Source organism: Bos indicus x Bos taurus, chromosome 24 (genome assembly GCF_003369695.1).
Source record: "Bos indicus x Bos taurus breed Angus x Brahman F1 hybrid chromosome 24, Bos_hybrid_MaternalHap_v2.0, whole genome shotgun sequence".
In the NCBI taxonomy this organism is placed as follows: domain Eukaryota; kingdom Metazoa; phylum Chordata; class Mammalia; order Artiodactyla; family Bovidae; genus Bos; species Bos indicus x Bos taurus.
The window spans coordinates 2,666,815-2,736,828 of record NC_040099.1 but is presented as its reverse complement, the minus strand read 5'-3'; the positions used below and the strand labels follow the sequence as shown (position 1 = coordinate 2,736,828).

The 70,014-nt window shown below is 46.7% G+C and overlaps 2 long non-coding RNA genes and 1 other non-coding gene across 4 annotated transcripts in view; 1 reads left to right on the top strand and 2 right to left on the bottom strand.

The window, feature by feature from the left end:
* LOC113882938 overlaps positions 1–3,708 on the top strand; it is a 17,149-nt gene extending 13,441 nt beyond the window's left edge. Inside the window, exon 3 of one of the 2 annotated variants that reach the window (XR_003508491.1) lies at positions 3,237–3,708. This is a non-coding gene — a long non-coding RNA (uncharacterized LOC113882938). Of the gene's footprint in view, positions 1–1,229; positions 1,549–3,236 lie in introns of those variants that run through there. The other variant, XR_003508492.1, reaches the window with a different exon arrangement.
* A 50,079-nt stretch (positions 3,709–53,787) lies between these two features.
* LOC113882883 lies at positions 53,788–56,694 on the bottom strand. Its single transcript, XR_003508464.1, has 2 exons — positions 56,337–56,694; positions 53,788–54,497 (listed from the first exon to the last, which is right to left on the bottom strand). It is a non-coding gene; the product is annotated as an uncharacterized LOC113882883 (long non-coding RNA).
* Positions 56,695–69,389: 12,695 nt separating this feature from the next.
* Positions 69,390–69,524, bottom strand: LOC113883082. The gene has a single exon (XR_003508564.1). It is a non-coding gene; the product is annotated as a small nucleolar RNA SNORA70 (small nucleolar RNA).
* Positions 69,525–70,014: the final 490 nt, after the last annotated feature.

Genomic DNA, 70,014 nt, shown 5'->3' with positions numbered 1-70,014 from the left:
CTCAGCTTTCTTCACAGTCCAACTTTCACATCCATACATGACCACTGGAAAAACTATAGCCTTGACTAGACAGATCTTTGCTGGCAAAGTATTAGGAATAAAAAATATGAAAATAATTTTAATTATAGAAGAATAAATGTGTTTATATCAATAAATTTAACAATTCAAAAGAAAAAATTTTTCCAAAAATTTTAAGGAACATAAGTTACCAAATTTGGCTTAAAGAATAAGTAGCAACCTTCAATAAATAAGTGATTACAAGAGAATTTGGAAATAAAATCAGATCTATTTTAAATGCATAAGAATAAATGGTTTTATGGAGTTGGCTCACTTAAAATTTTTAAATTACAGAAATAAGAGATGCTCATTTGAAATAAAATAGTCAAACATATGTAGGTATAGACAGTAAAAAGATTAGCTCCCCACCCCCTCCTTTATCCAAATGCCAATGCCTAGGATTAACCCTATTAACCACAAACAGGCAAATGTGTCTCTCACTATATATATGGTCTTCCCTGGTGGCTTAAATGGTAAAGAATCTGTCTGTAGTGCGAGAGACCCAGATTCGATCCCTTGGTCAGGAAGATGAATATGTATTTTACAAAAAAAGAGATGTTGCAGCACATATAGTTCCACACTTGCTGTTTAACTTCAACCGCATATCATGACATCATCCATGTCATGACATCATCCATGTCATGACATCATCCATGTCATGACATCATCCATGTCATGACATACACACAGAATCCATCTCAACGGATGCACCACGATGTTCTGCGGAATACTTCACGTTCGGCGCTCCCTGGCTTCAAAGACATAAACATCCACAGACGGTCATTCAACCACCTGGAGAAATCTCTCCCACCAGATGGTTCAGGGAAAAGTCTCCCTGTGAAACAAGAGAACAAGGTCCTTTTTTGCTGCCCACAAGCACTGGGGGAATGATCAAGTCCAGGGTGCAGACTAATAGTGAAAACCAATTTGAAGTAAAAACTCTCCAGGTTAGCTTGACCATTTAAAAAATATACACATACCCGCCCAAACCCTGCCTTTTTTTTCTGTATAAAAAATTGCTGATCATGTTTCGCCTTCAGCTCAGGACCAACCTACACGTCCTTCTGGGAGGACTTAGGCAAGTTCTCTCCCCCAAGTGTCTACCATGATGCTCCAAGTTCAACCACTGACAAGTGGTCACTTAGTCCTTCTGCGTGTTCTTTCCCCCCCAGATCATTCACTGAAGTGCAAATACCAAGAGTGTCCAGCCATGTCTTGATGAGCCATGATCCCTTTCTGAGGCCTTGGGCTGAGAACTAGAAAGAATGAGACCCTTTCTTGGAAGGACACATGTGGAAAAGGAAGATATCAAACACGGAAGTGAGGCTGGGTCCACCCTGTGGGATTCTACCAGATGCCTGTGGAAGGTCACGAACAGCAGAGGCACAGGCTCCAGGAACACTAAGAATAGGACCAATTTATCTGACTCTTTGTGACCCCACGGACTCAGCTCACCAGACTCCTCTGTCCATGGGATTTTCCAGGCAAGAACACGGGAATGGATTGCCATTTCCTTCCCCAAGAAGACTGATTAAAGTTTTTTTCCATTTTTTTTACAATATCCCCAGATGTATTACAAGGGATATGAGTCATGTGTGACCACTGCAGTTTCTCTTCCTTTACCATTTTGTTGGAGGGAATTCTCTGGCCATCCAGTTGTCAGGGCTCTGTGCTCTCACTGCTGGGGCCTGAGTTCAATCCCAAGAAGGGGAACTAAGATCCCGGAAGCTGAGTGGCACAGCCGAAAAAAAAACAAACAGAAAAAAACATTTTATTGGAATCATCCAAAAACCATGCTTCCCTGCTTCATACTAAAAAGGTTAGGATGTTTTCAACAAATGGTGGTGAGACAACTGGATATGAACATTCTAAAGATTGAAGGTAGACTCCTTCGTTAAGTATACCCCAAAATTAACTCAAAATGGATCATAGACGTAAGTGTAAGTGCTGAAACTATAAAACTCTCAGAAGAAAATACATATTAAAACATCATGAACTTGAGGATGGGCCGTCTTCTTAGATATAACACTACAGGCAAAAGCAAAAACAGACAAATTAGATCCAACCACAATGACAACAGACACTATCAAAAAAGTGAAAAGAACTCACAGAATGAAAGAAAATATTTGTAAATCATATTTCATACTGATAAGGGACCTGTGTATGGTATATGTAAGGAAGGCTGACAACTCAGTTATTCAAAGACCAATAACCCTATTTAAAAATGGGCAAGGAATATGACTAGATATTTATCCAAAGAAAGTATGCAAATGGCCAAGAAACACAAGAAAAAATGCACAACCTCAGTAGACATTAGGGAAATGCCAATCGAAACCACAACAAGATACCATGTCTTACCCACCACAAGAGCTAAAATGAAAAGACAGATAATAACAAGTGTGAACAAGGATGCGTTGAATCCTCACTGCTGGTGGGAATGTAAAACGGTGCAGTCACTTTGGAAAACATCCAGGCAGTCCCTCCAAAGGTTAAACACAGAGTTACTACGACCCAGTCATCCCACGTGGATATTCTAAGAGTCATTACTCATAACAGCCAAAAAGGGGAAACAGTCAAAGGCGTTCCATCGATGAATGCATAAACAGTATGTGCTATAAAAACACAATGAAACACTATCCAGTCATGAAAAGGGAATGAAGCTGACATTCACACCATAGCCTGGCTGTTCCTCTGAGCAGCATATGATGCTTGGGGGAGGCCAGGCACCAAAAGCCACATAGTGTACGATTCCACTCTCACAAAACGTCTAAGATAGGCAAATCCATAGAAAGTGGAAGAGGGATTTCCAGGGGTGGGGGCCTTGGGAGAAAAGGGGAGGGGATGCTGTCGGGTGTGGGGTGGTGAACAGGTTTGGGTTCCAGACAGATGTGACGGTTGCACTCCACTGTGTACATGACATAATGTACCGAATGTACATTTAAATGCTGCATGCACACGCAATGCACAGCTTAGATAGGTGAGTTACGCGACATGTGAATTATATCTCAATAAGGTTGCTATTAAAGAAATGTCAGGGTCATTATCAATGGTCTTGGTCTGTTATGCACAAAAAGGGATTTAATGGCCTGAAAGACAATGTATCTTCCTAGGTATTATATTATATTACAAATAATTTTTTCTCAAGTGTGCCCTACTTGCTTGATCTTCTGGTCATTTAGAGAAGGATCCATGTCACAGTTGTGAAGAGAGACAGCCTGGCACCTGAAGGAGAGAGATGGAAGGAATGCCCTCTTGCCCTGAAGCTGTGTGACCTTTGGCAAGTCACTTAACTTCTCTGGGCCTTAACTCATCTGAAAAATGAGAAGCCAGAACTAAATAAATTCACCCACATTATAATTCTGTGATTCAGATTTAAAAGGGCATATGTAAATATAAACATAATTATGAAAGCAAAACATATTGTATTTGTTATTTTTTTAAATATGTGACAACATGTGAATCAGTGTTTGTCTTGTATGATGGGTTATATTAGCGTTTTACCCTGGTACGTTTCTCAGTTCTTCCAGAACACAAGAATATTTAATTTTATTAAATATTTAATCCATTATTATTTTATTAATAATTTAATTTTAATATTTAATCCCTTGAAAAAATATTTTAAGTGTTGAATTGCATGTATTAAAATGTGATAACTTGATTGAAATACAAGTCTGTGGAATCTACAAATACAGATGCAAGACATTTGTGATTTTTCCAACCCCTGGGTCTTTTTAAAGTTGGAATTTTCTATAGCGAGTTAAGCTTTCTTTGTTTAAATGTGTTCTTCGTTTTCAGATTGATTGTAGTCCTTGGCGCATAGCTTTGATTCTCACAATGTCTGTGCATGTGCTAACTTAATTTACACAAAGAGAGAGAGGGGCTCTTAGTACATCTTTCCCAATAAAAGGGAATAAGTAGAAAAATACTTCATCCTGCACTTTCATATGCAAAACCTGATTATATGCAATAGGTCTGTGCTAATGACAAGACGAAAGCTGCGGTAAAATAATTTATGATATACATTCAGTCATATTCCAGTGAAGGAAGTAGTCAAATGGTGATGACTGCTTTTAGTTTAAATTTCCAAACCAGGAAACTATGATCTCCATGAGGCAGAGAGAACCCTTTAATGAAAAAGATTTTTTTAATTGAAGTATTTTTAGTGTGTACGTTTGAAATGACATTACATCTTGTTGAGCTTGAAACAAAAGTCATATATTTTAACCTTAGATACAAAAGAGGAAAAAGACATGTCCAAATAACCAGTTTCCCTAATTAAAGACCAACTAATTTGGGCGGGGGGGAAGCCATGTATTAAAGAAGTGAATGAAAATATAGTTGAAGATCTAAAAACTGTCAACTATGGCAAGAGTCTTGGTGGATTTGGGACGGGAGGACATCAAACATCACCCACATGTGCCTCCATATGTTTGTTCATTCGGATGGGAAAACTGATCTGGAGGTCACAGTGGGCCTCAGAAGCAATGCATCCACAAGTGGCTTTTCCTCTAGGAGGAAAATAGCCCCTTGCAGCTTGAAGAGGCCAGATAAACACTGGTTCCTGGCCTATCACTATGTGCAGTTCCAGGCAATCACTGGTCTAAAGACGTCCTTGTGTGTGCTAATTATTTCTGCAACTCAGAACACATAGAGATGGGATTAGGAAAGGAAGAAATGCACACATGATGTCAGGAGGGCTATAGTTTTGCCTGGCTTCTTCATTGTCTTTGTTATTTAAATATCCTGTTGTGTAAGTATAAAGGCAGGAAGTGAGTTGTACAAAACCTTACAACAACAGCAGTGTTGAGTTTCAGATAAGCAGATCGAGCCCAGGGTTTGGGGAGCTGATATATATTTAGTTTCTTGAAAAGTGCTAAAATGTACTCCATTTATCCCTGGGAACAACATTTTCAGTATTTCAAAAGAAGTTTTGACAGTCCTGCATAAATATTCTCTGGGTAATAATTGCCGCTTGGGCCTGTAGCAGCAGACTTTAATTATTTAGCTTCTGCTTTATTTGTGTTTCTTTGAAAACACTTAAATCTTGTCTTCAACAGTGAGAGACAGAGGTGGAATAAATGGGCAACACGAAATACACTGTGCATTGTTTCTGCCCCGGCCCTGCTGGGTTTCCATGCTGATCAGGATCTCTGGGTGCACAAGGAGATCCCCTTACATCCACCCACCACTGGCGGCTTGCCGGCCAAAACGGCTGCCGTGTGGGAGCGTTTCCTCTGGTGCTCAGAACCCTCAACTCGAGAGAGGAGTGTTGAGAAAGTCTTCTTCCTCTTTCAGGGCCAGAATCAGAAGAGTCCCCATCTGAGTCTTCTTCTGTTTGCTAGTTCATTTTTCCATTTAAATGTCCTTGGCAGCATCTTGAATTACATTCTGATTTTCAAAATCTATACGTTTTCTTCGGTGGAGGAGGATGAAATAATTGTGGTTGGGAGAACAGAATTTAGCTTCCCCACTCTTGTCTTTGTAAGATAAACCGGATGAAATGTAGTAAGAGGGCATGCGAGGGGTGCACTGATTTTGTTAACACACAAAATGTAAACGGTGCTCTTAATGTATAAGATATAAAAGCCGTTCTTCTCATTGTCCCGAGTGAAACCCTGGACCCAGAGGAGGAAGTGGAGGGAATTGGAAAGGGAGGTTTTACGAGTTTCCCTCGGTTTGTTTCTGAGTTAGCACTCTGCTCCCCACCCCCTCCTTCCACGGGGTCATGAGATGAGGTTCATTTTCTGCTGCTGAAATGCTGCAGCCTCCTCCCAGGATGCTTTATCTCTGCAGCCAACTCAAGTGATGAATAACTGTGTGTCCCCGACTTTAACACCATGAATGTAACTTAAGCTTGAACAAACAACCTGTTTTCTTTCAAGTTTATCTTAGAAAGATCACAAAATTCTGATGAGATTGAAAAGAACGTAAAATCCAGCATCTAGGGGTGGGAGAGAATTGGCTACGTTTTGCTGTCCTGGGTACAGGCTGACCGTTTGCAGTCAGCCAAGAATTAGTTTGTCAACAAGCTTTATTTAAGACCTACTACCTTTTAAAAGTCATTTTAAGATTTGAGGAAGAGATCCAAATGTCCTATTTCAAAACAAAAGCAACAACCTAATTTCTTGCCACTGGCTCCCCTGCCCTTTTTCTTTCTTTTTTGTGTTACCGGGTAGGAAGACTGTTATTTTGAAAGCCCTGTGCACATCTATGAACAAATCTTTGCAAGCAGCCATTTGTATGGAACGTAAACTTAATAAGCTTAAGGAGAGCATTGTCCCGTATTTGGCTTGAGAGCGGCCCACCCCCCTTCAAGTGGCATTAGCGAAGCCCAGCTTTAAAAGCTTAATGAGCGGGCACGTAACCCGCAGTAGGTAGCCTTGTTAGAAACTACAATTTGGTACAAAGACTGCTTTTTTATTTATTTGATTTGCTGATTTCTCAGAATTAGGTAAGCTGTTGCTAGTCGTATTGATTTTATGCTAGAATCACTTGAAAACGCTGTTTGGATAGCCGTGTCCTAGGCATCTTAGCTGAATCTCTGTTTCTGGGTTTTCTCAAACATTGGGGGAAAAGAAAAACAAAACAAATCAATGGTCCTTTGGCCACTTGAAATCTTATCTTTATTTCACTTACATAACATGAAGCTGCAGACAAACCCTGCTAACCCTGAACTATGTGAACCTGAATACAGATGTAGAGGTTTTACATTTACAACTGGATTTTAATAAACACTCCCCTCTAGTTATGAATCCACTTTGATTACAATTTGTTCTAGGATTCCTATCCTTAGTCTTAATGAGATAACAAATGTATCCTTTAAGTATTATTTAATGGCCTTTAGGTTTGATACACAGATGATTCTTGTGTCTATTCACGGGCTTTGCAACGTAACAGTCGACTTTATCCCTAAAACTGTCAGACTTCTCAGAAAATAATAACTCCTGACATTTGCAGAGTGAAAATAGAGGATTAAAGATCAGCTGTTAACTCCCAAATTGAGTATTCAGTGTAAGAGTATTCAGTGATTCTTTTACCCATCTTATTTAACTCAAATTCTCTGCTAAAGTCCGAAGGACAGGTTGAGTCTTTCCCTTTGGGCCGGGGTGGCGGGTGGGGTGCGGGTAACATTAGGAGGACGTTGCCAACCAGATTTTGGAGTAAAATCAGAGATTACAAGGATGGCTACCTGGAAAAGTGGCGGAGTTGTAGTTCCGCTGAAACGCCATTAAGACTTCAGAGAAGTTAATGATTAACTTTAAGAACTGCAAGGCCCGAATCTCAGCCTAAGAAGTACAAAAGCTGAGACTCACCACGCAGTCTGGACCCCTCTCTGCTGTCAGGCCCCAGCCTCTAAATGGGAGCGCTGGGGGCTCGGCTCCAAGGCGGCCACGTCCCAGGAAGCAAAGATCATCTTCTCTCTGTTCTGAGTAACACTGGGAAAGATGATTTTTCCTGCAAACTTCAGAGTGGTTGCCAGCTTTCATCAAATGCTCCCTAACATTCTTTGTCAGCAGATCTTTCACAATTCTATAATAGTTTTCACTCATGGCAAGCTATTAAGAGGCTCTTTACACACACCAGATGACACGGTTAAAAACTGCCATATACTTTTGTAACTGGAAATAGCATTTTAAACTCTAAGGCTAAAAAGAGCTGTGTGCCTATTGTCTTGGCCACAAGAGGGGACATTTCTTTTGCTAGAGGTTCTTGCAATGCAATAAGTGGCACAGCTGATGTTTCTCCTGCACAGTAACGTCCCTTCCTTCCTTGAAAAAAAAAAGATTTGCTGTGTTCGAAACACCTCCTTCCTGCCCTTTTGACAGGTTTTAGACGTCTTTGACTAATTTCTCTGCTATAATGTACACAGTTAGTTCCAAAAGCTTAATTTTTCCTTGCTTACTGTCTCAGAGGGTATCACGGATTTTACTGGCACCTCTGTCCTGGGAACAAGAGCTCTCGCGGGGGCCTCCCCGGAACTGCACGCCGTGGGGCAGGGTGCACACACCTCTGGCCCTGCCAGGACGGCAGCACATGGAACACACACGGCATCCTGCACACGCCTCACACTCGCAGCCAGCACGGCGTTGTGGTCATTCTTTACACCACCATGTGCAGGCTCACAGGAAAAGTACACTTAAGCCACCAGGAACTGTGGTCATAACAAACTGCTTCTAATGGCTCCCAGGGCATTTCTTCTGTTATTTCAATAACAATGCCAATGATTTCTAAGAATCTGAACTCATATATTGCTTTCTTTTTATTATTGAAAATATTTTTTACATGTGCACACTGCTCTATTTCTCCGTTTATGGCTGTGCTGGGTCTTTGTTGCTGCATGCGGGCTTTCTCAGTTGCGGAGGTGGGGGGCTCCCTTCCAGTTGTGGTGTGCGGGCTTCTAACTGTGGTAGGGCTTCTCTCCTTTCAGAGCACGGGCTCCAGGCACACGGGCTTTGGTAGCTGCAGCTCGGGGGCTCAGTAGCTGTGACTGGCCGGTTCTAGGGCGCGCAGGCTTCCAGGGCTCAGCAGTTGTGGCCTCACTGGCCCTAGAGCGTGCAGCAAAGCCATATATTGTTAACAGCCTTTGAGAAATGTTAGCTACTTATAACGGAGAAGGCAATGGCACCCCACTCCAGTACTTTTGCCTGGAAAATCCCATGGACCGAGGAGCCTGATAGGCTGCAGTCCATGGGGTCGCTAGAGTTGAACGCGACTGAGCGACTTCACTTTCACTTTTCACTTTCATGCATTGGAGAAGGAAATGGCAACCCACTCCAGTGTTCTTGCCTGGAGAATCCCAGGGACGGGGGAGCCGGTGGGCTGCCGTCTATGGGGACACACAGAGTTGGACACGACTGAAGAGACGCAGCAGCAGCTACTTATAAGCTGACCTCTCAGAGTCTCTTTTCCAGGCTCTAAGAGACACAGCTTTCGTGGAAGCTGTCACCAGGTGACACCAGGTTATTAACCCGGAGACACACATGTGAACATGGTTGAACACAGACACCTCTTCTTGTAGGAAACATTCAGCCAGAGTCCTCTGAGCGCTGATTTGTGGGTTGAGGGGAGTCCTGTGGGGAGTGGGAGAAGCAGAGGTTCAGGGGGCTCCAGGTGCAGAGGAGCGGCCTTTGGAGCGTGTCAGGCCCACGGCCCATCGCGTGAATCGGAGACCTTTCCCTTCACAGAGCTGCTCCTGAGCCAGGAGGAAACTGGGTTCATCTTGGCTCAGGTGAGAGCTCCCGGCCAATAGTCTGGAGGGTTTTTCCCATTTGTTTTGAAGGCAAGCAGATTCCTGGAATCTTATGCCTGGGAACACTGGTGTGATAGGCCGAATCCTGGAGGCCACATCGTTCATAAAATGCTTACTAGAAATCCTTCTGAACATACTGGAGATCCCCGAGAAATTGCAATGATTGACAGTGAAGCAATGATTTCATAAGGGCCACTGTGGTAGAAGCTGGCAAGGAAGCTGGCATGCCCACTTTCTGAATCTATATTCTAATTTCTGCAGTGCACATCTTACAAAAAAAAAACCACCAACAGTAGAGATGGGGCCTTCCTTGTTGCTAGAAAACAGATGTTTAAACTGTGGAGATGAATATTTGGCAAATGTTAGTAATTTGGACCACCGTTTCTGCATCTCTCTTCTCCCCTACCCCAACTGATGACACCTGCTCTAATATTACGATATGTCATCAAGACCAGGCAAAGAACTTTCTAATGAGGCTTTCTTTTTTATAGGTAGATCTCCAGGCATGTCAGTTTTTTTGCACCATCAAAATTCCTGAAATGATTCCAGGGAAGCATATATTTTCAAAGGGCTGACTTGAAAGAACCAATTTTGACCTGTGGGATGAGCATCTTACCAGGACAAACTTGGTCTTCACATTGAAGTGGACTTGCCTGAAAAAATGAACTATGTTAAATTTAGAAGAGGAATATTAAGTGGATTTTAGCATGTCTTTTTGGAGTCGGAAATGGCAACCCACTCCAGTATTCTTGCTTGGAGAATTTCATGGACAGAGGAGCCTGGCGGGCTCCATGGGGTCGAAGAGAGTCAGATACGACTGAAGCGACTTAGCACAGCACAGCTGATCACTGTTACCGGGAAATAAGCTCTAAGGGACGGGATGTTAAAGTCACTTTAGTTCTCCAAAATATAACTGGAAAATGGGTTTAAAAGCAATCTTTGGGCATGAGAAAAATTGCTGTCTTTAAAAAAATCCAATATCCAGAATTATATTGAATAAATACCAAAGGATACTCAGTGACTGTCAAGACTAATAGGCCAATGAATACCATTTTTAAAAAGCATTGGGTGGTCTGTCATGGGGCACTAGAACCTCAGCCTCCGGGTCCTGTTGACTTGAGGTTGCTGGAGACAGCTAAGGGTTTTCACCTTAAATCAGAAAGAAATGAAAAATTGACAAGCACACAGCAATATGCACACACATGATATAGAAGTGACGAGGCATGCAGAATTCAAGTCCATTTTGCAAGAAAAGTGCCCAGACATGTCACCAAAGTTGGGCGAGAAAGATGATTTCTCAACTAACATCACAGTTCCTATGTCAGGCTGTGACCAGTTTATATTTACCAAAGTAACAAAATAAATGATTAATTAACCTTTAGATGTTACTATGTATTTTTTGTATTTAGAAAATCTTTGCAGATGGCTAACCTAAAAAAAAAAAAATCACAGATGCCTTTAAATGAAAATGCCTGTTTACCTCTTTATCAGAGATTTTTATCTTTCCATTTTTTTTCATATCCCTTGAAGACTGATCAGTGATGCTTCCACCAAAATACAATATATCATTAAAAAGGATTGCAAATACAAAGAACGAATACTAATAAGAAAAGCAAAATTCAGAAGCCTGTTCATCTGATTCTCAGGTGGCTTTATAGGCAATTTTCTTATTTTAGAAACCATGCTAAAAAACCATTTATTAATTAATTTGCAAACTCCTGAAACAAAATTCCCCGAGCGAGTGGCTGCCTTGCAGTGTTGCTGAGAACACAGTTGTTACTCATCCACACAGGACAAGATGGATCGTCTGTGCGAACAGGCTTCTCCCGGGGTCCCCGCTGCTGGGCTCTACCTCTTTATACACCAAGAAGATCCTGATGTGGGCTCTAGGACATCAATATCTTCACTAAAGGAGATTTACACCCTCCACGTTGTCACCACCCACTGCAGTGTCTCTGCAGGGTAAGTGTCCGCTGTGCCTTTAAAAGCACAGCTGCGTCCTCCCCTCTCCAGTGTTTGCACTTTTACCTGTAATCTGATTGCAGGGAGGAAAGGAAAACCCCGGCGCCCCTCCCTAGCACCCCTCCCCAGCACCCTGTCACCGAGACCGTCTGTTTGGTTAGTAATTCTACCCAGCTAGGACTTTTCCTTCGCTTGCTGCTCGCTCCTCCACCGAGCTGCATCTCCATGGCAATGGAAAAACACGATGCTGGAGAGGACTGGGAGGGCCCACAGCCCTGAAACCCTGCCCTCAGCTCCCGCCTGGCGGGAGGGGCTGGGCTGATGTATATGTCGAGTTTAGGGGCTTGAGATTCAGAGATCAAAGGAGGTCAAGAGGGGGCTGTTGGAATGGGAGATATTTATTGTGTTTAATATAATATAAATGTGTCCGAGGAGAGAAACTGAAACCTTGAAAGTCATGTGGATTGTGGGGAGTAAACATAAACAGCACGTCTGAAAGTGGGCTCAAAAGAACTGGCTGCCTGAAAGGCTGCCATATTTTAAAAAATTTAAACGGAGGGTAAATTAAGACTGTAACCATCTCAATGAAAACTGAAGATACAACTCTGTCAAAAACATTGGCTAAGATTTCTAACTCTGCTTCAGACCTGCTTTGTAATACCTTCTGGCTGTAAATGCCAGGATGACCCAGAGCACTTGAGAAATTTCTGGTTACACTTCCTAGCAACCTGTGTTTTGTTCTTAAGGACATTTGCTTCATACTATTAACTATACAGTTAACTTTGTGCCAGTTAAACAACGTGAATTGGACAAATTGTGGGCTGGCGGTGTGGGTGCCCATTGGAGAAAGGGACTTTGTGCCTGGGGGTCTCCATTAATGAAACAAGAAATAAGCCTCTAGTAAAACTGATATGATGGGGAATGACTTCTATTCAGTTAACTCAATTATTAGTGCTAATTGGGGCCAGGTGAAGCATGGATAATTGAAATTCACAGATAATCCAAAAACCTCTATTTAACCAATAACTTCAAACTTCTTTCCCATCAAACCAATTACCAGAGGACCTAACAAATAGGAAAAATGGATTAAATTGAATTTCACCTCCCCAAAGATTCCCACGATGATGTCTTTTTATTGATGAATTCAGGATCAGAGCCACAGATTGACTATATTGCAGACTAAATTACAGACAGTCCTCGACAATTAAAAAGGAAAGGATTTTTATCCCCACAGTTTGTTTGTAAGTCAGCTATTTGAACCTCGGAATGCTGTTTCTCATGGAACAATGTTATTTATTCACTGTGGTTGGATTCCAAGGCAGTCCAGAGAGGCCAACTGGTAACCTAATGACACAGGAAATATATTTAGAATTCTAAGTCCCTTAATCAATCCCTTTTGAATCCTAAACCCTTAACCTCCAACCCCTAAATCTCTCTGAGCCTTAAATCTAAGGGTTTTTTTAAATTGAAGTAAAATTCACATAACATAAAATGAACCACTTTAAAGGGAACAGTTCAGTGGCCTTTACTGTGCTCGTGGGTTGTACAGCCATCTCCTCTGTCTGCTTTCTGAATATTTTCATTGCCCCCCGGCAAAGAACCCCCCTTTAAACCCATTATCAACCCGTCTGCACCCTCTCGGCCCCTCTGTCCCTGGAAACCACCGATCTACTTTCTGTCTCCGTGGATTTCCTGTTGCAGACATGTCATATAAATGCAGTCATACATGTGGTCTTTTGTGTCTGGCCTCTTTCGCTAACATAATATATGTAAGTCCATTCATGCTGTATCATGTATCAGTACTTCATTCCTGTTTATTACCAAACAACATGCCATGGTATGTATGGGCCACATGTTATGCGTCCATTTACCAGCTGATGGAGACTCGGGTTGTTTCCACCTTGTGTCTGTGTGACGAAGGCCAGCATCACCCTGAGAACACATCCTGGATTCTCTGGTCCCTGATGAATCAGGAGGTGGGGTGGAGAAGGATGGACAGAAGCTTGGGAAGTCGTGTGCTCAGGGACAGAGCTTGGGCGGCTCCTTCGTCGTGACCTGGGCTCCATCTGCCCGGGCCAAGAATCTGGGGCAGGCCCGGCCCCTCCCACCAGAGCGACGTAGGCAGAGGACGTTTCTCAAGACGCACGCGCCCGCCCGCCCGCAGTGAGGGGTAACTCGAGACAGCGACCACCACGGCTGAGGAAGCGCTGGGGAGGCAGGCGGGGCGTTCAGAAGAATGGTACCTCTCTCAGGTTCAGGTAGTGGCCCAGAATGCGAGCAGAAGGGGACAGACCCAGCAAGAAGTCTGCCGGATGCTCCTGGTCCTTTCCCACTTTTCTGGAAACACGGGTGTCAGAAGAGGTTTCCATGGCAACCACCGCATGTCACACTGAAGTCCACCCTGCGGATAATTCTGTCACCACCGGAGTGTCCCCTGCTCACAAAACCCACGCGAGCTCCTCCCCATGAAGCTCCAATCCTTGGCATCAGGCCCCAATGCAGCTGCTTCCTTGTGAGGATAGGGGGGCCCGCCCGCCCCCAGGGAACATTCCAGAGCTCCAGATGCCAATCTTCTCTGCCTCCATGATGCCCTTAGGTATTTGCAATGACTAGCGCTGGTCAAAATTCCTTACCATAGAACCAGTGAGCTCCTTAACTGCTGGTTGTCTTCAAAACACAAAGCTCTGCAAAGACAAAAGTCAGGTGGTCTCAGAGCCCTCCACACCTGACTTGGGGAAGGGGGCCCACCCCCTCACACTCCCTCCCCAGTGCCTCATCCCCCTTCCTGTGTCCACTGGCTCAGGATCAGCCTTTTCAGAGTCCACTCCTTCTCTCCTACCTGTGACCATGTGCTGTTTGTACAGCACACAGTAGCTTGCGGAATCTGTTCCTTCCCATCCCATCCCAGACCCACATGCTCTCTATGGTCAACCATTGTGGCTACAGCACTAAGATCTTCCGCTGGGATGAAGAATGATGCTGTAGTCTTAGGTAATTTGTGGGATACTATTTGACTGAATTCATATGTATACTAAAGACTCAGATTATCTCCCAGGACAGTACAGATATCTAAATGAGCATTTTCGACTTTGTGAAAGTATTAGTCACTCAGTCGTGTCCTACTCTTTGTGACTCTGTGGACTGTAGTCCGCCAGGCTCCTCTGTCCATGGGATTCTCCAGGCAAGAACACTGGAGTGGGTTGCCATGCCCTTCTACTGGGGATCTTCTCAACCAGGGATTGGACCCTGGTCTCCTGCACTGCGGGCAGATTCTTTACCATCTGAGCCACCTGGGAAGCCTTTGTAAAGCCACACAAGTGATATCTGTGGTGTCACCTCGGCCATGGATTTTGGTTTGATCTCTGGCTTTCCCGTGAAAGGTCCCTGCTGAGGTACAGTCAGTTCAGTTCAGTTGCTCAGTCGTGTCCGACTCTTTGCGACCCCATGGACTGCAGCACTCCAGGCCTCCCTGTCCATCACCAACTCCCAGAGTTTACTCAAACTCATGTCCATTGAGTCAGTGATGCCATCCAACCATCTCATCCTCTGTTGTCCCCTTCTCCTCCTGCCTTCAATCTTTCCCAGCATCAGGGTCTTTTCAAATGAGTCAGCTCTTCTCATCAGGTAGCCGAAGTACTGGAGTTTCAGCTTCAACATCAGTCCTTTCAATGAATATTCAGGACTGATTTCCTTTAGGATTGACTGGTTGGATCTCTTTGCAGTCCAAGGGTACAGTCAATGTGGCTTAAATGGCATTGTAGAAGGACCCGTCCAGAATAGTGACTCTATCGCTTTCAACAGCAACACACAAAATCCGGGGACTCACCAAGGACTTGGTGTCTTTACCAGGTGAACCAGCACTTTCAGGAGCAGGGACACAGTAAATAAGAAGAGTGTCCCTCTCTCACAGAGCCGGCCACCCAGGAGGGGAGACGCTGGTCCCGCAGAAGGTGATGCTGTCAGGAGGTGAGGGAGCAGGAGTGGGTCAGAGGTAGAGCCCTGCTGTGTGGGAGAGCAGAGAGTGGGCACGGAGCCGCTGAGGCAGGTCCCTCCCATCCTGGTGACTACAGGTATTAACGCAAGTGGATCCGTTTCCCAACACACAGTGAGAGGAAGGCTGCTGTGGGACAGGATGGCCAGAAAGGATTGGTTTCCCTGGCTGGGCAGCTGAGGGGAGGGAGGCAGGGCTGACAGCCAAAGGGCGGCAGGGGGTAAAGCTCCATCAGTGGGTTTCTCTCTGTCCCACTCTCTCTCTCCTCTTCTGCCCCAAGACCACTGTCCTCCCCGTCCCGTGAGTTCTCTTCCTCATCAGTATAATGCCAGAGTTTAAAACCAGCCGAGCTTCTTATGTGCCAGCTACGGCTGTTGTTCTTTCAACTCTTTGCAACCCCATGGACTGTGACCTGCCAGGTTCCTCTGTCCATGTGATTCTCCAGCAAAAATACTGGACTAGGTTGCCATTTCCTTCTCCAGCCACCTATGGTGCTGTTTAGATATATACACACATATGTAGTGTCATTTCACTGAATCCTGAAATGTGCTAAGTAGGGCTATTTTCAACCTTCAGTCAACCAGCCAAAATCTGAAATATTGTCTATTCACTTTCCCTTCTCCAGCCCTAACTTGCCAATAATGAAACATGTTTATACGGGCTTCCCCAGTGGCTCAGTGGTAAGAGAATTTGCCTGAAATGCAAGAGATGCTCAGGAGACCCCGGTTCAATTCCTGGATTGGGAAGATCCTCTGGGGAAGGAAATGGCAACCCACTCCAGTATTCTTGCCTGGGAAATCTCATGGACAGAGGAACCGGGAAGGCTACAGTCCATGGGATTGCAAAGAGTCGGACACGACTGAGTGACTAAACAACAAACAATACTCAGTTTGGTTCTGCCTCTGTGTGAACTTTTATGCAACATCAACAAATAGCCATCTTTTAGCATTGTCTTTATATCACACGAATATTTGAAAAATCAAGATGATTATAATAATGTGCAAAGGAGTATTTAAAGCAAATGCATTTAAAATGTGTGTGTGTGTGTATGTGTGTGCAGATAAAGAGTATACCAAATAAATAGGTTACTTCTCTGTGGGGCAAAATTTAGCCACAATTTCTCCCTTTCATCTGATGCATTTTCTAGGAATTAGAAAATAATGTAGCAAGTAAGGTAGGAGTTGATAGGGAGTGAAGAAAACTGTTCCCGAAATAAACAGAGCTGACATTTTCAGCACACTGATAAGAACAGACAGTTTGACTTCTTACGGTTTCCGTATCTTTGCACTCTGAACACTGGGAGAGTGACGTCAGAGTCCCTGTTGGCAGAGGGAAAAGTTTTACTTGAAAACCCTGTAAAAAGATGATGTCTTCCACACATGCAGACCTACTGGATTCTGGGAAACTCCTGGAAGATGGGCATTTCTGAATCTCATGGTAAGTGGCTTAGAAGTAAACAGTTGACATTTCTCCCAGAATGTAGTCTAAGTAACCTTCATTGGTACGAGCGTCTTTGGTTTGTTTTTCTCCATTTATTTAATATATTTATTTATTTTTGATTGTCCTGGGTCTTTGCTGCCACACAGGCTTTTTTCTAATTGCGGGGAGTGGGGACTACTCTACTTCTGGTGCGAGGGCTTCTCATTGCAGAGCACAGGCTCCAGGGCGCAGGGGCTTTACAGTTGTGGTCGCTGGCTTCTCGAGCATAGTCTCAGTAGCGTGGCACAGTGGCTTCGTTGTTCCAGAGCACATGGGATCTTCCTGGACCAGGGATCGAACCTGTGTCTGCTGCATTGGCCGGCGGACTCTTTACCACTGAGCCACCAGGGAAGCCTGGATGTCTTTGTTTTCTCTGAGTTTGGAGCAAGTCCCAAGAGAGTCAGAGAGAAATAATGCCTACTGCGGAGAGTGGGGACGGAGCTCAGGTTTATCAATGGTGGAGCTTCGGAGGTGCTGCTTTTATTCGATTTCACACGTGGCTGCCGGCGCTGCAAAGTCAACTGAGTCAGAATCGCACCCCAGCTTTCCGAAGACCTTGCTAGCAAATCCCCGACTCCCCATGCCAGCCTGTCGGTACCTCCTGCCCCAGGATTTGTGGTCCTGGCTGTCCCCGAACCCCCTCCACTCAGCGAAAGGGGACCAAGGCCCCCCCAGGTACGTCTGTCCCCGTTCTGCCCCTGTTTCCAAGTCCCAGAGCCCCCAGTGTTCCAGGAGGGCCAGGTGTCCCTGACTCTTCTCACAGCTTCCTTCCTGTTGTGTGTCTCCTTGTCTTTGGTTGATTTGCCTTTAGACTGATCTCACTGCAACCTTGAGGGAATATTACCTTTCGGTCTTGGGGCTGGAAGGTGCAGCTGAGGACACAGCTAAGGCATCTGGACAGGTGTGTTCTCGCTCTTAAGCTAAGCAGTACGGGCATAAAGCCATTCTTTTATATTTTTACACCTGTATGTGGCTCAGTGGTAAAGGAATCTGCTTGCAATGCAGGAGACACTCAGGAGATCTGGGTTTGATCCCTGGGTTGGGAAGATCCCCTGGAGAAGGAAATGGCAACACATTCCAGTAGTCTTGCCTGGAGAATCCCATGGACAGAGGAGCCTGGCAGGCTACAGTCCATGGGGTCGCAAAGAATCAGACATGACTGAGTGACTAAACAACAAAAACAATAATATATATTATATTAATATAAAATATGATAATATATTTTATAATATAAATGCATTTTATTTTAATTTATATATATTTATATATTAGGTATATATTTTTGCATGTAATAAACAACTCAGGGTGATTTTAAATTTTAAGGAGTCTTAAAGTGAAAGAGGAGAGTGAAAAAGTTGGCTTAAAGCTCCACATTCAGAAAACTAAGATCATGGCATCTGGTCCCATCACTTCATGGGAAATAGATGGGGAAACAGTGGAAACAGTATCAGACTTTATTTTTGGGGCTCCAAAATCACTGCAGATGGTGATTGCAGCCATGAGATTAAAAGACGCTTACTCCTTGGAAGGAAAGTTATGACCAACCTAGATAGCATATTCAAAAGCAGAGACATTACTTTGCCAACAAAGGTCCGTCTAGTCAAGGCTATGGTTTTTCCTGTGGTCATGTATGGATGTGAGAGTTGGACTGTGAAGAAGGCTGAGCGCCGAAAAATTGATGCTTTTGAACTGTGGTGTTGGAGAAGACTCTTGAGAGTCCCTTGGACTGCAAGGAGATCCAACCAGTCCATTCTGAAGGAGATCAACCCTGGGGTTTCTTTGGAAGGAATGATGCTGAAGCTGAAACTCCAGTACTTTGGCCACCTCATGCGAAGAGTTGACTCATTGGAAAAGACTCTGATGCTGGGAGGGATTGGGGGCAGGAGGAGAAGGGGACGACAGAGGATGAGATGGCTGGATGGCATCACTGACTCAATGGACGTGAGTCTGGGTGAACTCCGGGAGTTGGTGATGGACAGGGAGGCCTGGCGTGCTGCGATTCATGGGGTTGCAGAGTTGGACACGACTGAGCAACTAAACTGAACTGAACTGAGATGTGTTTAGTATCCTTTTCTTCACCTCACTGTTTGTCGCTTTTCCTCCTCAAAACTCAAGATGGAGAGTCAGGAAAGACACCCCCCACGGCTGCAGATTCCTGCGGTTTTGCTGTCTGTGTTTGCATGCATACCTCAGTGTGGGTCCCTGGCTGGTTTACACACTTCAGCACACGTGTAAACCACGGTGAGTCTCATGGAAACACGATCGCCGCCCCGCTCAGGGATCAGCAGATCTGGGGCTGCTTGAGGATTTGTTTTCCAGCAAGTTCCCTGGGGATGGCGGAGCTCTTAGTCATGCTTGGAGATCCATGGATCCCCCCTGGAGAACCCCGGGTGCAGCGGAAAGGCTGCAGGTACAGACGAGCAGAGAGAGCAGCAGGCGTCTCTGAGGCCAGAGCAGGTGCAGGTGTGAAGACCAGGTGATAGACCTCTGAACTCGGAACTTCTCATATGAGTCAACAGACTTATGACTTAAAACATTTCTTCAGTATTTGAATTTTTCAGGCTGAGAATGTATTGCTGGGGAAATGGCATTTTTCATTATAATTTTTTTCACAAACCCATGTAATACTCGCCATCAAGGAAACTGATGACACCATCTGGGCTTGAGTCACGTTCCCCCCAACCCCACTTCCAGCTCTCAGGTCCGAGCAGATGAGCTTGCTACATATTTCAGAAGCTGTAAGTGATGTGCCTACGTGAACTTCATTTAGTCTTTAATAAATTCAAAAATACTTTTTCAAAAAAACTGATTAGAATTTTTTTAAAGACACAGTAAGCCAATCAGGTACACCTTTTATTGATACTCTTAATTGTTAACAGTTTGTCTGATAAGCGGGCAATAAAGGTAAACGAAGCAACTAATAGATGGTTTTTTCTCTTACACAACCCAAATCATTTTTTTTTTTCTGGTTTTGCTGGCCTTTTGCTTCTCTGCTCCTCCAGTGTTTATTACCATCAGCACCACTGTTCCAGGACTGTCTTAGTAACGCAGGGTCTAATCCTCCTCCCCCACCAGCGTACAAAGTACACACGTCATGCTCTTAACTCCTCCTAGCTCTTTCAGGAAGACTTCCCTCAGAAGGGTGGAGGACCCTAACACCACCCTCCCACTCCCAGCTCTTTCAGGAAGCCTGACCTGGGCCTTAGAAGGATAAAGGACCCAGACACTCTCCCCATACCAAAGCCAAGGGAATTCATCATGTGTGTGCATGTGTTTATCCAATTACTCTTTCAAAGACATGGGTGAAATAGGTCAAAAGGTAGATATTTCTAGTTACAAAATACATAAGTTGTGGGGATATAATATGCAGCACGGTGGCCATAGTTAATAAATAATACTGTGTTGTATATTCGAAACCTGTTAAAATAAATCTTAAAAGTTCTCATCACAAGAAAAAATTCTGTTAACTATGTTCAGTGACAGATGTTAACTAGACTTACTATAATGATCATTTCACAGTATACACAGATATTGTGTTGTATGCCTGAATCTAACATAACACACATCAATTATGAAAAAAAGTGAAAGTGTTAGTCGCTCACTCATGTCCAACTCTTTGTGACTCCATGGACTGTAGCCCACCAGGCTCCTCTGTCCATGGGATTCTCCAGGCGAGAATACTGGAGTGGGTTGTCATTCCCTTCTCCAGGGGATCTTCCCAACCAGGGATCAAACCCAGGTCTCCTGCATTACAGGCAGATTCTTTACTGTCTGAGCCTCCAGGGAAGCCCATGTCAATTATACTTCAATACAATTTTTTTAACTAAAAAAAAATAGTTATCCATAAACTTCCTGGCAGCACCTGGTGAACAGACCCTCAGTAAATGTTGTAAAGCAGCAGAATGTGACCAGCACAGCTTTGCAACCCCCCCTCCGCCAATGGTAGCATGTAGGGCCGCCAGCCTCCTCTCCTGGCTCCCCACTTGCCTGAGGGCCAAAGGGGGACAATATACCTACCTCACAGCTTCCACCCACATCCGAGCTGAAGTTCCTGCAAGTTTAAATAACTGAAGCAGCTTTGGGCATTGGAGGCTGTGTGCGTGGAGGGGAGTCCCTGAGAATCAGTTACTTACATATTCAGGGACGTGATCAGTATGAGGCAATGTTTTTGAATAGTTGAATGTGACTCGAGAAAACCATTTTAAGAGAAAAACAAATGGTGTTGTGACGACCCCTGAGTTAAAGAGAGACCTGGATCTGGAAGGGAAGGGACCATGTGCTTGTTTTCCTCTGGAGACACGGTGTGAACCTTTGACACGGGGGTGTGGTCCTAACACACTCTGGAAACCTCCCCAACCCCCACCAGGGCAGGCCTCAGGTGTGCTTGTGGACCCAGCCCCCATCTGAACACGGGAGCCACTCAGGACACAGTTACTGTCTGTTGGTTCAACCCATCTTCTGAGGGTCCAACCCCACGACGTCCAGGAGTCAGTGTGCCTTCCCAGTGGGTCTGGGCCCTGACCCACGGAGTAATAGGGGTCCTCTCTGGACACGGGTAAGATACACCCATCCCTTCTTGCAGAGTTTGGGCAGAAGGTCTGGAATCTCAGGCTCTGTTTCCATTTCAGGACCTGGTATCCAAGCGTTTTATAACTTTATTCTGTCGAACAGGATTTAGCAGGAGAACTGGGAGGCACTGCAGTCTGGAGCGATGTCTCAGGGCCCCGTGAGGGTGCGAGCCCACCGTGTTTGTCATCTGTCCCACCTCGGGGGAGGGGGCCCAGCGCTGCTCCAGTCCCCATCCTGCAGCCCTGAGATCCTTCCTGAGGCCTGGGGCTTGTCCTAACCTCATGACCTCTCTCTCCATGTGCAGGGGTGTGGGAGCTGCCCACTGCCCACATCACAGCACAGCAGGAAAGATCCTCCCAAATCTCCCATGATCCTAATCAAACGCCCCAGAAGGGGTGCAGGGTGAGGTCAGGGGTTCCCTCGGGGGAAAAAAAAAAACAGCCCAGGGAAACAGAACAAGTAATTTTCACAAGTGATTCTCTTTGCTGCTTTTGACAACCACGTCTCAAACGTAAAGATTGCCAAAGAAGCAGGCAGCGTCGCAGCAGAAACAGGCATGTTTCCTTTTGTCTTAGATTGCGTCCAGAACCAGGGACTGGAGACATGCTTCCGCTGGAAACCACTCGGGGCCCCTCCTTATTGTATTCACCGGCTTCCCTTCCAACGCTATGCTCTTGCTGCTGAAAGAGCAAGCGGTTCGTCAACATGCACCTTGCATCCATCCGTCATGCCTTCCTCCTGTCTCAGTGAAAGAACAGGAAGAAGGTGCAGAGATGCGTCGACCTCGGAGGAGAGGCAGGGCTGGTGCGGCCGCCAGTTGAGTTGCTCCGTGTTGTTCATTTTTCTCAGTACAGACTCAGCCGTGAATCTGATACCTCCCTTCCCCCGGCTTTTCCTTTTTCCCCCTGTTTTATGAGGCTGTCATCTTCAGGGCACCACCCTCTTCTCACAACAGAGCGAAAGGAAGGCTGGGAGGAAAAAGGTTTCCTGGAAGTGATTACGAGGCTGCCGCAGAAATCGGGAGATACGGTGGAAGGGAATTTTATTTTCTCTGTCTCTCTGCACTTGAGTCTCAAGTATGCCTCGTAAAACTACGCAATTAATCTTGCCATGTACAGATTGGCCAGAGTTCTAAACCTTAGAAAACACACCTCAGCAAAATTCAACATGCTTTCATTAAAAGCGTGAGAAGGAAGGTGATTTAAATTATTAAGAGTAGCTGCAGTGTATTTTTAGTGCTTGCGGCATCCTGCATTTGGTTTATGGAGCCTAGTTGCCCTAACCCGGCTCTGTCTGCATTGTTTTTTTGTTTTTCCTTCCTGCATTATCTTGTCGTTTGGGCTCTTTCAAGAATGGAGCCTACGTCTTCTCCAGGAATTCACCGAGACCAGACCTCTCTGTGTGACAGAATATGCCTCCTGTGCCTCTCCAAACATCTCCGGAGCTATTTCCTCCGCTCAGTGCCGACCTCTCTTAAGAAGGAGTGACGTTCCTTCAGGAGCGAGGGTCCCTCAATTGCCTGGGAAACTGGAATCGGCGATGCATTGTCTAGTCATCCCATCCTCTCAGAGATACCGATAGAGATGGGTTTAAACCTTTACCACCCCTATTAATTATACACATGAGATTTCAATGGCTGGTGAACAAAAATTTCACTACTACGCTGTAAACAGGCAGAGGGAGACAGCGGCGTATAAATTGTAAATTCATGTAAAGCTACATCCAGAGAAGGCGTGTGTGTACAGAGGGCGAACGGGCTAGTTTGTGATAGTGGGTACCAGCTGGGGAGCCTGGCGCTGCCACCAAGCCTCTTGGGAGTGGATGGTGATGCGGTGGCCACGAGAGCAGTCCCCTGAGGTTCGTCAGAGGCGGCCGACTCACAGGCTGGGAGCTCCTGAGACATTAAATAGTAGCTTTTCAGAAACTTTTACTGTAACACGTGGTTCATCCTTACATTTGAGAGAACTGTGTGTGAGAGCAAACCAAATCCTGTCCATAACGTGTTTTTGTTGTTTAGTCACTAAGTTGTATCTGACTCTTTTGTGACCCCATGGACCATAACCCTCCAGGCTCCTCTGTCCATGGGATTTTCCATGCAAGAAGACTGGGTGGGTTGCTATTTCCTGCTCCAGGGGCTCCTCCTGACCCGGGGATCAAACCCTAGTCTCCTGGCTGGCTGGTGGATTCTCTACCATTGAGCCACCCAGGAAGCACCTCTAACGTGTTAAAGTTCAATCCTCAGGAAGATGCGTGATATCAGGGCACAAAGCCTGTGTCCTCTGTTCTACAGCCAGGCCCTCAGATCCTCCCCAACCAGCATCTCCCTTCCCCACCTGCTTCAGCAGATGTACCATTGATTCCACTCTCCTACAGTGAATGAAATGCGCACAAAAAATATCTTCACCATTTGCTTTATCAGACACACTTGAAGTGGAAGATGTGTGTAGATACGTAGTATCTGACCGCAGACATGAGGGTTGAGTTAACTGCATTTTCCTCTTCAGTTAGTGGCACAACTCCTACTGGGCAGGGTCTCTTCTTCATCTCAGTGATTAACTAATTAATGACCACAATTCCTTAAAATCTTTCACATGATTATATTAAGTAAATAGTTCAGACTTTCTTTTATTAAAAACAGCAACAACAAAAATAAACAATTTCACTTGTAGTAGTATCAACAAGAAATACTTAGGGACAAATTTAACAACCAAAATGTAAGACTTATACACTGAAAACTATAAAACATTGTCAAAAAAATTAAAGAATATCTAATAAATTGAAAGACTCCTTATGTCCATGGATAGGAAAACTTGATAGTAAAGTGAAAATACTCCTTACTTTCATCTGAGCTTCAGTGCAAACCCTAGTGTGGCTATACTTGGAGGTGGGGCCTTTAGGGAGGTAATTAAGGTGAAATGAGGTCATGGGGTGGGACCCTAATCTGGTCAGACTGGTGTCCTTCTAAGAGGAGGAGGCGATACTGCACATGCGCTCACCAAGGACACAGTCAGAAGGTGGTGGTTGCAGCAGAGGGACCAGTCAGGGGTCCCTTCAGTCTGCAGCTTGATATCGGGCTTTCAGTCTCCAGAATCGAGAGAGATAACGCCTGCCTCTCGGCCACCCAGTCCTTGGGGTTGGTCCTGGCTGCCTGAGCAGACCCACAGTGGGCTGGCCATTCTCCTGCTGGACACCCCGGGTCCTCTTGTCCTGTTTGGACTCCAGCTCCCACCTGCCACCTGGACACAGTGTCTCCCCCTCCCCCCCGAACCAGGCTGGGTGCGGCGGTGTGGTTCAGACCATGTTCCATGGGGAGAGGCGGGCAGCGTCGTCCAGCAACAGGACAGGTGTGCTCCAGCGTCTCCAGGCGCCTAGACCAGGCAAGGGGCGAGCGGGCGCCATGACCCCGGTGCTGCACATGCGCACGGGAAGCCCAGCGGCGCTCACGGACTTGAATGAAGCCACCGGCATCAGTAATGCGGATGCACAGTCATTATCCGAACGCAACTATTTGCAGTAAAAGGTTAGTTACAGCTGAGTGAGGAGCCCACACGGGGACGACAGGAAGGACAGGACACCTCAAAGACTGTGCTGCCCACTGGGGCGGGGGGGGAACGTTCCTTCTGTGACCTCTGCCCTTGTGGCCAGGGTTTCATGCCCCAAATCCATCAATTGTATGTTTCCCTTTTAGGTGAAAATGACTTTGTGAAGATAATTCGTTTGTGGAACAAGAGCACCAGATGAAAACATTCCTCAGAATATTTTCCAAAAATCCTTAGAAAACGTGAATTTCTGAACGGTTTTTTAGAATTTATAGAACTGGGAAGACATTGGTGCCACCTCCTCAAGGTTTAACTTTCTTTAGTGGTGGCGGAATTTCAGGTACAGTCCTCTAGGTTCAGATTCCTGCTGCCTGATCTCAGTGAATCATTTAACTCGTCTAAATCCAAGCCTCCTCGTTTGCAAAATGAGAAAACCGACTCGTACCTGCTATGTACAACTTGGAAGGATTCTTATCACAATCAGTGTGGAAACATACTGTAGGACGCTCTGTAAATTGCATCCTGTGGGGAAACAGTGTCACAAAATAGTGACCACTCTGGACAGGCAGCCCCTCATTTAAGTGGTCACTGGCTATGCAATATTCAGGAAGGATAATATGAGAAAGCATTTTTATCTGTTGTCCTTCATTCTTTCCCAGCGGTGAAAACAATAATGGGAGTTTATTTCATGAATAATGAAAAAGAAATGTGTCCTGGATATGTAGTTACTTAATGTTTTAAAGAAGGCTTCTCAGGTGGCTCAGAAGTAAAGAATCTGCCTGCCAATACAAGAGACGCCAGTCCAATCCCTGGGTCAGGAAGATCCCCTGGAGAAAGAAAATGGCAGCCCACTCCAGTATTCTTGCCTGGAGAATCCCAAGGACAGAGGATCCCATGGGATCACAAAAGAGCTACATGGGCTACAGTCTGTGGGGTCACAAATGAGCTGGATATGATTTAGTGACTAAACAACCTTTTACTGCAGATAGTTGCGTTTGGATAATGACCATGCATCCGCATTACTGACGCCGGTGGCTTCATTCAAGTCCGTGAGCGCCGCTGGGCTTCCCGTGCGCATGTGCAGCACCGGGGTCATGGCGCCTGTAAAGGAGACTGTTTTGTTCATAGTTGACATGCAAGAAGTTTGGTTAGAATCCCACCTGTGCTGCTTCCTAGTTCTGTCATCTTGGGCACATTCCTGAGCCCTTCTGAGCGTGTTGTGTATTTGTCCGAGTTCCTGTGGGGAGTGGATCAGATCATTCAAGAACAACCTCCCAACAGGATCCGCCTGGCGTCGGCGCCCAGCCGATGCCCAGTCTGCAATCTTGTTATCTCCTACTTCTCAGGGCTGCACCTGTGCACAGCCTTCTCCTCTTGCTCTCAAACTGAGATGCTAGATGTCAGGAAGGCGTCAGGCTTCCCAGAGCTGGCATGTTGCCTTCTACACTCTCTAAAGCTTTGGCAGCATCAGGAAGCCAGAGATACACTTTAGCTCGAGTGATAGGTCAATTTCACTAACCTTGAGGGCTTGGGAAGACAACCTGCTGATTCATTGTGTTTGCAGAATACACAGACTTCTAGTGTTTTTGTGCCAAAGAGGATTTATTTAATATTTTATCATTTGATTAAAGAAATCGTGTTCATAGTCAATGTGTGTGTGTTCCAAAAGATCCATTTATCTCCCTGTACTTTCTGCGAGATCCCTTTCTTGAGGGAAATTGCTTGTGTGCAAGCAGCATTTCTGAGATGGCTTTTCCTGGGAGTTTGACTTGCAGATATTTGTGCCAGGAACTCAGGTTTCAGGTAGTGGGCAGGGAGGCTGCTTGGCCAATCGGAAGGTGGATCTGCCCAGGTCATTTGCAAGTCCCAGCCCACTTTCCTGCAGTGCCACCAGGCTGGTGAGCTATCTCCTTGGGGATGTCACAGCTCTGGCTACGATTTCCTTTCACTCCTTAGCTGCTGGAGCAATCTGATGATGACTTTCATCTGTGCATGCAGCACTCAGGTGGGTGGAGCTGTCAAAAGACTGTAGGGTCTTACCCATTTTGCGATGGCACCTGAGGACAACGAGGAATGACAGTGCTTCCTCTGCAGTGGGGAGTGGCTTTGCTCATTAACACACTGATTCATGGCTCCTTGTTTTCCTTTGGCTCAATGTGACATTGAATGCATGCTCAGTTGCTCAATCATATCCAACTCTTTGCGACCCCATGGACTGTAGCCTGCCAGGCTCCTCTGTCCATGGGATTTCCCAGGCATCAATACTGGAATGGGTTGCCATGCCCTCCTCCAGGGGATCTGCCAGACCCAGGGACTGAACCTACATCTCCCGTGGTTCCTTCCTTCAGGCAGATTCTTTACCACTGAACCACCAGGGAAGCCCCAACATGACATGAGTATCTAGAAAAAGGGAAATGTATGAGAATGCTTGTAAAGTAAAATCCGGTTTTGCAAAGGTAATGACGTTCTAAAATTGGAAAAAGTGCAACTCAAGCAGGAAAAACAATGAAATAAACCCAAAATGACTGAGCTCTTCTTAGCTTCTCAGAGTAGTAAAGATTTTCTCAATGTGCTCTCATATTGGTTCCATTATTTTAAAACATTTTTCACACAGGAAGAAAGTTAATGCTCCATAGTTTCTATCTTATGATACGACCTGATCATTGGAGGCCATTCCAGATGCTGGCCCTCACTGTGCATTCAGGTATGTGTGGTTAAAAATGGGTCCTATATGGGCCCCCAAGTGACACAGTGGTAAAGAACCCGCCTGCCAATGCAGGCAACACAGGTGGCTTGGGTTCATTTCCTGTGTCGGGTAGATTCCTTAGAGAAGGAAATGGCAACCCACTCTAGTATTCTTGCCTGGGAAGTCCCATGAACGGAGAAGCCTGGTGGGCTACAGTTCATGGGATGACAAAGAGTCAGACAGGACTTAGTGACTAAACAACAACAACAGCATATAAGGATGCCTTCCAAAGTCCTGAAAAACAAACAAAGCCTGGCCAAGCAAGGCATATGTATATTACCCAGGAACATTCCACAGATTTGGGCAGAATTCAGAGGGCAAAGCTCCCTGGGAGTGAGCAAGCATAGTGAAATGTTGATGTTTGTATAAATGAAGCCGTTTGGAAGGAAAGTGAAAGTGAAGTTGTTCAGTCCTGTCCGACTCTGCAACCCCATGGACTGCAGCCCACCAGGCTCCTCTGTCCATTGGATTCTCCAGGCAAGAATACTGGAGTGGGTTGCCATTTCCTTCTCCAGGGGATCTTCCCGACCCAGGGATCGAACCCAGGTCTCCTGCATTGCAGGTAGACACTTTACCTAGAAGAAATCACTCAAATGTAGCTCTAATTTATGTCAGAGCCACCCAAGCGGGCAGCAGGCCAGACTAAGGGCTGCCTGGACTGCTCTCTCCGGGTGCCTTGAAGAACATGTGTCTGTATGAAGGCACCAGGGAGAAATACCCATCAATACCCTCTAGGTGGGAACAGTCTCTAACCAAGCGAGGGGTCTGTGTGCACTCACGTGCCTCAGGGAGGACAGGGAGGATGGTGTGTGACAGAGAGGGTTTCTAAATACCAGCAGAGAAGCAGCGGGCGGAGGGTGTGTGTTCTCCTTGAGGACTTCGGGAGTAGCTGGGGTGGCCACTGGTCTGAGAAATTAGTCTGGGAAGGGGAGGTTCTCGGTACAGCTTGGAGCTGGTGTGACACAAAGTCCCACTGTGCCAGGACGAGAGAGGGAGACCCTGCCTGAAGCTAAATTCACTGTAGTCGACGAGGGGCCAGCAAAGCCCATAGAAGAATCGGGCTGTCTCTAGCCGGCTGTGTCTCCTGGACATGGACCTGCGTCCTTTCCCTGTCCGTGGGCCCACTCAGGAGTGACTCTCCTCCCCTTTGTCTCTGGAGGAGACCTCTCTCTTCCCGCTCTCTGGCCTGACCCGTCTCCCTGCCTGCATGATGCTACCGCATATCTCTGTTGTGGCCTGTGTTCACGTGGGTCTTGGGTACCACGAACTGGAGGTGGCCGGGGACAGCCAGTCCCCACCCAGGGCTGCTGATCCACAGGCTCCCAGGGTAGGAGGGAGCCACTTCTGTATGAGCTCCCTATTGCTGCCATCACAAAGGGCCAGTGGCTGCGCAGTGGAAAGTGGATGTCTGCATCCTGACCACCTTCTCCCGTGGACTCAGGACGGCACCCTCAATCCCACCAGCCGGTCCTACAGGGACCAGGCTGCACTGGTCTTCACAAGTGACACAGCATTTTAGTTTTGGTGGCAAGTTAGTTAATAAGGAAATTGAAGGGAGTGTTAAGATCTGCACGCTGAGAGATTCATGTTTGTTTTGGTTTCAGAGCTTATTGGGGAATAGATGATTGACATTTTATAATATGGAGGGAGTTTGGACTAACGGGGCTCATGGGGGAACAGGGGGGATTATAGGTGACACAGCCCCTCCTGGGCTCCCTCCTGACTGTTTCACTTTCATACACTCTGTTCCTCCAGTGAGATTGGATGCTGGGGGTCTGAGCAGACGGCCTCCAGCTGTGGGTCACGTATGCTCCTCTCTCTTCCGCAGGCTTGGCAGGGCTAAGCCAGGTCAGGTGGCAGGCGATGGCAACTTCTAACAAAATTAGCGTTGAGGGACTCATCTGGAAGTCACTTTTAATTTTTCAGTAAAGAGCATGTTTCATGATGACTTGATTGGTGAAAAGGTGTCAAGGCAAGAGAGTCTTGATGGCGCTAATAAATCCTTTTGCAAGGTGGGCATGGGGAGAATTTCCGTATCTGCCTAGTGGCCCAATTCTGTGCATGGTCCTCCCCATCACCTGGACCCCATCTGGGTCCAGGCCCCGCCTCTGGCTTTGTGCATTAGAATGAAAGCTGTCTGAGTCACCCCGGGCTGCCTCGTAGAGTGCCACAGCCTGGGGGCTTATCCACAGACGTTTGCCTCTCCCATTCTAGAGGCTGGATGTCCGAGACGAGATGCTGGCAGTGTGGGTGTCTGGCGAGAGCCCCTTTCCTGGTTCACAGAGGCTACCTTCTCACTGTGTCTGCACGTGGCAAAGAGAGCAAACTCTGGCCTCCTCCTCTCATAAGGGCACTAATCTCACCTCAGGTCCCACCCCCATGATCTCATAGCTCTCCAAAGGCCCCGAATTCAAACTCCATCACACTGTGGGTAGGATTTCAGTATATGACCTTGGGGGACACAATCCAGTCCATAGCACAAGTCAGGAGCTGGGGTGAGAGTCGGCTGCAGGACGCTCAGCCCGCCTGTAAGCCGGCACAGCTTCCTGACAGGAGTGATGGCTTTACCTGGGGCACAGAACGGCTGGGGGATCAAATGGGAGGGAAAAGGGTACAGTGAGTATTATATCACCTGAGATAAATGCACTTCCTCCAAGAAGTGCTGCTGAGCAGAGCTTTGCGTGTTTGGAGGAGAGCCCTGCATGAGGGGAAGACCTGAACGGAAATGTAGTTGCAACCGAGACCTCTGCTGAATCCCTGAGTGATCTGGACCAGAATGGGGTCCTGATGGAGGCAGGGGCAGGGCTTCAAGAGGTCCTGATACTGGCAAGGGGCAGGGCTTCAAGAGGTCCTAAAGGGGCAGGGGGCGAGGCTTCAAGAGGACCTGCTACTGGCAGGGGGTGGGGCTTCAGAGAGGGCCTGATGGCAGGGGCAGGACTGAACCCAACTTGAGGAGAACAGGTGCCTCTTCTGCCTGAGGGGTGGGCAGCAGGTGTGTGTGGATGACGTAGAACAGGCCATTTTCGATTTCGTAAGTCAAGGGAGGTGAGTCAGGGAGCAGCTCCAGATGCTGCCACTGCCGTGGACACACCTCTGGTCACAACCGTCTATCGCAGAAAAGTCACGGAGAAGGTGTAGGACACAGCAGCGTGAAAGGACCTGCATTTACACACCCAGCGATGAAAGAGTCCTTTGGAGAAAGTGGGGCTGCCCTGCCATCGCTGTGCAAAATGTCTTTTTGTGAGATGGGGCTGGAAGTTGAAAGACAGCTGATCTGTGAGTGTACAGCCCTGCTGGAAAAATGGTGCCAGAACAATAAAGCTAGAAGCGTGTGTTGTTGAGGTTAAGGATTACTGCATGATTATAATTATAACTTTAAGTTTTGTATTTTGTTTTTTAACTGCTAAGTCGTGTCTGACTCTTTTGTGATCCCATGGACCGTAGCCCACCAGGCTCCTCTGTTCATGGGATTCTCCAGGCAAGAATACTGGAGTGGGTTACCGTTTCCTCATCCAGGGGATATTTCCAACCCAGGGATGGAACCTGAGTCTTCTGCATTGGCAGGCGGATCTTTTACCACTGAGCCACCAGGGAAGCCACAGATAGGACAGAATCAATACACTCTTGGGGTCTCAAAGAGTCAGACACAACTGAGAGACTGAGCACATACTCAAGCTACTTGGGAAAGAGAAGGATTCTTTGCTTAATGTAACCAAAATGCTCTTATTTAAGACCGTCTGACAATATGATAGTTGTATTGGTCAGGGTTCTCCAGAGAAACATTACAGAGACAGGGACAGAGATTAAGGAATTGGCTCATGAGATGGTGAGGGCTGAGGTCTTCGGAATCTGTGCAGGCTGGCAGGCTGGAGACCAGCGGATACTGCAGTCCTCAGTTGAATTCAGGGCAGCAGGCTGTGGGCTCAGGAAGGGTTTCTGTGTTGAGAATTCTTTCTTTGGGAGAGCTCTGTGCACTTAAGCCCTTCAACTGATTAGATAGGTCCACCCACAGCACAGAGGGTGATCCGCTTTATTCAAAGTCTAGTGGTTCAATGTTAATCACATCTAGAAAAAGATCCCCTGGAGGAGGGCATGACAATACCCTCTAGTCTTCTTGCCTGGAGAATCCCATGGACAGAGGAGCCTGGTGGGCTACAGTCCATGGGGTCTCACAGAGTCGGACACAACTGAAGTGACTTAACACGCGCGCATGCACACCTAGAAAAACACCTTCACAGGAACATTTAGTCTGGTGTCTGGCCAAACACCTGAACACAATAGCCTGGACAAAATTAACCATCACAAATTCTAAAACAGCTCTCAAAAAACTTGGTCGGTTAACTGGACTCTCCACAATTCAAGGTCAAAAGGGCATTTTCATTACAAGGCCGTTACCTGTTTGCGTGTCCCAAAAGAAAAACAAAAGTCACACCGTGATTGGATGTGCCAACAACAACTTGAACTTTCTCATAATCACCTCATTTTGTGGGACTTTTCAAGGAAGCATAGGATTATGCAATGAAACGGTGACTGTCACTTTAGAGCCTAAAATAAACACTTTTATTGTCTTCTTTTACTTAACTATGTGCAACAGAAGCATCTTGCGCATGTAGAGACTGAATGAATACCACCATCGCTAATACATTTCCCTGCCCAAGAAAAGTCTCTGAAAAACCCAGAACTAGTTCATTTCCCCCAAATGTCAGGCTGCTTTTAGGGAACTATCAAAATGAAACAAAATACCCTGAAACCCCAAACTGAAAAAACTCCCAAATCTAACCAAATTGTTTTTATCTGCAAAAATTGTGTCAAAATGTTAAACTGGCCAATTTTAAAATCCAACCAAACTTTGGAACCAGGTCTGGGAGCCGTTGATGGTTTCTGGAGTAGTTCTTGTCTCACCAAGGGGTTTACGCCTGGATGGTCGCTGAGTGCTAATGGCACCTGGAGGAGTAAGTCCTCCCCCATGAGATAGGGTTACACAGATAAGGATCAGAACAGAACCCTATCTGGGAACACTTTGGATTTACTCAAAGAGCTCCTCTTTGTCCTCAGAAGCGTTCTCACACACAAATCCTTCCCCATCAAGATAAGGAGCTGCCCCGAGGAACTGGGGCTTGTGGGAAGCTGTGGGTCCCTCAGAGGTATCTGGGAGGCTTAAGACCAAGAAGGAGTCTTGGGCTTGAAAACAGCCTGCGGAAGCAGCAGAGGCATCAGGGACCGGTGACCGTCCCCAGGCTTGCTGTCACTCTGGTTTGAAACTGCTTTGGCCTGGGAAAAGGAACTGTGGGGCTGGGAGTCTCTGGGTCCTCCTGGCCTTATCCCATTTTACGGACATTAACAAGCCAGGCTCCCCCACCCATGCCCAGGACACGCAGAAAATCTGAGACCACAAATCATGAACGTATTAAATACATAGAGCCAGCGACAGAATTTGGAACCATTTCCTTACCCTTCTCTAAAAATGGTCCCCATCTCCAAGTTTTTATGCAGTTAAATCTTTTAAAATGATCACAAGGCACGTAACGGATTGCCCCCATGAACTCTGTGAAGGTCACAGCAATTGCTTGACACTATTACCGAAGAGGTGGGCGTCCTTCCTAAAATCATCTGTTTTGTCACACGTGTGCTTTCTCCCTCCTTCAGCTTCCCTCCGGCCCTTCACTGCATACAGGAAACAAAGAATCCTCTATGATCTATCCCTGAATCTCACCACGCTTTTCTTTTTTCAAATCCTGAAACCATATTGGTTTCTCGCTACCTAATAATCAAAATTTATGTCTTAACCTGCGGCCAGCACTGTGTTAGGGTGTAGTGTGTGGAGAAGGGGAAAGTGCAGGGAAATTATAAGGTACAGTTTTTCTCTCTCTCGAAGGGCATGTAATATTCTAGTTTCAATCGGGAGATGGGGGAGGGGAAACACACACACACACACACAAAACACACTCGAGACAATCAGGGGCCAGAGTAAGAGAACAGTAATTATGTGCCAAACTATGTGGCACAGATTATTCATCCTTTAAGGGATTTGGAGAAAAAAAGGACTCAGTGTGGGCTAAGGCTATTTGAAATAACTTCATCAGGGCCTCAGAGCAATTCTAAAATGCAAATAATAAACCGGTAAGAAGTGCTGTCTTTCATAGAATTTTTTTCCAAATAATAGGTTGGAAAATATTAAAATACATACCTATATGTGTAAAATTTATATGTTATATTAGGATATGAACTACTTCAGTAGTGTAATTTTTATAATTATCATACATTGCATATACTAGATGAATGAAAGCTATCTTTTCATAAATGCAACCTGATATTTAATAATTATTGTTGAGAACAAATTTTAGTCTTTACTACTGGGGCAAAAATAAAGACTATATATTTTACTTTTCACTGGGGCGAAAATAAAGATTATATATTGCTGATGTATGGATGTGAGAGTTGGACTGTGAAGAAGGCTGAGCGCCGAAGAATTGATGCTTTTGAACTGTGGTGTTGGAGAAGACTCTTGAGAATCCCTTGGACTGCAAGGAGATCCAACCAGTCCATTCTGAAGGAGATCAGCCCTGGGATTTCTTTGGAAGGAATGATGCTAAAGCTGAAACTCCAGTACTTTGGCCACCTCATGCGAAGAGTTGACTCATTGGAAAAGACTCTGATGCTGGGAGGGATTGGGGGCAGGAGGAGAAGGGGACAACAGAGGATGCGATGGCTGGATGGCATCACTGACTCGATGGACGTGAGTCTGAGTGAACTCCGGGAGTTGGTGATAGACAAGGAGGCCTGGCGTGCTGCGATTCATGGGGTCGCAAAGAGTCGGACATGACTGAGCGACTGATCTGATCTGATATGATGTTGTTTAGTCTCTAAGTCATGTCTGACACTTGAGATTCCATGGACTCAATGGATCCCATGGAACTCACCAGGCTACTTTGTCCAGTGGGATTTCCCGGCAAGAATATTCGCATTGGTTGCCATTTCCTCCTCCAGGGGATCTTCGCAGCCTAGGGATCAAACCCACGTCTCCTGCACTGGCAGAAGGATTCTTTACCACTAAGCCACCTGGGACGCCTTAAAGATTATACACACAAACACATGTATGTTGATAGAATAAGAAGTGCTCTCTTGAGATTTTGGCCTCTGAAGGGGCTGTGTTGGGGGCGGAGAGGGAATGCTAACGGTGACATGAATGGTCACCCCTAACTGGAGCCGAGGGGAGGTCAAGCTCTGGTAAAATAAGAGCCTTCCTTTAGGTGGAGTTAGCTAGCGCACTGCAGCGAGGACACGGTGCCCCAAGACTGGAGCCTGCAAGGTGTCTGCCAGTGTGCAAGCCCTGTTGTGAATCTCTTCCCTCTGCTTCTGGAGGCCGATTCGTTCCTTTCTGAAGCTGTTACAAAGGATCTGTTGAGCTCCTTAGGAGGACTCACAACCACCAGACTTAAAAATAGCCGTGCTTCTGGCAAGCTTCAGCTGCTCACCCAGCCCTTCCTTCTCCACCGCCGCCAGCAGTCAGGATCCCACCGCAGGCTCCACAGCAGCTTTCTAGAGGAGGCACGGCCTTGACTCTCTCAGTCCAGGCAAAGTGCTGAAATCATGAGCAGTAAACACGGGGAGAAATCCTTAGACCCTAATACCCTGGCTCCTGCCTCCAGGGAGTCCTGGCTTCCAGACTCCCCTTTCCCTCCTGTGCTGCCCCCCAAAACTCTAATTGCTCTATTAGCATACCTTTGATTTATTTCCCCTTCCTTCTTTGTCTTTAAGTTTTATTTTAAATTTAATTCCACCCAGGCGGCAGCCACGACCTGATCGAATCTTCCGGGAGACCTGTCTGCCCTACCTGCCTCCAAAAGGCCCAGTGGCTCCCACTTCCCTGTATAAGGTAGGATCTTGTCCAGGTCAGCAGGTGCTGGACTAAGGGGCATTTGCCTTCTGGTGGTCAGGGTGTGCCTAGGTCCTGACCTGCAAGGAGCCCCACACATCAAGACTTCCGCATCCTGAGGCCGGGAACCTTCTCATCCTGCAGTTGGTGTTGTGGGCAAGTCCGCTTGATGGCAGGATAGAAGCTCAGAGCAGGCTGCACAGTCAGATTCCTGTGGCCTGTGCACTTGACCTCCCTGGGAAGATGGGGCTGCCCAGGGAACTTCTGAAAACAGTAATGCACGTGAAATTCTCAACACGGTGTACAAATAGTCACAGTGAGAGTCTTCTCAGCAGGCAAAAGGGGGAGACGACCCTAGAGTCCATCATTAAACGATGGGTGCATAGAATGTGTTGCAGCTTCACAATGGAATAATACTCAGCTATAAAAAGGTCTAAAGTTCTGACGCCTGTTATGCCATGAATGGGCTTTTTTGAAAGTGCTCTAAATGAAAGAAGCCAGTGGCAAAAGACAAGAAACCGTATGAGTGCAGGTTTCTGATACTCAAAAGAGGATGGAAGGCCAGTTTAAGGCTCTGAGGGGTGGGGGGTGGTGACAGGTGGAGGGACTGCTTAGCGGGTCGAGGGTGCTCTGCATGGTGACCAGGAAGTCCCAGAAACAGATCGTGTGATCGTTGCACAGCAGCATGAATGGACCGAAGCCCACTGAATTGTTCGCCTTGAAATGGTTAATTTTGTGTCATGCCAGTTTATCTCACTGTAAAAAATTGAAGAAAACCACATTGGGCAGGCTGTGTGGTGTGGGTTAAGTGCTCAGGAAACTCAAGCTTAAGGTATTTCTGAGGTCTGCAGCTCCTCGGGCCTCTGCTCACAACCAGCGTTGCTTTTCCACCTTCCCCCACGAAGATCAAGAGCAGAGTCACAGGGGAAGCTACTGGCAGACCTATTTTTAAACCACTTCTCCACGAAACTCTCCGCTGCGGCGGGCACCCTCCTTGTGCACTGGGAGCTGGGCAGGCGGGCTCCCTGCCCTCTGAGGAAGCCCAGTGGCGCTGGGGTCCTTGCGCTGCCCCCTCTCTCCCTTCCAGGACCTTGTCATCTGCTCTCCCCCCACCGGCTATTCCAAGGGCCACTGTGCCTGCCTCGGTCCCTCCCGCTGTTGCCCGCCGTGGGGTCAGCCTTGTGGACATAGTGACCCTGGTTTCCTTGCCCTGCTCACCACTGTCGGTGGATCCGCATTGCTCTACAAAGACCCCGAGGCCCCCGGGCCAGACCCACCTCCCTGAGGACCTGGCCGGGCTTTCTCCGGGCTTGCTTTCCACCCCTGACTCAGAACTCAGAACTTGGAGGAACTTTATAGAGAACTGAGTTCCGATGCCTCGTTTCCCAAAGGCGGGAATTGTGTCCCAGAGGAATATGACCACTGCTGCTCCTTTGCGGGGTGTAGGGGCAGCCCCATGGGTTGGCATGAGCTCCCCAGGGCCCTAGCAGTGGCACATTTGGTGCCAGCTGGGCCAGTTTCCTAAGCTTCCCACTCTGGGTTTGTTGGCCTTCAACTTCAGGACTCCACCACGAATGATGTCTGGGGTCCCAGCTGCCAGGGCTGTTTCCTTCCTGAGCTGTGATTCTCATCCATCAACCTCTTCCCTAAAACAATCCGAGCTTCAGACAGAGAGACCAGTACAGCGCATCTGATTTTGAGAAGGGAAACTCTCTGCCAGGCCAACGGACGCAGGGACCACGCCTTTTGGACCTTCAGCCTTTCCCAAGTCCCTGCTGGCCACGCCCTCCTCTGTGGCCCCTCTGATGATGCCTGTAGCCACTGCAGTGAACCCTGTCTGTCTCCCAAATTCCAGGGGAGGTCCTGAATATGCTCCTACTTTTATTATAGCTTGATTCACCATCTGTGCTCGGCGAAGCGTCTTGGGTCCAGAGATGGTAGAAGTTAGAGATCCTGCTTTCAGTCGTGCTTCCATGTCCCTTATCCATCCGGCTTTTCCAGACACTCCTTTCTTCCTCTGTAAATGGGAACAGCCCTTTGTTCTCTGAGCTGTCTTGAGGATTAACTTAATGAAAGTTGCAAGGACGGTTGGACAGACCGAAGTAGAAAAACGGGTATCATTAGGGTGTTCTCACGGAGGTTTGCCTTTTCCCTGAAAACATTTAAGTAAACAGGAAACCTTCAAGATAAAGCCATTCCTGCCTCTCACAGATGCAGCCCTGGGGGCTCAGAGGGTGGCGTCTGGGCCCCCGGCTGGTGTTAATTCCCAGCCCAGATAAGAACAAACTACCTTCAGACCCAGAGGTGGAGACTTGTGCATTCATAAAAAGAGCTCTCTGCCCCCACCCCCACCCCCGACCCCCGGGGAAGGGACACAGAGGCAGTCACAGCAGAACCTCCGTTGTCCCTGAGAAATCCTGGCAGCTGGAGACACGTGGGCCAGAAACACTGAGCTGTGTCCAGACAGACATCACCAACTCAGCCAGAGACCGCACTCGCCTCCCATCTGACTCAGTAGCCCTGAAATATTCCAGACAGTTGCCAAATGAAAACGCTTTGGAGCTCTGTCCTCTGATTTAATGATTGAAATTGCCATAAAACTTTTTGAACTCATTGTTCACCTATTTGCTCTCTGCTTCAGGAACAGAGGACTTCCCACGTGGTTCAGTGGTAAAGAATCCACCTGTCAATGCAGGAGATGCGGGTTCGATCCCTGAGTCAGGAAGATTGCCTGGAGAAGGGAATGGCAACCTGCTCCAGTATTCTCACCTGGGGAATCCCAGGGACAGAGGAACGTGGTGGGCTGCAGTTCCTGGGGTTGCAAAGTCGGACCCAGCTGAGCACACACACACTCCAGAATGGAGCACTTTTTCCCCATCGAGATGGTGACATTTACAGAAAGGAAAGATGCAGGCTATTCGGAGACCCGTTTCCTCTCGTCTGCCACCAGAGATCACCCTCTTGTCATCTCCTTCTACACCTTTTAGGTGTCAGGGCTCTGGTGCAAATGTTTTCTGGTTTAGTTAGAGAATAACATTTCTTTGAAAAAGAGGTCATCCTACTTCTTCAATGAAATCTTGTCAGCTCATGTCTCCTACCTTAATCTTATCTTTTAGCAATTTTCTTCTTCTTTTTGTTAAGGAATCTCAAGATGCAATTATTGGAGCAGGGGGATGCATTTGAGAAAGACAATAACTTTGTTCTGTCCTTCAATATTTTGAATAAAACCAGCAAATACCTAACACTGTACTTGCTATGTGCCAGAAACTTCTGTGTGCTTACATGCATGGAGTAGGATGTCTGATCCTTGCGGCACATGAGAACCCAAGGTGCAGAGAGGTGTGGGATTTGACCACGGTCACAAGTGCTGAGGAAGTAATGCTTTTGAACTGTGGTGCTGGAGAAGACTCTTGAGAGTCCTTTGTACGGCCAGGAGATCAAACCAGTCAATCCAAAGGTCATCAACCCCAAATACTCACTGGAAGGACTGATGCTGAAGCTCCAATACTTTGGCCCCCTGATGCAAAGAGCCGACTCATTGGAAAAGACCCTGATGCTGGGAAAGGCTGAAGGCGGGAGGAGAAGGGGACGATGGAGGTCGAGACAGCTGGGTGGCAGCATCCATTCAGTGGGTGTGAGTCTGAGCAGCTCCAGGAGATGGTGAAGGACGAGGAAGCCCGGTGTACCGCAGTCCACGGCGTTGCAAGGAGCAGGACACGACTGAGCGACTGAACAACAAGCCTGCAGCCAGAGTAAGAACTAGGCCGCCAGCTCTCACATCCCCACACAGTTGTATGGGAAGCTTGGAAAATGAGAATAAAGTAGGCAAATCTATAATTCCATGAGATCACGTCATGGACGCGCTTCTTCACACATGCCTTGTTTACAGTGTGAAAATCATGACACATGTTCACCTCTGTGTCCTGAGTCCTCCGTGTCAGTATGTAGCTTGCTTACTGACAGGGAAACGAGGGCTAAATGAGGGCTACCTGGTCATCTCAAGAACAACCCGGGTAATTTATTTAGCAATTCCCCATTGTTGGATATTCAGGTTGCTTCCAATTTTTCATCTGAGAGAGATACTGCTTCAACAAACAGCTTTGTGATGTGTATTTTTTATTTCTAGAAATAATAGAAATGGTAATAGAAAAAATTACCAAAAGCCATAACAAAATGAAAAATGTATCAGAAAGATCAATCTAGTAGTTTTAAAGGAAAATTCCAATAAACCCAAGAAACAGGTAGTTTCTTAATTCTTTAAATAATCTCAGAGCAGGGCGATTCATTTTAGGAGTACATGCTATATGAAAACATTTCATAAAGAGATCAAAGTGAACAAACAAAAAACAGAAAGAGGGAACACTGTAGATCAATATCTCTTATGAAAATTAATGCAAAAATTTTAATTTAAAATAGGAGCCAAAGAAATCTGCAGTGTATTAAAAAGTAATGCGGCATAACCAAGTAGGTTTTATTCTTAGAAAGCAATACTATTTCACTACATTTATATATTAAAGGAGATAAATGTTATGATCCTTTAGATAGATATTAAAATGACAATTAAAATTTCACAGCCATTTCTTATGAAGACCTTTTATTCATTAAAATTAGAAATATTTCTAGAAAGTGATTGAAGATACAAGAGAGAGACAACAAGCCCTAGTCGTATTACCATGATCTGAGGGGTTCAGTTATCATTACAAGAAAAAAATAATGTGAAAATACTGAAGATTAAAAGTTAATATTGAGTGAATTAGAAGATAGAATGGTAGAAATAAATGAATTAGAGAGGATAAAAGAAAAACGAATTAAAAGAAATGAGGACAATCTCAGAGACCTCCAGGACAATATTAAATGCTACAACATTCGAATCATAGGGGTTCCAGAAGAAGAAGACAAAAAGAAAGACCATGAGAAAATACTTGAGGAGATAATAGTTGAAAACTTCCCTAAAATGGGGAAGGAAATAATCACCCAAGTCCAAGAAACCCAGAGAGTCCCAAACAGGATAAACCCAAGGAGAAACACCCCAAGACACATATTAATCAAATTAATAAAGATCAAACACAAAGAACAAATATTAAAAGCAGCAAGGGAAAAACAACAAATAACACACAAGGGAATTCCCATAAGGATAACAACTGATCTTTCAATAGAAACTCTTCAAGCCAGGATGGAATGGCAAGACATACTTAAAATGATGAAAGAAAATAACCTACAGCCCAGATTATTGTACCCAGCAAGGATCTCATTTAAGTATGAAGGAGAAATCAAAAGCTTTTCAGACAAGCAAAAGCTGAGAGAATTCTGCACCACCAAACCAGCTCTCCAACAAATACTAAAGGATATTCTCTAGACAGGAAACACAAAAATGGTGTATAAACTCGAACCCCAAACAATAAAGTAAATGGCAACGGGATCATACTTATCAGTAATTACCTTAAACGTAAATGGGTTGAATGCCCCAACCAAAAGACAAAGACTGGCTGAATGGATACAAAAACAAGACCCCTACATATGTTGTCTACAAGAGACCCACCTCAAAACAGGGGACACATACAGACTGAAAGTGAAGGGCTGGAAAAAGATTTTCCATGCAAATAGGGACCAAAAGAAAGCAGGAGTCGCAATACTCATATCAGATAAAATAGACTTTAAAACAAAGGCTGTGAAAAGAGACAAAGAAGGTCACTACATAATGATCAAAGGATCAATCCAAGAAGAAGATATAACAATTATAAATATATATGCACCCAACATGGGAGCACCACAATATGTAAGACAAATACTAACAAGTATGAAAGGAGAAATTAACAATAATACAATAATAGTGGGAGACTTTAATACCCCACTCACACCTATGGATAGATCAACTAAACAGAAAATTAACAAGGAAACACAAACTTTAAACGATACAATAGACCAGTTAGACCTAATTGATATCTATAGGACATTTCATCCCAAAACAATGAATTTCACCTTTTTCTCAAGCGCACATGGAACCTTCTCCAGGATAGATCACATCCTGGGCCATAAAGCTAGCCTTGGTAAATTCAAAAAAATAGAAATCATTCCAAGCATCTTTTCTGACCACAATGCAGTAAGATTAGATCTCAATTACAGGAGAAAAACTATTAAAAATTCCAACATATGGAGGCTGAACAACATGCTGCTGAATAACCAACAAATAAAAAAAAAATAAAAATAAAGCACAGAGATGGCCAGAGTATGAAAAATCATGAACTATCTACTAGAACCTACTGAAAATGAAATAAAATGGTCAAGTTGGAAGTAAAAGGATTGGAAAAGATACACAAACAGTAACCAAAAAAAAAAAAATAGTAGTGTCTATATTAATATCAAGTAAAATTGATTTCACATCAAAGAAAATTACCAGAGACACAGAGAAACATTATATATTGATGAATCAATCCATTAAAAAGACATGGCAATTCTAAGTGCTTATATACCAAATGACAGAGTTGCAAATTATTTGATGCAGGAACTGGTAGAACTGAAAGGAGAAATAGACAGACTGAAAATTAAAGTTGGAAAGTTCAACATCTCTCTCTAAACAATAGAGAGAACTAGACAGAAATCAGCAAGGATCTAGAAGAAATCAGCAATACCATCAAACATCAATGTCCAATCAACTATAATACTTCACCCAATAACAGCAGAATAAATATATTTTTAAAGGGTCTATGAACACATACCAAGATCATATCCCAAGCCATTAAAAAAAAAAAAAAAAGAAATAAGAAACCTAAATCCCTTTCCTCCCACTATACCAGCTTCTTTGTCAGATTCCCCTGTGTCTTTTTCAAGTGCTACCTACCACCCACACTGAAACTTTGGAGTCTCGTTAACTGCTTCTAAATGTTTAGGAATTTGTTACTTCTACTATGCAGTTTCTCTTCTATACACCTCTCACTTTTGCCATCACTCTTGTTCAAATTCTCATTCCTTCTTGTTTTACTTAAATAAATGATGACATTTAAAAAAAAAAGTTAATATTGTCCTTTTGAATAGATTCTATGGCTGTGGACTTAGGAAAGTCCAAAAATTTAGCCAAAGTATAATAATGGTTAGAGAAATGGCCATAAATTTATCTCTTTACATACATACGAACGTAAAATTCTATCATATTTTTATGAATAACAATTCACAAGAGCATTGAGGACTCTATCAAGCTGATATTGAACAGAATGAAAAGTGTATATGCATTAAACCAAATTATTATGCTGGAAAATACACGCCTCAAAAGCATGAAGAGCTATAGCTTGTGCTCACATGAGAAAATTCAGTACATAGAGCAGTCCATGTTCCCAAAATTAACCTCTAACTGCAAGTTCAATCACAGTCTCATTTTTGTGTTGACAAATCCAGTCAATTGGAAAGCAAGAATGTCCTGCAGCTTAGACAAGAGTAAGCACAAGAGACGCAGGCCATGGGCGGCCCGTCTCCAGCAGGTCAGCCAAGACAGTTCCAGTGTGCAGAGAGACGGGTGCTGTGGGCAAGAAAATGGACGGTACAGAAATAAACCCATGCCGAGCTTTAGGCTTAAAAGTGCACAATAAAGATTATATTTCCAATCAGAGGGGTAATCCTTGATTGTTGTTGTTTAGTCACTAAGTCATGTCTGACTCTTTTGTGACCCTATAGACTCTAGCCCACCAGGCTCCTCTGTCCATTGCATTTCCCAGGCAAGAATACTGGAGTGAGTTGCCGTTTCCTTCTTCAGGAGATTTTCCTGATCCAGGGGTCAAACTTGGATCTCCCACATTGCAGATAGATTCTTTACTGTCTGAGCTACCAGGGAAGCTCAAACTAGAAGCGATTACCTTAATTTGAGGGGTAGAGAAGGTTTTATTGTTGTTCATTAACCAAGATGAAGATCATGAAAATATAAAGGAAAAAATAATTAATTTGGCCAAAGATATCATAAAAAACAAATGGGAAAAAAATGTGGAATTTATCCAGATAAAGTTTTAATCTCCCTAATATATAAAGGTCAAGAAAAACAAGGCAACTCGAGACAGAGATACAAAACACACGGATGACTAGTCCCTAGAAACGGACAGACAGTGAGGTTTAAGGACAATCAAAGAAACACACAGTAGGAGAGCTGGATGTGAATTTTCACCTATCAGAGTGACAAAGGTAAAAGTTTAATTCAACTTTTTGAGGAACAGGTGAGTAAGTGGACATATCCCGCTATATGACACCACATTTGGGGGAGGAAATCCAACAACAGCTATCCTAACATGACAGCTGAGTGACTCCCTCTTTCACTCTTTCACTTTCATACCTCTTATAATGATACATCATTGTTGTTGGTGTTCGGTCTCCAAGTCAGGTCTATCTCTGTGTGACCCCATGGACTGTAGCCTGCCAGGCTCCTCTGTTTACGGGATTCTCCAGGCCAGAAAAACTGCAGTATTCTTGGGCTTTCCTTGTGGCTCAGCTGGTAAAGAATCCGCCTGCAATGCAGGAGACCTGGGTTCAATCCTTGGGTTGGGAAGGGATTCCCTGGAGAAGGGAAAAGCTACCCACTCCAGTATTCTGGCCTGGAGAATTCCGTGGACTATACAGTTCGTGGGGTCACTAAGAGTCGGACACTACTGAGCAACTTTCACTTCACAAGCACTTTCAGGCAAGAATACTGGAGTAGGTTACATTTCCTTCTCCAGGGGATCTTCTTGACCCAGGGATTGAATCCAGGTCTCCTGCTTGGCGGGCAGATTCTTTACTGCTGAGCCACATGGGAAGCCCTTTTAATGGTATCAGTTTACTCACAGTCGGGTCCGACAATTTGCGACCCCATGGACTGCAGCACACCAGGCCTTCCTGTCATCACCAACTCCCAGAGCTTGTTCAAATCTATGTCCATTGAGTCGATGATGCCATACAACCATCTCATCCTCTGTTGTCCCCTTCTCCTCCTGCCTTTAGTCTTTCCCAGCATCAGGGTCTTTTTTAGCGAGTCAGGTTTTCATATCAGGTGGCCAAAGTACTGGAGTTTCAGCTTCAGCATCAGTCCTTCCAATGAATATTCAGGACTGATTTTCTTTAGGATGGACTGGTTGGATCTCCTTGAAGTCCAAGGGACTCTCAAGAGTCTTCTCCAACATCACAGTTCAAAAACATCAGTTCTTTGGTGCTCAGCTTTCTTTACAGTCCAAGTCTCATATCCATACATGACTACTGGAAAAACCATAGCTTTGACTAGATGGACCTTTGTCAGCAAAGTAATGTCTCTGCTTTTTAATACCATGTCTAGGTTGGTCATAGCTTTTCTTCCAAGGAGCAAGTCTCTTTTAATTTCATGGCTGCAGTCACTGTCTGCAGTGGCTTTGGAGCCCAAGAAAATAGTCTCTCACTGTTTCCATTGTGTCCCCATCTATTTGCCATGAACAGATGGGACTGAATGCCATGATCTTAGTTTTTTGAATGTTGAGTTTTAAGCCAGCTTTTTCACTCTCCTCTTCCACTTTCATCAAGAGGCTCTTTCGTTCCTCTTCGCTTTCTGCCATAAGGGTGGTGTCATCTGCGTATCTGAGGTTATTGATATTTCTCCAGGCAATCTTGATTCCAGCTTGCGCTTCATCCAGCTCAGCTTTCGCATGATGTACTCTGCATATAAGTTAAATAAGCAGGGTGGCAATATAGAGCCTTGACGTACTCCTTTCCCATTTGGAACCAGTCTATTGTTCCATGTCTGGCTCTAACTGTTGTGTCTGGACCTGCATACAGATTTCTCAGGAGGCAGGTAAGGTGGTCTGGCATTCCTATCTCTTATGACACAGTGCAAACATTTAAAAGTTAAGATGAAGAGACCCAAAGAAATGAATGTTTTTTATAGCACCGGTGCGTGCTGCTAAATTGCTTCCAAACGTGTGGGGCTAGTTTGCTGGGCCAGAGTTCCGCTCTGACACATCTCTTCATCCTCTTGTGGGGCTAGTCTCCAGGCTGGACTTCTCAGGACACTGCAGAGCAGCAGCTCAGTGGACAGAGTGAGTCTCTCCATCTGTGATTTACCTGCAATTCTTTCTTCTCTTTGCCTGCTCTCTACTTGAGCTCATGCTGACTTACAGCAAATACCTGGGAAGAAAACCCAAGAATGACAAAACTGAAGCTCCAACTGCTCAGTTTTGCTCTGTATTTGGGCCGCTGCTCATAAGGCTAGTGACAGCGACTGGCACCAGAACAAGGGAAGCGGGCAAGCTCTGCTGTCCACAGACTCACCTGCAAGGGGACCCACGGCCTCCCCCTCCTCCCCAGCCGTCAGCCTCCTTGTCACACCTCCTCCACACACTGGTTCCTCCTCCATTCCTTTCTCCCAGCTCTTGGAACATGATACAGCTTACTTTTTCTCTAGTCTACTGACTATTGTCTTCACCATCCTGTTAGGACGTTAAGACCCATGAGAGGAGGGATGATTCTCTGTTTTGTTCACAGAGGTAATCCAAGAGGCTAGAACAGTGCCTGGCACAGAGTAGATGCTTGCTAATTCTCTGTTGGATGAATGAACAGCTTCTTTTCTTCCCATTGTAAAGCAGCTGATGGCTAACAGTTTTTCCAAACGGCCACCCGTAACTCAAGGAAGTGATATGGACCCTTCAGCAGATGGCAGGTCTTGAGCACAAGGAAATCAGGTTGAAAAGATTAGCATCCTTCTTTGCTCAGGTTTAGATTCCTGGGATCTCAAGATCGGGAGCCCATGTAACACAAACACAGATCAAAGGCTTCACTGTGCTCTGCAGTCCCGCCAAGCACTCCCCGGCCTGGACTTAATCAAGTGCAGCGACAGAATTCTCCAGGCCACAGAAAACAAGCTTCAACTTAAAAGTCTTTCTTTTTCAAATTGTGAACGTACATTAATCTAAAACCAACCTCAAGGTGACTTCCATGGGTGTCCACATCCTGCTCCCCAGCTCCCACCCAAGAGCTTGTAAAATAAGTTAGATCTCCTTCCTTGAACTTGCCATCATGATGTTCCTCAGGCCTTCCTTGCCCGGCTGACCATCTTCAGTCCTTCGGGTCCTGTGGTGTGCATCACCTTTGCCAAACTTCCTCCCATCCTCGTCTCTGACCTCGGGAAAGGGTCCAGCTTGCGGAGCCCATGTCTCGTTCCAGGGTGAGAGCCCTCCGGACGCGCCCATGTCTGTGAACGCAGTCACAGGGGCACCGCTTTCTAGTTTTGTCTGTAGCCTGTCAGTGGCTTCATGATAAGCTTCACTCATTCTAAATGTGGAAATAAACCGTTTTAACAACAGCCCGTGCCTGAACGCTTGTGTAGAAAGGCTTCTTTTTCTCAGTTTTGATGTCAGCAAGGTCTGGCTGTGGAGGAGGTAGACCTGACATTCAAAGTGGAAGTAATGCACAAGCCTTCCTGTGAAATGGGTGAGGACTCCGAGATTGTGAGCGAGGGGTGAGAGCTTGAGTGAAAGAAGCTCAGGCTCTGACCCACGTGCCCCTTGTGAGGTCAGGGGCCTGGGCCCATTTCTTTATCTTTAGTTGAGTTAATACCACGTGATGATACAAATTAAGGACTTAATCTGCAGGTCCTCCAAATTATTGAACCATGTCTCATTCAATAAATAATAGTTTCAATGATTTCATTTGATTTAAACAAGTGTCTGAGATAGGCATGTTGTTATTCAAAATATTTAATAACCTGTACAGGTAGCAGTAAACCAGAATGACATGAATACAGACGACGATGGCCCTGGACACGGCAGCCACACTCCAGGTACATGTCCATCAGCCTTGAAAATAGGGAGTACTGCAAATCTACAAACAGGGAAAAACCCTCAGAGAGTTACTTGTGTCAAATGAATTTCTATATTCTTGAAATATGAGGAGAGCTTGAGCCTTTGGGAGAGGGAATTTCGTTCCCTGTCTGTGCATTGGGTATTTGGGTTGGCACACCACAAAGAAAATTTTCCACTTCCCATGCACCCATCTTTTAATCTTTGAAAACGTCTCAGTGTGAAGTCGGTGTCACAGTAGTCTTGAAGGAGTAGCATCACGTTTTCTGAGTGTGCATATGCCTTTTGATCTGCAGCGTAACATAATGAAATCGTGTTTGACCCTCCGTATTGTCACCACTGACAGACACACCATTGCAGCTGAGTGGGACCTGGCCACTATGTGGACTGAACAAGAGAGGAATGAAGATGGTGGGGACGGAGGGAGGTGTGATGGACGCGTGCCCGACACCACGCTCGTCTTACAGGAGACGCTGAAGGTGCACTGTTCACCCCTGAATGCTCTGCAGATGAACGGAGAGTCTGCAGCTTGGACCACACACACTCCTGTTAAAGTCGTCGGCTTCAAGGACTCCCTTCTGAGATGCACAGAATCCATAAGCTGCACTGTAGTTCTGGTGATTCATGTTGAACCTACACCTGTGCCTTTTTAAAATTTAAATCTACAAAATGTGCTGAGCCCCTAGGCATCTGTATTGGAGTACATTTCCAGTCTCCTGACATGAATGCCCTCGCTCTTACTGATGGAAACAGACTGTGGGGTTGCTGTGTGATTTCCATTCATATTGTATTAAAATGTTCGAGATGCATTTTCTGTCAAAGAGAGTATCATTTCATAAAATTATTCACTATTCCCCCATATGGAAATGTCAGACATTGCTAATGTAATCCTCAAAGAATTACCCAGAGTGTCTGTAGACCAAGAGACAGATTTCCAGTGCTGTAGCACAGGACGGCTTGTTCACTCTGTTCTTGGGGAAGCAGTGTGAGTTGTGAGTTTTCCCTCCATGTCTACGCAGGGTCACCCTGTGAGCGACGTCTTTTACCTTTTTCTGCTTCTCTCAGTTACCCTATGGCACAGAAACTGAAAACATCATAAAAAACCAGAAGATGTGTTATTTCCTTGGTTTTGTGACACTCTTTTTTTTTTTGGTTTTGTGACACTCTTCATGAGTGACTTTCACCTTTGCTACACGTAGAGAGCATCTGCAAATACACATTCCAGTCTAGATGAACCTATCTGAGGGCAGCGGTGGAGACGCAGGCGTAGAGAACAGACTTGTGGGCTCAGTGTGGGGAGGAGACGGTGGGATGAATTGAGAGGGCAACACGACGTGTACATGACCATGTGTAAAATTAGGCAGCCAGCGGGAATTTGCTGTATGATGCAGGGAGCTCAACCGCTGCTCTGGGACAACCTGGAGGGAGGGGATGGGCTGGGAGCTGGGAGTGGGGTTCAAGAGGGAGGGATTACACTTAACACCTTTGGCTGATTCACTGTGATGTATGACAGAAACCAACACAATAAAAAAAAGAGAACCAAACATAAATATTATCAAAGTTTGAGATAAATAGAATACCAAAATACCTAAGGACAACTATTAACAGATTCACATGGAGCTAACAGAATTAAACAAAAATTCTCTTTCCTAGAGCAGAAATAGATAATGACCTAAATGCTTCAATCAAAAAACTTTGCTCTAAGCTCTAAGTGGGATAGGGAACCATGGCAAAAATTAAAAACAAGCAGAAGTAGGAAGTGGTATGTGGGCTTGGGTCGGTAGGGGTGGGACTCAAGACTTTTGCCTTTTATTTTAAGATCCTTTTATACTGCTTGGTTTAAAAAAACACACACAGATACTGCTTTCATAAAAAGTAAACTGTTTTTTAAAATGCACCTTCCTGGACCCTGCTGAACAGTTCTAACTTAGGAAATCTAAAGAGTATCCCAAGAATGTGCACTTTGACAAATGCCCCGGTTGTTTTCTTTTTTTTTCCCCCTCTTTGCATGTGTAAAAAGGTCGTGCTTTGAGAACTATTGCTAAGTACATTGATACTGCTTTTGTTGATGCTGTTCAGTCGCTAACTCGTGTCTGACTCTTTGTGATCCCATCGATGGTAGCCCACCAGTTTCCTCAGTCCATGGGATTTTCCAGGCAAGAATACTAGAGTGGGTTGCCATTTCCTTCTCCAGGGAATCTTCCTGACCCAGGGATTGAACCCGCATTTCTTGCATATCCTGCATTCCCAGGCGGGTTCTTTACCACTAAGCCACCAGGGAAGCCTTTAACACCACTTACTTAATTCTATCTTCAATGGAAATTTCCTTTCCATCTGCAGAGTACCACTGATCCATCAAGTCTGGGTTTTATTCCTCTTCTAACCTGTTCCTGTGCATCCATCCATCCATCCACATTTTAAACATTCAGTTCAATTCAGTTGCTCAGTCGTGTCCAACTCTTTGTGACCCCATGGACTGCAGCACGCCAGCTTCCCTGTCCATCACCAACTCCCAGAGCTTGCTCAAACTCATGTCCATCTAGTCGGTGATACCAACCAATGATCTCATCCTCTATCATCCCCTTCTCCTCCCGCCTTCAATCTTTCCCAGCATCAGGGTCTTTTCCAATGAGTCAGTTCTTTGCATGAGGTGGCCAGAGTACTGGAGTTTCAGCGTCAGCATCAGTCCTTCCAATGAATATTCAGGACTGATTTCCTTTAGCATTGACTGGTTTGATCTCCTGGCAGGTCAAAGGACTCTCAAGAATCTTCCCCAACACCACAGTTCAAAAGTATCAGTTCTTTGGCATTCAACTTTCTTTATGGTCCCTCTCACATCCATACATGACTACTGGAGAAACCATAGCTTTGACTATATGGACCTTTGTCAGCAAAGTAATGTCTCTGCTTTTTAATATGCTGTCTAGGTTGGTCATAGCTTTTCTTCCAAGGAGCAAGCGTCTTTTAATGTCACAGCTGCAGTCGCCGTCTGCAGTGATTTTGAAGCCAAGAAAATAAAGTCTGTCACTCTTTCCATTGTTTCCCCGTCTATCTGCCATGAAGAGATGGGACCGGATGCCATGATCTTAGTTTTTTGAATGTTGAGTTTTAAGCCAGATTTTTCACTCTGTTCTTTCGCTTTCATCAAGAGACTCTCCGGTTCCTCTTCACTTTCTGCCATAAGGGGTTATTCTGTGTATCTGAGGTTACTGAGATTTCTCCAGGGCAATCATGATTCCAGCCTGTGCTTCATCCAGCCCAGCATTTCGCATGATATACTCTGCATATTAGTTAACTAAGCAAGGTGACAATATACAGCCTTGACGTACTCCTTTCCCAAGTTGGAACCAGTCCATCCAAACATTTAAACATTGGTGAAGGGTTAATATGAATCTTAAGATTTAGTATAAAGGAAAGCCACAAGACTTGTCTTGAAGGGGCTCATGGACTTAAAAATAATTCATAGTTACCCATCTAGTTTTCTCTTTTGATCTGTTACTAAACTGTAAATCATGCTCTGGTTTAAACAAACAACAAAAAAGCAAAGCAAAACTTTCTTCAACTTTATTTTCATTATTTACTATTACTTCTGCCCAGGGTGGCATTAGTGATTACAGTTAAGGAGTTACATTGAATCGTAATGAATCTAAGGCCTTATGGAAAAAGTAGCCAAGTCTGCCCTCTCTCTCTCTCACACACACACACACACACACACACACGCACACACACGCACACAGAGGTATAGTGAAGTGAAGTCGCTCAGTCGTGTCCGACTCTTTGTGACCCCATGGACAGTAGCCAACCAAGCTCCTCCGTCCATGGGATTTTCCAGGCAAGAATACTGGAGTGGGTTGCCATTTCCTTCTCCAGGGGATCTTCCCGACCCAGGGATTGAACCCGGGTCTCCCACATCATTGTAAGCAGACGCTTTACCATCTGAGCCACCAGGGAAGGACAAATCCAGTCTAGTGGAAATCACCAGATTTGGAATCAAAATGTTAGTGTTTTGAGGGATCCTAAGGACCCGATCCGTCCTTTCATTAAGACGGTCGAGAGGCTTGTGCAAACCACTTTCTCAGTCCAGTGACTGCTCTGATAAACCACAACTTCTCACCTCAATCACCTTCTTTGCTTTCTCATCCTGGGATAGATAATTTAGTTTGTGCAAGAAATTTGTACAAAATAGCTTACATAGTGTATCAATTTTAATGTTAAATTCAAGTATATGCATCCTTTTTTTTTGCATGTGAATTAACAAGAATATATCTTTTAATTAGAAAAGACAAAGCCTAAAATCTATTTTTAACAAGAATAATAAGCCTATCCATTAACACTTTGAAAAGCTTCTACATGAGGATTCATCTATGTCTAATAGAATTTTACTTCTATCATTTACATAACGACCTTTGTCTTCAAAGTAAGGTCTCATATATTAAATTGCTATAAATGTATCTGAAGTCTTAAGATATATTCAGTTATATGGGTAATTTCTAAAGAGACCTAAAATCTGCTGCTGCTGCTAAGTCACTTCAGTTGCGTCTGACTCTGTGTGACCCCACAGATGGCAGCCCACCAGGCTCCTCCGTCCCTGGGATTCTCCAGGCAAGAACACTGGAATGAGTTGCCATTTCCTTCTCCAATGCATGAAAGTGAAAAGTGAAAGTGAAGTCGCTCAGTCATGTCCGACCCTCAGTGACCCCATGGACTGCAGCCCACCAGGCTCCTCCGTCCATAGGATTTTTCAGGCAAGAGTACTGGAGTGGGATGCCATTGCCTTCACATTTCCCCCCAGATCAGGAATTTAAGTGAAGTTGACCACAAAAGTAGACTTTAGTTGTAATTTTGGAAAAGATTTCTACTTTCTTAAAACATTGCTTTTTAGCAAGTTCTCCCAGCTCACAAAATGCAGCAGGAAATGTGTGGTCTGAATGCCTCTCCACTGGCTCCAATGTGGTATATATGTATTTTTTTCCATTGTTATTAATACTGATTAAATTGTTATGAACTTTTTAAAAGAAGAAAAGATGGCCTGTTTTGAAAACTACAAGTAAAATTCATTATGTCTGTGAAAAAACTCAATGTCTAATCTACCAAGCTTTCCCAGTGCATCCATCCATCCATCCATCTGTATTTTCAGCATTTGTAACAATTCATAATAACAAGACAAATGGCCATACACCATGAAACACCCTGTCCTGATCTAGGTTCGTGTCAGCGTTGAGTTGCCATTTGAAAGCCAAAGGCTGGTCTTACTTTTTTAACCATCAAGTGAAATTGCTACACTCAGTGGGCCGTGTGCAGCCTCATACAGCAAGACGTTACATGGGTGGATCTTGTTCTCCAAGCAAATTCTATGGTTTTAAAAATCCTCACACTCAATGGAAAGAAGAATTGGTCACCCTTCAGCCTTTTCAGTAATGTCCACACACACAAACAGTCACATTCACAAGGGGCATCTTTAAGATAAACTCATAGAAAGAGCCTCTGTGAACACCCAGGAACGTGAAGGGGAGAATTATAATCAGCACAATCTCTCTTCTGTTGGGATGTTCATCTTCACTGTCTTTACTAGTGATGGACGCTGTGCCAGTCTCCATGGAGAGTGTCGTGGTATCTAGTCGAACATTCAAATTATGTCAGCTTGACCATCTAACTAACCACACATAACAAATGCTTTCTCTGCTTCTTTTTGGAAGAGAAACAGTGGAAAGAGTGAAAGTAGATCTCTGATACTCCACCCAGATGTCAGAGAGACACCAGCCTAGGTACAAACCACGTGTCGGATTTCCCCGGACTCGTGGACAGCAAGGCTGCCCCGTATGCCCACCTCCCTCTTCTGCCTCTTAGGATCCTCTAAGAGTACAGACCAGGTTCAGGTGAAGCTGGCCTCCACTAAGGGCAGCTCTGGGTACCTTGGATGGCATCCTTCAGAGACGACTGCATTAGACGCCCAGGTGATGGGGCAACTGGACCAAACACCTGATACCTTACCCATCCCCGCCCCGGGCCCCTCGGTGATACAGCCTCCCAGACCTTAAACCACAGCAGAAAGAGAAGCTCGTGGGGCAAACACTGCCTTCTGTTGTTTGTTTCCAACCAGGGCGCTCAAAGGGTAACTTGGGTTTGTTTGTTTAAGTAAATTGATTCATTTTATTCTTAATAATTGTTTAGGGAAAAAAAGTGGTCACTGTCACCTGTATTTAAGAAAATACACGATAACTAACAATGCAATCCTGTTTTTCTTTTCCGTTTCTATTTTTTAATGAAAACACATACATATATGATGTGTAGATGTGTGTGTGTATGCTAGATTTCTGGGTAGCCACTTAAATTTATTTTCCTGTGGTGGCAAGACACATAAATGTAAAAGGTGCTGTTTTGCCGTTTTTAAATGCACAGTCAGTGACATTACATTCACAGTGTCAGGCAGCCGTCACCACTACTCTTTTCTAAACATTTCCATCACTTCAAAGGGAAAATTTGAACTCCATAAATACATAGTCCTGGACTCAATCAAGCAGATAGAAGAGTAAGAAGCAAGCTGTAAGGGGTGATCAAGGCAATACATTTATTATAAACATAAAACTCTGGGGGTTTTGAACAAAGTGATGACGCTTGCAGCTCAAAGCAAAACCCAGAACTGGACCTTGGGGTCCACATTCACCTGGACCACCAGCTTCTGAACTTACCCGTTCTTCTGAATTTGCCCCTGTTCTTTGGAAAGCTTCCTGTTCATTTGACCACACCTTCTTGGAGGCCTTTGCTCTTCCCTGCGTATGTAACTCCAGTGGCTCTTAACTTGTGTTTGGTGTTTTGTTTTGCTCTGAAATGCCTTTTTATCTCAGAGAATATGATACATAGAACACAGAACAAGATTCAGTCCAGTGTTACAGCCACAGTGATGCATCATCTCAGGTCTTAAAATCCACGGCTGTCTCTGCTTTTGGAGGGGAGCAGTAGGCTTCTGCCGGGTAAGTGAGGGCTTGCGGGTTTGGGGGAGCCAAGAGTGGGGGGGCACCCTAGTTTGAGTTGGGGCCAGTTCCTCTGAGCCTGTCGCTTTTGCCAACCTTGTATGAGTCCACATTTGTGAGTCCCCTGACATCCAGCTGTCACTCACTGGCAACAGAGAAGCTAGAGTCGGGGTTTCACTGTAGCCCCTGAATTTCCTGCTTCCACACACCCTCCGGTCGACCTGGGGCTGGTGGCGTGGACGGATCTCTGAGAAGGACTCTGCCGCCCTCCGTGGCTCCGTATCTATGGTAACAGGAGGACGTTATGGTGAATAAGTGGGGAAAAGAAAGGTGTTCATATCTCCCTTCGTAAACTGTCAATGCATCAGGCTTCAAAACCTTATTTTAAATGACGACATACTTTAACCGTGTAAGCAGTAGCACATCTCTCTTTAGGAGCTGTGTGCTCCCAGGGTGTGCGATGGGAGGCATCTGGTTTCAGTTACACACTAGGGAAAAATGCTGTGAGTCAGAGGAAAGGGTATGTGTGCGTGTGCATGTGTGTCTGTGTGTGTGTGCATGTGTCTGTGTGTCTGTGCATGTGTGTGTCTGTCCGTGTGTGCATGTGTCTGTGCATGTGTGTGCACTTGTGTGTGGGTGTGTGCGTGTGTGTGCATGTGTGTGCACGCGTGTCTGTGCAGGTGTGTGTGTGTGTGCGCGTGTGTGCCTGTGTGCACGTGTGTGCAGGTGTGCATGTGTATGAACGTGTGTGCCTGTGCATGTGTGTGTGCGTGTGTGCACGTGTGTGCATGTGTGTGTGTCTGTGTGGGTGTGTGCGTGTGTCTGTGTGTGCAAGTGTGTGTTCATGTATGTGTTTGCACGCGTGCGCGCCCTCTTTGGGTGGGTGGCGGGCACTCTTGTGCAGTTACCGCTGTCAGGGTTTGTGTTTTACCGCACGAGGGCACGTCTGACCCAGCAGCTGGTGCTTAGGGCCAGCATGTCTTAATCTCATCCATCGGGTTGTGGCCGGTGCTGCCTGAAGCCGCGGTCCTTGCGTCCTCCCCACTCCCAGGCTGGTTACCCCATTCTTTCCACCCTCTAGGATGGGAGGCCTCCCAGTGTCTGTGTGTTTGGACTGGGGTCTGAGACCACTGGCATTTACTTGGGTGGAGCAGAGAGGACGCTGGCAGAGAAGAGGAAGGAAGATGGAGGCATCAGGGGACCCTGGCCGTGCACCCCGGGCATGCGGTGAGACCTCTGCGCTTCGCCCGGCCCCCTTCCCTCCCATTCTGGCTGCCTGAACAGCTCTCCCACCTGGGGACCAAGAGACCCAATCCCTTTGAATGAGGCAGGGTCTAAACACAGACATTTTCTTTCACGCGTAGATACATACCCGATAGAGAAGTGGGACTTTTGGCCTCAGGGTGAAAGGTGAGTTACATGGAGAGGAAGGGGTGCCACCCAGTCCTGCCCAAATCTGCACAGACTCCTGGGTGCACTGCTCAGCCGATCCCAGGAGAGCCCCAGAGCCCAGGGTCACCACAGAAGGAAGGTCAGCCAGGCTGGGGGATCCAGAGGCCTTCCCCTCTCCATGCAAAAGCAATTTTGAGGACTTCCATTCCTACATCACCTAACTCCTGTTTCTTTGTTTTTAATTTAGAAAAAAAGATATAATAAGCAATTCACCACCACTGAGTTGGCTCACATTTTTCTGAGCAGAGAGAGCCTGCATGCTTTTAGGTTAAAGAAAAGGTATCACCTAAATTCTCAGTGATGGGCAAAAGCAATCTTGAAAAGGAGGGTGTGGAAAACCAGCAACCCACTCTGATAGGGTCCAGGGACCCAAATATTCCCTTGAATGTTTTCTCTTGATTTCCCTTACTGTGAAGATAAAGAAGTAAGATAACCAAAGCAAACTGAAATAAATTTGATAATACTTAAACTTCAGTTATATATTCTGGTTTCTCTTCTGTCTGCATTAAAACAATAGGGAAAATTCTATGCCTCTTAGAAACTAATTTGTCTGAGGTGATCGCTACCCTTGAATTGATACAAAACTTCTGAAAACATACAAGATCGGTTAGCCCTTCTGGGATCTTTCTGGTTGGAAGACAAATAAGCAAAAACATTTTGTTTCACTGACTTTACATTTTGCTCGGAGTCCGTTTTTCTCTGTTTCCTTGAGTACATTTTCTGCTGAGATTCTGCAAACAGGCATCAGGATGATTCAGAATCCACTGAAGTGTATGAGCCTCACAGTTTCTGAGATTTAATTACATGCCGCGTGGCGTTCATAAAGGGCACACGGCCTGTCCGCGCATCAGATAGCCCCAAGCAGTGGTCGCTTCCTCTCTCGGGTTGTTCAGTGAGACATCAGGCCAGCTCCTGGGCACGTCAGGATTACGAATGCAAGCACCTTTATATACTTGTGTGTGCTCAGTCACTTCAGTCGTGTCCGACTCTCTCTGACCCCGTGGACTGTAGCCCGCCAGGCTCCTCTGTCCATGAGATTCTCCAGGCAAGAACACTGGAGTGCGTTGCCATGCCCTCCTCCAGGGGATCTTCCTGACTCAGGGATCGAACCTGAAGCTCCTGCAGCTCCTGCATCTCAGGCGGATTCTTTACCGTTGAGTCACCAGGCAAGCCCCATGTACTTGGTGTAGGAATGTGGAACTAAGGTTGGAATTTGGTGATTCCAGGGAGCGTCTTAGTGCTCCAGTAGTTCCTACACTAAGGGCTCAGTGAACGATGGGAAAGTGTAATGGGGGATGCCCACTACCCACAGGTCCGAGCCTTGGTCCAGGGCTTTTGCTGGAGCCGGGTCCAGGCATGGGACCCAGAGATGTGCACGCAGTTGGTCCTTGGCCAAACCCAAGATGTGGGCTGGTGGGAAGTGTTGAGCCCTGAACTGGAGAGCTCAGGCCTGGGGGTTTGTGGCTGCCATCAGGAAGAACCCAGACTCCAGAGGCAGACTCAGCCAAGATGGAAAAGGCCACTCACCACATGCCTCACGGTCTGACCAAGGATACCCTGGGCTCCCGACAGCCCTCCATCCTGAAGACTGGATTGTTGTCAGCGGGTTTAGGACTAAACTTGCAAAGGAAGATGACAACCTCAAAGATCCGAGGGGCCTGCGGAGTGAGACAGAAGAAGGGGGTCCTCCTGACTGCTCTCACACGGTAACAGAGAAGCACTAGGCTCTGGGCTGAGTTGGGGAATTCCTCCCCCGCCTGCTGCTCTGAGTCTATGGACCATTCCTTGCTTCCCTGCGCTCAGTGCTTAGAGAACCCGAGGTGCGGCCACTAGGAGGATCAGAGATGTCCATGGACACACGGCGTCTAAGGATGTCAGCGGTGGCCTCAGTAACAATCACTGATGTGACCGCCGGTAATGAAAGGGATGATGGCAGTTGGTGGAGAGAAATCCCAAGTCAGTCAAGTGCCTGGCAAACAAAATGCACGATGTGAGCCCCTGTGGATGGAAATGGGAGGCAGTCTCCAGGGGTTTTCAAAGTCTGAAAGATGGGGAGAGGTCCAAGGGGTGGGAGGGATGACCACTGCCCCTCCACAGGCTGTCCCTTTAGGTGACCTGCCCGTCAAAGCCAGTGTGGACACTGGGAACTAGCAGTTGAGGTCTTTCTCGTTCTACCTAACAACACTGATTGTCCAAGTGACCCATCTCATTCTGGAATTAGATAGCAGAGACAGGAGTGTACCCTTGCAAGTGAACTAAAAACCATTGAATTGAACACTTTAGGATGAAGAATGTCATGGTATATGAACTGTACTTCACTAAAAGAAGGTGAATCATCACAGGGCGGTTGAAAGTGATCTTAAAAAATACTAAATGGTATGAAGTTAGAAATGGAAGTCTTTTGAGAACTCCATGGCAGTCCATCGATAGGACCTCAATGCCACTGCAGGGGGCACGGGTTGGATCTCTGAGTCAGGGAACTAAGATCCCACATGCCCCAAGGTGCAACCAGAAAACAAAACAGAAATCTCTAGATTCTCCCGCTGACCTATATGCTACTTGTTCTCTCCCCACAAAGGGAGACCATAGTACCATCTTCCAAAAAGTCTCCCTGATCATGGAGTCTACATGTGTACATATAAAGGGTCAAACTATGCATAGTATCCTGCAGCTTCTTTTTTTTTAATGTAACAATAGATCTCTCCAGGTCAGTATATATAAAAGTTCCTAATTTTTTAATAGGCACATAGCATTCTGCTGTACTATCATTTATGCAAGCAGCCCACTATAAGTGGGCATTTAAGTGTTTCTAAAATTTTGTCTTGTACCTACATGTCTACGCACCTATGAAAGTTGCAAGTGCACACGGATGAAAGTAGAAGTAATGGGCAGAGGACAGGTGCCCTTAAATTTTAATGACTGTGCCACACTGCTTTCCAAAAGCTGTTCCCACTGCCCAGAGCCCCATCCCTCACGCTCTCTAGGTAGGATTCTTTGTCCTCCAGAGAAGCTTCAAGGACTACTTGACTGGGGGGCAGGGGAAGATGATGAAGGGCTTGGGAGGGAAACCAGCAACTCCTGTGGCTTGAACTAGGGCAGCCCTATTTTTATTTGTACATAAACTGTGATTCTGATATAAGCATTTAAAAAATTTATTAAAATTACAGCTGATTTACAATTTGCGTTGGCTTTAATTTTTATTGAAATACAGTTGTGATATATGGGGGTTTTGATAAAAGGGTTTCACTTAAAAAAGATGAGATAAAGAAAGGTTTGAAAACAGGTAGTCCTACAGAGTCATGTTCCCTCCCGGTTCCGGAGTTATTTCACCCGCTGGGGCCCCTAGGCCTCCATGCCCCCGGTGATCCGCCCCACTGACTAACCAGCAGCGCGATGCAGACACTGTGCTGGGAGATGTCCCAGGTGTATCTGAAGACACTGAGGCTTCTGTCTTTACCCCTCTGATCACTCATTCTGGAAGGAGGTGTCAGTCTTGTGGCTGGATGCACAATCCTGTGAAGGCCTCCCACCAGGAGGGACCAGCTTGCCCACCGTGTGAGCCAGCGACCTGGACGTGGCCTCCAGATGACCGCAGTCCCAGCCAACACCTGAGGCAGTCTCTGGAGCGGCTTTGAACCAGAACCACTGGCTTAGCCGGGCCTGAATTCTGATCCATAGAACCCATGTGTGATAATAAGTGTTTGTGTGAAAGTGAAAGTGTGAGTTGCTCAGTCATGTCCGACTCTTTGCGACTCCATGGACTGCAGCCCTCCAGGCTCCTCTGTCCATGGGGTTCTCCAGGCAAGAATACTGGAGTGGGTAGCCATTCCCTTCTCCAGGGGATCCTTCCCAACCAGGGATCAAAACCAGGTCTCCCACATTGCAGGCAGATTCTTTACCGTTTGAGCCACTGGGGAAGCCCAATAAATGTTTATTGTTACTCAAAGCCTCTGAGTTTGGGGACATGTTATTACACAGCAGTAGATAACTAATGTACCTGGGATTGTGAGCTTTGGTGTCTCAGAGTCCATACTTTTGGTTTGATGGCTGGATTTAAACCTCACCTCTGCTCCTGTCCCCTTGGAAACTCTTGGTATTTCCTGCTAATTCAGGACACACCATCCCTTCCACAAGGAGGCTGCAGTCAGATGAGTGTCCTGGAGATGACAAGTATCCATCCTGGTTAAGGACAGACACAGTGACTTGGCCACTGAACACTAAATCCAAATTAAAACTAAGCATAGGCTATTCATTCAGTCACTGTGATCTTTGAGACAAGCAATTTTTTGTTTGTTTGTTTTGGTTGTGCCCTGTGGCTACAGGGATCTTAGTTCACTGACCAAGGATTGAACTCGGGCCTTCAGCAGTGAAAACGCAGAATTCTAACCATGGGATGACCAAGGAATTCCCCGAGACACCAATTTTTGTACAAGGACAGAAGGACTCAGTTAGAAGCCAGATTCAATGGGTCTAAGTCAGCAGGGCTGGAGCAGATTGAAGACTGTTCCCTTCAGGATGTTGGGAAGAAAAAGGAAGGTTCTTCTTTGTTCAAGGCTTGGAGATGGTAGTCCCTTTGTAAGAGAAAGAGGAACGAGGGCCTGGGATGAAATGAAAACCGTGATCTCTGGCAGATAACTGTTGGAGAGAGGGGTGAAACAGAGCAGGAAGTCCAAGCCAGGCTTTAATCATTTCCTGGAACCAATAGGCAGAAAACTCTGCCTCCTTCGCCCAGGACTGGAGATTCCAGAAACCTGAAAATGTGGGGGTTCAGGAGCCCCCACCCCAAGTCACATGGCTCTGGAACTCGAGCTGAGGATGAACTAGAAAAACGGTGATGCCTCCAAGACGGCAGTGAGCCTGGTGCTGAGCTGCACGTGGAGCTCAGTCCATACGTGGGGATGGAACAAACACTCCAGTGGGGTCCCTTCAAGGTGGCAACAGCCAAAGTAAGAATGGAGGAAGGTCAAGGCTGGGGTTTTACGGGTGCCTGCAAGAATCTCCCGGGAATCCAGGAGGTAAACCCAGTCCTGCAGGGCTTTGTGCCAGTGCTGCAATGCTTGCACCTGGACAAAGGTGTCCTCAAGCAACAAGATATAAAGGGACTAAAAATAACTGTATGTGTGTACAGTTGGGGCAAGTTACCAACAATAAGATACAAGTCAAGACAGAAAAAACCCAACTGCCACTTCTGAAGACCCGGGAGCAAAAGCAGGGTCCTGCCTGTGCCTCCTGCATTCCACACCAGCAAAGGATGGACAAACCATCTAAGCCACCCCTCCAGCCAGCCCCCTGGACACACCCCTGCCCTCACCCCATATAAGGAACCAGCTCGCCCCCCTCGGGAACGAGCAAGGGGACTGTTACCTACTTTTGCTCCCTCTGGCTGCAGCGGTGGCCCCAATAAAGCCTGGCCTGAATTTCTTGTCTGGCCTCTAATCAATTTCTATTGATTAAAGAGGACAAGAGCCCTGGTGGGGATGACAAATGGGGGCAGGAGTGGGCTGAGGCCTGGGGGTGACTTAGCAAAGGTAAGGGGGCTGAGAGAGAAAGGCCAGGTCTGCCCCACAAGGAGCTCTGCAGTGGGAGGCCAGGGTCCGGAGGTGGGGGAGGACCGCGGCCCAGGGGCTGGGCCCACCAGTGACTTTCCTTAATCAAGAGCCAACGCCTTTTGTTCCCATCTGGAAGGTCCTCCAGCCCCCAGGAGGCCCTGGCTTGTTCACGACAGTGGCGGCTTTGTGCTTGTTTCTGAAATAAAACTTTTATCTTAAAAAAGAAAATGTGTCCAATGCAGTCTGTTATAATCACAGTATTCAGATCTTCCCCACTCTAGCGGGGAGGGCGAGGGGGGAGGGCGAGGGGGCCATGGGTTCACTGGGGCACAGGAGAAAAGTTCGTTCCCAATGCCTTTTCCCTTCTGAATTTCTGTTCTAATGTATTGAAGATACACAGGAAATTTAATCTCAAAACTTGGCTTTGATTCCTCCACCCCCCCCCCCCCCCCCCCCCGCTAACCCCTTCAGTGTCGGGAAAGACCTGGCCATGTAGCCAGGGAAACTAAAGTTTTGGATTGGGTTCCCAAGGGTTTGGGCAGCGTGACAAAGGGCGCAGGAATCCCGAGCCCCCAGGTGTGGCCCGCGTGGGTGAAGAAGCTTCCGTGTGTCCCCCACTCATTGGGGAGGAGCCTATGCGCCGGCGGGGAGGAGCCTGACTCACAGGCCCTTTGTGTTCTCCCAGGGCCCCGCGCAGACTCTCCCGAGGCCCCGGGCTCCCTCGGCAGGTCCTGTCAGGCCGCCTTGACCCGACTTGCACTAGAGCCTGGCAGCAGCCCGAGCCTCGCAGGTCCCGGTTGGGATGGCCGTGCAGACGGTGTGCGCCCAGCTCCGCGCTCACCTGGTGCGGAGCGGGAAGCCGGCCCCGAGGGCCACGTGACGCCGTGCCAAAGTGACTCTGCTCGGTGGCGGGGGGGAGGGGGGGCGGGAAGCGGGGGTGACCGGTACCAGAAATAAAGGCGGCGACTCCTCTAAGGACGAGGCCGCCCGCGCCGCGTGTGCAAACGCAAAAGCCTGCAAGGTCCCGGGCGCGGAAGGCAGGCTGCTCGGCGCGACCCCGGAATGAGGTCACCGCAGGGAGTGGCCGGGGGGCGGGCGGCGCGGGCGGGAGGACCTGCCCCCCGGGATGGCGCAGGCCTCGGCGGCTGTGCCCACGCGGGCCTGGGGTCCCCGCCTCGCAGCACCCCCGGGCGGCCGCGCTGCGCCGCGGGGAAGCCCGTCGGTGACCCGGGGACAGATGCCCGCGACCGCGCGGCCCGTGGGAACCATCTTGGGAAAGACACCAGGTCACCCCCGCCCGTCCCCTCCCAGGGGGCCGGGCTGCCCTGGGTCAGCCCCCGGGCCGCGGGCGGGTTTGGGCTGCGGAGGGCGCGGGGTGGAGATCCCCCCCCGCCCCACCGGCCCCCCGGTGCCGCCCCCCACTTCCCGGCTCCCGCCCGCGAGCCTTTGTTTCGACAGGGCCCGCGGCGTCCCCTGCTGGCCGGTCTGGACCGCGCCTCCTTGACCTGCTCCGGTTTCTTGGGAGGCCGCGGCCACGCGGACGGAGGTGGTTCCGCTTCCATCCGGATGCTACAAGCGAGTGTCCACCGCCCCGCAGCACCCGCAGGCCTGGAGAACCGAACGTAGGGCGCACAGACGGGGCGGGGTGGGCGGGCTGGGAGAACCCTGCTTAAACCCCCGCGCCTTTTCTGCAGGACAGAGGCCTGTGCTTGGGTCCACAAAGGCATTCTAGAAAACGGACTCATGTAACCTTTGCAAAGATGGGATCCAAGCTGTGCAGTCTTGGCCACTTGAAAACCTTTTAAGTCACTATACCAAAGAGCTTTAGCCTGGATTAAATGCAAAATGCCACTGCCTCACTTTTAAAAGCAAGCACAAGAGCTAAGAGCAATCCCAGACGGTTTGTAAACCGTGCGAAACAGGCACTCCGAGAGCCCTCCCTCCCCCTCCTCCCCCCTCCCCCTCCCCATCCTCCCCCTCCCCCTCCCCCTCCCCATCCTCCCCCTCCCCCTCCCCATCCTCCCCCTCCCCCTCCCCATCCTCCCCCTCCCCCTCCCCCATCCTCCCCCTCCCCCTCCCCCATCCTCCCTCCCCCTTCACGCCCCCATTTTGTGCAAACGCGGTTTGCCCGGAGCTTCTGGAACCTTTGGGAGCTCGCTTGTTTTGGGCGGCCAAGGGGAAGGCTGGGCTCACAGAAGGGATTTTTAAATCTCTGAAGATTGGTCAGTGCGTGTCGTGGAAAAGCCGACTCCCTCCTAGCTCAGGGCGGCCCAAAGAGGTGGGCCGGGGACTCGACCGCGGGTCCCCAGGCGGCGTCCCCTCTTCCCCGCAGCCCTCCTCTGCAGCCCCTGCCCACAGCCTGCACGCTGTGGGTGCCCCACCATGAAACAGGGTTCCGCCGGAGAGATGGACTGCCATGCACCTGGCTTTCTAGAGGCAACAAATGAAAGTGTCTTAGGAAAAAAAAAAAAAAAGGTAAAGTCGTGAGGGAGAGGCAGAGAGCAGAGTCCGCGTCTCCTGGAGGCTTCTTCAAAAACTAACCTTCTGGGACTTGCTGCAGTAGCCAGCAAGTGGAGATTTCCACACTGAAGAAAACGTCCTTCCAAATGTAGCTCGTCCACCAAGAGAGAGGCATCGCAAGGTCCCCGGTTTTAGTGGCAAAGGGCATTATGATTTATTTGTTCCAGTTTGAAAATGGTGTGCCCTTCCATTAGGACTCGTGGATGTAAACACCGATTCCCACGTGAATTGAATTAGCCCACACCCCCCCCCCAACCCCGCATGCTTCAGGGAACAATGGAGGGAGCTTGCTGACAAATTATGCCTGCATTTAATGCTCTGATTATTTGGTGAGTTAAACACAGTGGTATCAAAAGCCTGGACCTGCCTCATATTTAATCTGCACTTGTTACTCTGCTTTCTCCTCCTTTTCTGTTTCTTCCCCAAAGATTAAAAGAAAAAAAAAAAAATTCTGACTTGTGTTGCTTGTGCCCTGAGACTGAAACCAGCTCATGGCCAGGTGGAACGTGGAATGTGTGGGTGGCAGAAGCTTGTCACTGGATATCATCATTGGTGATTTTTTCCCCTTTAATAAAAGTATTCTGAGGAGTGACTATGAGTTAGTTGGGGCTTCCTCCTGCCTTGGCCCAGGCCGGAAAAGCCCCTAGGCAGCTGGGCAGCTCAGGGAACTTCCCTGCTCTCAGCCGGGCTTCCGTTCACTGGAATGAAAAGGAATTATGCCAGGCGTGGACGAGTCATGTTTAATTCAAGCGAAATTCATTCACTCATTTGTTCTATAAATACTTATTGAGGGCCTGTTTTGTGGCCCCTCCTGAGGAGCCAGGGTTCCTTGGGTGGTGGAGACCCCCACGTGGCTGCCCTGTGTGCTCAGCCTGGCTCCAGGGTGTTTGCTCCCAGAGTTCTAGGGTGCTATGTTGGTTTTGGTTTTTGGTTTTGAAAATCAGACTCTGCTTGTTTAATCTAAATTCTAACACTAAACCTAATCTATCTAAAATATGTTGGTGGCATTTAACAATAATAATCAATACAGCATATTGGTTGGATGGAAGGACTAGAAGATATGAGTGGCCGCTTTCCTTTCGGGGGCCCACAGTTTCCAAGTAACCCCTGTCCCCGGCTCATTAGTGAGCAAGGTTCCCTCCCCTCCCCCCTCTGTGCCCTCATTCCTATAATGTAAACAGCTGCTAATAGCTCCTATTTCTCTTTGTTCAAACAAACAATAGCCTTTATAACTAAGAAGAAAATTAGTATTAGGTGGAAGCCTCATTTTCGGGTTCTTAAAGCGCTCCCCTTTTTTTCCCAGAAGAATGACATCCAGCAGTTAGAAGAAAAATTCACATTTAAAGTTTTGAAAGTGACAAGAAAAAGGTCCATCCTTAATGATGCACAGACACACTTATGATTGCATTTTAAATATTTTTCTTTTCTTTAATTTCCTAACTGAAAAGTTGTAATTTGGGGAACGAGGGTGGGCAAAGGTTTGGGGAGTCACGGCCCCTCCTGGATCTGGGGCAGTCTTACCCTCTTTGTTCAAGCCCAGGCAAAGGCCTGATATCGAGGGGGCTGGGTTTCTTTGCCAAATTAGGGGATTACACTTATTAATGTCTAAGGAGTGCTTGGAAATGAAAGATGAGCTAAAATATGCCCAAACCCCTTGATTCCTTTCCAACATAAAAGAAATCTCTTCCTGCTTGACCTCAGGGCTTAAAAACAGCATGGTGTGAGTTGAAATTTAAGTCCCTGGGAGATGTAGGAGGACTTTGTAAACATTTTATGTTTTTCTATGAAATAGATTCAGTGGGGGGCTAAGTTTCCAGAGTAATCCACTTAGTACATGTCGGTGGGGAAAACCTTAACCTGTGTGTTGTTGCATTTTTATATACATTTTACTCTTTGTGTTTTTAACTATTATTATTCTGGAAGGCCTTGGAACAAGACCAACAACCTGATCCTTTGTGAATAAGTGCTTTCAGAGTGGAAAAATCTTTACCCTTTATTATCACACATTATCTTTGATATAACCTTTCTTCAGGTTTGTGGTAGAATTCGATGTCCTCATTTTGCATTCTAATATACCCATAGAAGGAGCTTCCCGCATGGCTCAGTGGTAAAAAAAATCTGCCTGCAGTGCAGGAGACCCAGGAGATTTGGGTTCATTCCCTGGGTCAGGAGGATGCCCTGAGAAGGAAATGGCGACCTGCTGCAGTATTCTTGCCTGGAGAATCCCATGGACAGAGGAGTCATGGGTTACAATCCACCGGGTTGCAAGAGCCGTACAGGACTTAGCAACTAAACAATAATAACAACAACAAAGCCACAGAGAAAAATTACACTTTCCTTTTAGTTGATTTGAAGATGGGAAGGCATCATTAAGTTCAATATTTAAGGAGATAGAGAAAAAGTGTTCAAGAGTCTCAGGATTGTTTCTGAATCCACATTTGGTGATAAATATTAATAGGTAAAGGCAGTGTGCTGGGCCCTAGCTGGTCGGGCCAGCTAGGGCCCCCTTTCTTCCTGTCCAAGCTGAATCACAAGTGCCCTGAGGTTGCAGCTTCCCCTCCTAGTGAATGAGCAGAGAATCACCAGGGATGCTGTTTCAAAGTGAGGGTCCTCTGTGCTCCACCCTGAATGCTTGTCTTCAGTAGGTCTGGGTAAGGGTCTTGGAAACTGTACTTCTGGCAAACATGGGGCTGATTCTGATGCAGAAAAAGTTCAAGACACTTGCTGTGCGAACTAGTGGAAGAATCAAATTAGGTCACTTTACAAATAAGAAACGAAAGTGATTTAGACTCTGTCTTGAAAAGCTGGAATTACCCCCACTTGAGTGTCATGAACTTCGATTTGGGAAATGTCTTCACAATACATTCAGGAATTGAGCAGACTTTGGAAGCTGCGCTGTTTGCCTGACTGTGCCAAGCCAGAGAAGTGGGGATGAGCTTTAGCCGTCCCTCCCGCCACCCGCCCCACCCCCCGCCCTTTTAACTGTCGACTTAAATACACCCATGAGTCTGGGTCCACAGGGAGAGTTCTGCACACTCCAACCAGCACGTGATTTATCCTCCTTTCCACACTCCTCACACAAATGGTTCTTTCTGGTTTGTAGCTGAAGCTGTTAACTGTGGGCTCAGCCTTCACCTCCTGGTGACAGAAAGCCTTTACCAAACCTGTGGTCCCGTCCCTGAATGCCACCTCTTCTGATATTAGACAGTGCTACTTGTTTAGAGCCTCCTGTGAGTTAGACTTTCACACATGTGGAGTGACTGCGTAATTTATTGTTCAAACGGGACAATGTTAAAGGGATGTCAGGGCAGCGGGGACCGTTTGGGGCAAACCAGGATGTACTGTCCCCTGCGCCAGACATCACAACTGCCATGGGAGTGAGGACGGTGAGGTCACAAAGCCAGGGAGGGGCCAAGACCTTTAGTCCAGATCTGGGAGACTCTGAACTGGGTTGAATAGTCTCCCCACAAATTCCTGTCCATCCAGAACTTCAAAATGTAATCTAACTCAGAAATAAGGTCTTTGAAGATGCACTAGGTAAGATCAGGTCATCCTGGTTTAGCATGGGCCCTGTTTACAGTGACCAGTATCCTTATAAGAATGTCCAATACTTTGGCCACCTGATACTAAGAGCCAACTCACTGGAAGAGACCCTGATGCTGGGAAGGAGTGAAGGCAGGAGGAGAAGGGGGCAGCAGAGGATGAGATGGTTGGATGGCATCACCAACTCGATGGATATGAGTTTGAGCAAGCTCTGGGAGATGGTGGAGGACAGAGGAGCCTGGTGTGCTGCAGTCCTTGGGGTCGCAAAGGGTCGGACACGTCTTAGTGACTGAACAATGAACAACAACATCCTATGAGAAGAGAGGAGGGGAACTGGAGGCCAAGGAGGGGCCCGTGTGATGATGACAGGGGCTCAGATGGGGGCGTGGGTCCACAAGCCAAGGAGCTCCAAGGATCTGCCTGGCACAGGTTCTCCCCCGGGGCGAGGCGGAGCTGGCTCTGCTGACACCTGCGTCCTGGCCTCCTGGCCTCCAGGCCTGTGAGAGCATACATCTTGGTGTACTGACGCCGCCAGCGTGGTATCGCCCAGGCTGTGAACCAGCTCCAGGAAACTGGTCCAGACCCTAAAGGCCAGTGACCAGGTCCACCACAATCAGTGCTCAGGACTTCCTGGAAACCTGCGTTTACGCCCGATTATTCACTTACTTTTTATGTGAACTTTAGTAAATGACTTACTCTTGAAGACTCACTTTTCCCGTTTGTACTGTGGGAATGAGGATAATTGTACCTGCCTTATAGGCTATAGTATTGTTATTCTCTTTTTCCTTCGACACATTTATTTTATGTGGGACTTTCCCAGAAATAAAAGACACAGTCTCTTATGGAAAACCGCACCTTACAAACAACCACAGGTTAAGTGTTGAACAAAGCACGATCTGTGCTTTTAGGGAGATTTCAGACAAGGAAACAACTATCCCAATTTGGCTGTGGGTTTCCCGGTGGCTCAGTGGGTAAAGAATCCTCCTGCCAATGTAGGAGACACGGGAGACTCGGGTTTTGTTCCTGGGTCGGGAAGATCCCCTGGAGGAGGGCATGGCAACCCACTCCAGTATGCTTGCCTGGAGAATCCCATGGACAGAGGAGCCTGGAGGCCTGTAGTCTAGGAGGTTTTAGTGAAAACCCATCACCTGATACAGAGTCCTAGTTCCTGATACCAAAGTCGAAAGGAAAAGTGACCTTGTTTTCCTTCTCCCAAATGGCAAGACCTCAGGCCAGACCCCCGGCAGGACCTGCTGGACGCTCCCACGCAGGATCCCATTGACTCATTGACGGGAAGTGGTGCTTAGGATCTGTTCACAGTTGTTGTATTGTTATCCGCTGTATTGTTGGCCAGACTTTTCATGCAAAGAGAGAGCCTGCTGCTTCCTGTGCCTTGACCCCCTAGAATTCCGGATTCTTGGCAGCTTCTGAGTCCTCAGGCAGGCCTGTGGCCCTCCCTGTATTTGATCCCCCACTAGTGAACTTCTTGTACTTTAGATAGCTGCAAAGAATTGTCCCAGTTGTGATCAGAATACTGACTAGCAGATGGGTTTGCACTGGAGGCTGGGCCCCAGGAGGAAAGCACCAGGAGAACGGGGTCTGATCATGAGAGAAGGCTGCCCAGCAAAGGTAGGCTTGCTTCCTGGAAGTGATCGGGCTACTCTGCTTCTTAGTGTTGCTGACAAAGATGGGGCTTGAGATGTTTCCCAGCCTTCTTTTTTTGGACAGGAAAGTAGGGTTTATTGCTGGGCTTGAGTAAGGAAGGGACAGCGACCAGGCTTTCTTGAGGGCAGGCCCCATTTGTCCAAAAGGCACAGTTAGGGACCTATTTGATTCCACAGCTACCGGGATGGCTTCTCTTCCACCGTGTTTTCACATTCATCCGCATGAAACTTAGTAGATCCCCACTTGGAGATGAGATCTTCTGGCGGCCAGGGAACTTGAACTTGGCCCCGTAGAGGCCAAGAACACATGCTACTTGTTCTGTAGCTTGGTGCGGATGGACATTATGACTTGGCTGATGTGCCCCTGGGCTTTCCAAAGGCACCACACACACCTGTCTGGAGGCTAGACTGGGGCCAGCATGCCAGTCATGAAGGCCCACTGGAAAGAGTTGTCTCCAAGGTCCCTTAGGGCAACCTGTATGGGTAACAAGCTGCATACGCTACCAAGAAGGCTGTTGTTTGCAGCCATTGCACACTGGGTCCCCATGGGGAAAAGAGCACAGTCAGCTTAATTGGCTGCCAACAGCCTTCTTCTTTTTAAAGATTCGGGGTCACCATAACCCTTATCATCTTGGTTTCTTCTTTACTGTCTACTGCTGCCCCAGGCACCTACTGAAAGCCCCTCACAGGCAAAAGCCACAAGGCGTTCACAGGAGGATTAGCACCCTGTGTGGATCACAGCAAACTGGAAAATTCTTCAAGAGATGGGCATACCAGACCACCCGACCTGCCTCTTGAGAAACCTATATGCAGGTCAGGAAGCAACAGTTAGAACTGGACATGGAACAACAGACTGGTTCCAAATAGGACAAGGAGTACGTCAAGGCTGTATATTGTCACCCTGTTTATTTAACTTCTATGCAGAGTACATCATGAGAAACGCTGGGCTGGAAGAAGCACAAGCTGGAATCAAGATTGCCGGGAGAAATATCAATCACCTCAGATATACAGATGACACCACCCTTATGGCAGAAATTGAAGAGGAACTCAAAAGCCTCTTGATGAAAGTGAA